Below are 72,089 nucleotides of genomic sequence, written 5' to 3'. Positions count from 1 at the left end.
AGGAACTAGTTTGCCTAGAGTGAAATCCGGCTCTAACTCCCAAACCGGGAACCCGATTCAAGTCCTGTTTTTTCCCACATGTCTCTCATACCTAGGCAGTTGTGTGTGCCAATTTTCGTTCTAACCCAACTCTGTTTGGTGATTTTGGGGCGTCAACATCTTGAATTCTAAGTTTCTTAAGGAACTAGTTTGCCTAGCCGAAATCCGGCTCTAACTCCCAAAACGGGAACCCGATTCGAGTCTCATCTTCTCCCACAAGTCTCTCGTGCCTAGGCAGTCATGTGTGCCAAGTTTCATGCTAATCTGACGCTGTTTAGTGATTTTGGGGCGTCAACACCTCGAATTCTAAGTTTCTTAAGGAACTAGTTTGCCTAGAGTGAAATTCGGCTCTAACTCCCAAACCAAGAACCCGCTTATGGAATGAATGAGATAATGAACGAGAGAAAGAAAGCACCATTCTCAGAACTAAGGCATAAGAGAGAAAGTCAAATTAAACAATTATATATAACATTTAGGATCCCATAATAACCAAGGTAAGAATGAAATGGTAACAAAAATTCTCAGATGTATAACTAAATCCAGTCATTTATTAAGTAAATTTGCAACATGTACCTTCTTATTACCATCAAATAATTTGCTCAACTAAGTAACAGTCAGATATTATAAACATCTTGGCAATGAATAGACATACAGGATAACACAAACTTCATCACTATTTAACTCTCCAAATAAAATCATTCGTGCCACAATAAAATCATCATCCATTTCTCCATGATTAATGGCAACTGCATGAAGAAAGACATTACAAAAATACTACTTAGAAAGAATCAGCCATTATGGGAAAGAGGGAAACCAGAACACAAGAACAAAAGGAGCTAAATTATGCAAAATAGATTGGAGTGGATCACATTTAGGAGATGTAGAAGGGAGTCATGAAATAAGGGAAAGAAAAATTAATAAATAAATAAAACAAAAAACCAAAAAATATTATCAACACATTAATAAATAAGAAAATCTCCATACTTGATGTCAACACAAGCAAAAAAACAATCAATATGGTCTCACAAAGTGGGGAAGAAAGGATTAGAATTTACAACAACTTTACAATAGAAAATAGGATTCTACCTTTTAATGCAGCACGCTTATTGGAGCAAACACACTGAGCATTTTCCAAAGCATTTGTCAGTATATCCAAAAAGTATTCTTTAGGGACCCCTCCATAGCTAAGAAGTGCAATCAAGTTCCTTGACAGATAATTTTTCTTAGGTTTATTGCTGGAAGATGAAAAATGAAACTTAGGAGTGTCAATTTTAACAATAGAATCCAAACCTAAGATAATTTACTTGGATGTCCTATCTCTATCATGATAAATTATTGTCATCCTAAAGTATTTTTACAATACCAATTATGGAATTTGGAACCCCAATCCTGAAGTAAAAATTAGATAGATTTCCTGCTCTAACTCAAGTACAATGACAATTTGAAGCTGTAGAGCATTTATCAACGGGAGATAAGGAAATACAACTAATTATATCAAGTGCCACTAGTACATGACATAGTGATTGTATATGACCACAGTACAAAGTCAATTTTCAAAAAAAATACATACCTAATTCCAACTATCTCCAGTGAGTTAAAAGTTTGCACATTTGAGTCTTGAATCCGCCTCAACACCTAACCTGAATTGTTTTTTCTGGAAGCTACAAATATTTAAGAGGAAATTTGTCAACTTAAAAACTTTAAATAAAAATAAAAAATAAAAAAAGATAGAGGCAAAAACTTAAACTTGTAATTCAAAAGTGAGAATATTATCAATAGCAACAATACAGTGATTAACAAAATGTTTACAACAAACTCTTCCTTTTTGGAACATAAGGAAACTAATTGATTTTTCCATAACCTGTTATTTTCAGCTCACCTCTTCTCCACCATCAACAACTCTATTGCCGCTAAAGCACACTGTCAGATAAATGGTTGGATTTCTGTTTCTCAAATTTCTTTCTAAAGATTATATGACCCTGACATCATGTTTGACAGTCACAATCATTTGATCTCAATTCGTATATAATAATCAGGTCTATGTGAAGTGGTACAAAATATGAAGGAAGAATTTGTGTTGTGAGGGCAACAAAGATAAGGTAACCTGTGAATAGTTATGGGCCAAAACAGGGTGAGCTCAAACATAGTGGGAGCAGAGCAAGTTTAGGTAAAGAAGGCAGGGGTGGCAACATCTAGTACCCAATCTAATTGCCATTCCTTATAATTCATTTGATTTGGGTGAAGTAAAAAACAGGGACGGAACCAAGATTTTTGCCTTTGGAGGATGGAGGACAGAGGAAAATTATAACTATTAAGATAAGCGGAAATGATAATATTTTCATTTCATTTGTTTAAATTCCTCATCCACAAACTGAATAACAAATAATGAATAAAAAACAGAAAATAGTAACTAAAAATTATCCATATAACATCCTCAACCACAAAAATAAAATATCAAATTATAACTATATATTTTCAATTTTTCATAGCATCACAATTGCTGCCAGCCAATTTGGATGGCCAAGTAAGTTAGGAACTAAATTAGGTTTGACAAGGCCAGAATCTAGCAGCACCATTAGAATTAAAATATGTCCACATGCCAAGATTAAAATACATTTGAAAAAATTGGCAATATATACTGAAAGATTAGTTTGAGAGAGTGAGAGAAACTAGAGAGCGAGAGAGAGACTCTGAAATGTTTCTATTTATTGTATGTTACAAAGAGAATGAACTCTCTTTTTATAGAGAGAAATCTGAGGCATTGGATACCACAAACCCACTACCACCGAAAGCTATATAATTAATAAGTATATACTAAAGCTAAAGTTATTCAACTAACAATGATATACTAATTAACAATTCTAAAGCTATTCAACTAACAATTATATACTAACAGCCCCCCGCAAACTCAAGGAGGTAAAGCATCAACCAAGTTGAGTTTGGAAACAAGATCATTGAAGCGGCCAGGAGGATGAGCCTTAGTGAAGATATCAGCGGGTTGATCGACTGAAGCAATAGGAAAAAGATGAACAGTTCCACAGGTAACATGCTGACGAATGAAATGACAATCAATCTCAATATGTTTGGTGCGATCATGAAAAACATCATTGTGAGCAATCTGAATGGCACTCTGATTGTCACAGTAGAGAGGGGTAGGAGCAGATGAAGAAACACCCATATTAGCAAGGAGCCAGCGAAGCCAGAGAAGTTCCTGAGTAGTATCAGCAAGAGCTCGGTATTCAGCTTCGGTGCTAGAGCGGGCAGTGAGGGATTGTTTTTTGCTACGCCAAGCAAGAAGAGAATCCCCTAAGAAGAAGCAGAATCCCGTGGTGGAGCGTCGATCCGTAGGATCCCCAGCCCAATCAGCATCGGAAAAGGCACGTAGGTCAAGAGAGGAAGAAGCCGAGAAGTGAAGACCATGGAACATAGTGCCTTTGAGGTAGCGAAGGATGCGGAGTAGAGCAGTATAGTGGGGAGTGCGAGGAGCTGACATGTACTGACTGACAATGTGAACAGCATAGGCAAGGTCAGGGCGAGTGACTGTGAGATAGACAAGACTGCCGACGAGCTGGCGATAAAGAGTAGCATCAGAGAGAAGAGTCCCATCGAGAGGAGTGAGACGAATCTGAGGATCAACCGGAGTAGAGGCAGTTTTGCAATCAGTAAGACCAGCACGAGCCAGAAGATCGGATGCATATTTGGCCTGGGACAAATAGGACCCAGTAGAATCATGAGAGACTTCAAGGCCTAAGAAGTAGTTAAGAGTACCAAGGTCCTTCATCTCAAACTGTTGGTGGAGAAATTGTTTGAGGTGGAGAATTCCAGCTTTATCATTACCAGTGATAATCATATCATCCACATACAGAAGAAGAAGAGTAGTACCATGAGAAGTAGTCCGTATAAAAAGAGCAGAGTCATAGGAGCTAGAGGTGAATCCGAAGTCATGAATAGTAGAACTGAATGTAGCAAACCAAGCACGAGGCGCTTGCTTGAGACCATAGAGAGCACGCTGTAGTTTGCAAACCTGATGAGGTTGAAAAGTGGACCCAGGTGGAGGTTGCATGTAGACCTCCTCAAGAAGATGACCATTGAGGAAAGCATTTTTGACATCCATCTGAAAGATCCCCCAGTGGCGAGCAGTAGCAACAGCAAGTAGACTGCGAACAGAGGTAAGCCGAGCAACAGGAGAGAATGTCTCCTCATAATCAATGCCATATTCTTGGTTGAAACCCTTGGCAACAAGACGAGCTTTGTAGCGTTCAATAGAGCCATCAGAATGTGTTTTGATTTTGTAAACCCATTTGCAGCCAATCGCAGTCTTGCCAGGAGGAAGATCAACAAGATCCCAAGTATGAGCTTTGTCCAAGGCATGGAGTTCATCAGTCATAGCTTGCTGCCAAAGAGGATTAGTACAAGCCTCACGATAGGAGGTAGGTTCATAAGTAGAGAAGGCAGTAGATCCAACAATATAATCACGAAGATGGATAGGAGGTTGAGTTACCCGGTGTGGTCGACCCGCAGGAGGATCGGTGGGAGGAAGAGCCGGTGGAGAAGAAGGTGTGGCAACAAGAGGTAGACCTTCAGGTAGAGCAGGCTGGACAGGATCAGGGGTGAGCAAGGGCGTCTCGATGGAGGAGGAACCTGTATCAAAATCAGCAGAGAAAAGATCGAAGGAAGGATTAGTAAACAGTGCAGTAGTGGAAAGTCTGGGTAAGTGAAAGGAGGATAGCGAGGAAAACATTCGGTGTTCCCAGAAAACGACATGGCGGGAGATACGAAGACGTTGAGAGAGAGGATCCCAACAGCGAAAGCCTTTATGTTCAATGCCATACCCAAGAAAGCAACAAAGACGAGAGCAAGGTTCAAGCTTGGTGTGTTCATGGGATTGAAGTAGAATAAAGCAGGCAGAGCCAAAAACCCGGAGATTGGCGTAAGGAGGGGGAGTGCCATGCAGACGTTCAAAGGGAGTTTGATTATGGATGACAGGGGAAGGAGCACAGTTGATAGTGTAAACAGCAGTGAGGGCAGCTTCGCCCCAAAAGTTTTCAGGGCAGGAAGAAGAGAGAAGGAGAGCGCGAGTAGTGTCAAGAATATGCCGATGTTTCCGTTCAGCGCGGCCATTTTGCTGGGACGTGCCAGCACAGGAACGATGAGGCAGTGTACCATGAAGCTGAAGAAAGGAAAGGAAATCGGAATCCCGATATTCCATAGCATTGTCAGAGCGAAAAATTTTGATGGTTTTGGAGAATTGGGTGTGGACCATTTGTGCAAATCGATAATAAATGTGTTTAAGTTCAGATCTATGTTTCATGAGAAAAAGCCAAGTAAACCGGGAAAAATCATCAATAAAAACAACAAAATAGCGGGATCCCCCCATAGTGGTAGTAGGGGAGGGCCCCCAAATATCCGAATGTATAAGATCAAAAGGGGCAAGAGAAACAGAAGAACTCTTATTAAATGATAAAGCAGGTTGTTTGGCAAGTTGACAGGGTATACAATCAAAATTATCGGGAATTACATGACCCAACTGTCCACTAGAAACCAAAGACCTTAAGCGATTAACAGAAATATGCCCTAAGCGACAATGCCAAAGATGAAAGGGAGATAATGAGGAAGTAGATGTAGGAGCAGCAATCTGAGGAGAGGCAGGAAGATGAAGGTGAATGAGTTCATAGAGACGTCCATGCTTACGGCCGATCCCAATAGTCTGCCCTGTCTGAGGGTCCTGTACCAAACAATCAGTAGCAGAAAATGTGACAGTTAGACCAAGTTCACATAATTGACCAATGGAAATAAGGTTTAAGGTAAGAGCAGGGATATGATAAACGTGAGGTAGAGATAAAGAAGAGGTGGAAACAGTACCAACATGACGAATAGACATGAGGGAACCATCAGCAGTATGTATGGAGGGAATATGAGGAGATGAAGATAAGGAAGAAAAGATAGTAGAACTGGAGGTCATATGATTACAACAGGCAGAGTCAAAATACCAAGAAGAGTTACCTGGGATTACAGACAAAGCAGTAGGAGGAGGTGTACCAGTTGGAGAGAGAAGTTGTTTGAGCATGGCCTCTACATCGGTTGGAGAAAAGCGAGGGGTAGATGGAGCAGGTGACTCAGAGAACCCTGCAGAGGTGGCAGTGTCAGTGTGATGAGACTGATTCCCGGAAGCAGCAGCAGCAGTGTGATGAGACTGGTTGCCGGAACGATGAAAGCTTCCCCGGGAAGAGCCACCGCGAGAGGAGTGGCTATTGGAGGATGAGCGGGATAGATTGCGAAAACAATCCTGTTGCAGATGACCAGGACCAAGTTTGTTGCAGTAGCGGCAGGATCTGACGGGGCAATTGACCAGGAGATGGGTTGAAGGAAGGCCCCGATTCTGACAATAGAGGCAAGCAGTGGTCCGCTGGGTAAATGAAGGCCGGGACGGAGGAGTGGCAAGAACAGAGTCCACATGATGAGTTTGAAGAGTACCGAGACGAGTCTCCTCTGATAGCAACTCAGATATTGCTTGTTCAAGAGTGGGCAATGGATGGCGATGAAGCAGAGAGGCACGTACGGGCTCAAAAGAGGAGGTAAGAGCCATGAGAAATTGCACCAACCTTTGCTGATTGCGATGGAGAGTAAATAGAACGGCATCTTCGGGGTCATGCCAAGCTGGTTCTGAAAGAGCAAGCTGATCCCAAACAGAGTACATTTGAGAAAGGAAGTCATTAATGGACTGAGTGGATTCTTGGCGCATGCGGTGAAGTTGGTTCTGAAGTTGATATTGATAGGCAAGACCAGTAGTCTGGTATCGTTCTTTCAAAAAATCCCAGATGTCTTTCGCAGGAGTAGTGACAGAGTCAAGCTGAAAGCGGCCAAATTGAAGACTGATAGAGGTAACAGAAGTATTACGAAACCAGGTAATGATTTGGTAATTCTTACTGTCCCATTTCTCAAGTCGGTCTTCATATGTAGCAGTATGAACAGGAGTTTCAGTAGTGGTACTGTCTTTTACTGGTTTAGCCACATCCCCGGTGACAATTCACCAGAGCTTCTTGCCTTTGAGGAAGGAGGACATGGCTTGGGCCCACAGAACATAGTTTGAACCATTTAAAATGACGGAAATGGGATGGGAGGCATCATGACGATCCATAATACTAGTTGAGTAGGGTTAAAGTAATAGGAATAGACCCGTAGGAGCAAAATTAGGTAAAACAGAGTGTACCAGTGAGTCCGGAAGGTCGAAAATAGTCAGGAAAGGTATGCTGGACAGAGATGATGTCAGCAATGATGTCAGCGGCGCACGTTAGCAGAGTGCAGGGAGGAGCACGTTAGCAGGAAGGCGACGGCGCACGGTAGCAGACAGGCGCAGGCGCGGCGCACGGTAGCTGGTTTGGCGCACGTGGGTGCACACTAGCGAAGCGGCGCACGAGACGCGTACGGTAGCAGGCGCGGCGTATGGGAGCCGCGGAGGTGTGGGCGCGTGTGGGCGCGTGGCGGAAGTGAGTGACAGCAGATGGCGCGTGTGGGCGCGTGTGCGAGTGGTGGCGGAAGTGTTGACGCGCCGAGGACAAGGACGGCGCGTGTGGGCGCGTGTTAGGCTTTCTGAGAACGGGCTTGGTGCCGTTGGAATCAGAAGAAAATTTCGAACAGTTTGATGTAGTGCCACTGTATTCGGGACTAAACCAAAATTGCCAGAAATGTAACACTGGGCTCTGATACCATGAAAGATTAGTTTGAGAGAGTGAGAGAAACTAGAGAGCGAGAGAGAGACTCTGAAATGTTTCTATTTATTGTATGTTACAAAGAGAATGAACTCTCTTTTTATAGAGAGAAATCTGAGGCATTGGATACCACAAACCCACTACCACCGAAAGCTATATAATTAATAAGTATATACTAAAGCTAAAGTTATTCAACTAACAATGATATACTAATTAACAATTCTAAAGCTATTCAACTAACAATTATATACTAACATATACCTTTCTATTGACAAGAAGGGTGCCCTTGACAGCATATCCATTGTAAAACAAATGGATCTGCATCAGCAAAGGTTGCGAAAAATGCAAATGACAAGTCCAAAAACTTAATTAGAAAGATTAAAAACATTACATCATCAATAACATATTAACATACAACAAATATTAAAGACATACCGACTCTCTGGTATGAGCTTCCAACCCTCTCAATTCCAGTGATTTCTCCTCACAATTAGCATGATCAAGAAATCTCTAAAGTTAAAAAATGTTAGAATCCAGATGATTTAGCAAGAACATATAGTAAATGTAACCAGCCATAAAATAGAAACAAACACAGCAGGCACAGAATGTCATATCTGCTGCATGAGATGATTTATGTGCACCATACCCATCCATACACACTACCATACATTACATTAATAAAGTTTTCTTGAAATAAAGATCAAAGAACAATGATCAAATCAGAAAAAAACAAACATAAATCTGACCAAAATATAGATATGGCAAAAGAAAATCTATGCAGAACTCTCATTGAATTTTCTTATTTCCTTTTCTCAGCAACCAAAAGAAAAATGAACTATGACAAAAAGAAAAACAAAAACAAAAACACAGCAAATCGAAGCTATAAAAAAGTGATTAATCAACTTACTCTCAGAGCTCAATCACTATAGATCTAGACTTGAACCCCGCGAAATCCATCGAAAAAAATAGCTGAACATAAAAATATATATATATATATATATATATATATAATTTAACAACACATCAAATTGACCATGAATTTTGAAAAACAAAGAAGGAATAGATTGCATCAATCGATTAAAATTGATACAGAGAAATATTCAAAAAAATAAGGCCAGAAATTGGTTAGAGAACAGGGGCTGAAATTCAAAAGAAGAAATCGAAGAGAGTACCTTCAAAATTCATACCAGTTGTATTACTGTGAGAAAGAGATAGAGAGAGCGAAAACACCGATCAGTTTTTAAGAAGAGGGCAAGGCAAATATAAGGAAAAGGAAACAAAAATATAAATGTTAGGGTTTACTGAGAGAGACAAATAGAAGGATACACATGCCAATTATTATGGAGAGGTCGGTGATGACAAGAAGCCATGCTCACTTGCAGTGGTGACGAAAGGAGAGAAGAGATAAGTTGTGCTAAGGTGGGGAAAACAAAGGAAAGTGATGAATCGCATGCAGAAAGTCATTAGAGTTGAGCGTGAAAACAGAGGGAAAACAAAATCAGAGGCGCCAAAATGAGATAGGGTTTTGAGATAAATTTGAACATTGAGAAATTTGGGAGGAAGGTAAAAATTGAGGTCCTATTTGGTTGATTTTCTTTTAAAAAATGTATTTTTGAATTTTTAAAATTGTTTGGTTTCAATTTTTTGGATTCAATTTTTTAAAAATTAAGTATTTTTATTTTTTGTGTTTTTTATTTTTAGTGAATTTTTAAAATTTTAAGCAATTTTTTTTTTTTAGATGCACTTTACCTAGATAAAAGTAAAATATTTGTCCAAAAAAATTTTAAAAAATTAATATACACATAAGAATACGAAAAATGTGTTGAATTCTATTTTTTAAAAAAATATTTTTAGTATTTAGTGAAATTTCTAAATATTTTTTTCATGAATATGATACTTTCAAGGTGTATTTTTATTTGGTGTAACTAAAAATTTTAAAAATGCTTAAAATATTAAAAAAAAATAGTGAAAACAAAAATCACATAGAAAACAAAGAATTTTAATTTTCTAAAAAATGAATACTGAAAATTCAAACCAAACAAGATGATCATATCCTTCATAAAATTATATAAAATTGACAAGTATGGTAGTTGCCAAAAGTTCAATTTTTTGTAGTGGTGGCAGTAGTGGTGATAGTGGAATGGCATTTGCAATAGTAGTGAAGGTGGTAAAGGAAATGGGTGGTGAGAGAGAGAGAGATGAGTAAGAGACAGATAAAGAAGAGAAATATAGAAAGACAAAGACAGAGTGATAAGCGAGAGAGAGAGAGAGAGAGAGAGAGAGACAAAGTGGTCGTTAAAAGTGTATTTTCTTGTAGTGGATTGATAAATCGAAAGGGAGCTCGGTAAATGGAGAAGATGGGAGGGAGAGAGTGAGAAAGGCGAACACAATGGGAGAGAGAAAGAGAGAGAGAGAGAGAGAAACAAAGAGATACAGAGAGACACACAAAAAGAGAGAAACAAGAGATAAACGAGAGATAGACAGAGAGAGAGAGCGCGAAAAGAGATGAACGGGAGAAAGACATAGAAAAATAGAGAGACCGAGAGAGAAGAGAGATGAGCGAAAGAGACAGAGAGAAGAGAGATGAGCGAGATAGACAGAGAGAGATGAGAGAGATAGAGAAAGAGAGGTGAGCGCGCGCGCGAGAGAGAGAGAGAGAGAGAGAAGAGAGCTAAGCGAGAGAGATACAGAGAAAAGAGAAATAAAGAGAAGAAAGATGAGCGAGAGACACAGAGAGAAAGAGACAGACAGACAGACAGATAAACAGAGAAGAGTGATGAGTGAGAGATAGAAAGAGAAGAGAGACAAAGACAGGAAGATGAAAAAGTGGAAATGCTATATCAAAAGAGTAAGATGACACCGTTTTTTTTTTGTGACAGAAAAATACCATTGCATTTATTCAAACCATTTCCTGACTGTATATATATGAAGCCGTCTCAAAACCACAGTATTTTTTTTTTTTTTTTGCAATGGTACCTATTACAATCGCAAAAAACTCTTCTTTTTTTTTTTTATGACTGCAACTGGTGCCGTCGCAAAAACTCTATTTTTTTGCGACAGCAATCTCTGCCGTCGCAAATACTCTCTTTTTTTCGCGACAGCATTTTCTGCCGTCGCAAAAACTCACCCTTTTCCCTACAGCAAGTTGTGTCGTCGCAAAAACTCACATTTTTCGCGACAGTAAGTTGTGTCGTCTCAAAAACTCACCCTTTTCACGACAACAAATTGTGCCGTTGCAAAAAGCCACTTTTTGAGACGGCAAGTGTGTTGTCGCAAATACTTCCGTCTTTTAAGCCCACTTTTCTTGTAGTGTTGGTGCTTCTCTTCAATCACCATACACCATGTCTCATACTGTTCTCTAGTCACTCAACACAAAATCATAAATCCTATTTTCATTACCAATCAAAATGCACCTAAAACATCACGTGGTCATACACCATGACCACCAAATAACTTATATTTTTTCGGTCAAGTACAAAAACACGACTTAGGTAATTTTTGCATTTTAACATCAATTTTTTTGGTGTGAATATTGATGCAAGTCTGGGTTATACTTCTCCTATGTCCATATCTTAACATGAGACTTGAGAAGCTCGTAGAGCTAGCCACATGTTTCATTTTGATTATTCGAATCATTCATATTTTAAGACTCGTTAAGTAGAATATTCACGTAAAAATAAAAATAATCGGATAGCGGTAGTTATATGTTTGAATCAAATTTATATTAGAAAAAATGGATGGTTATTATTGAAATTATATTTTCCATTCATTTTTTTTTTAAAAAAAAAATATGATTCAAACATATAGCTACTGATATCCAATCATTTTGATTTTTTGTATGAATATTCTACTCAACGAATCCAAAAAAGTGAACGATTCAGATCATCGAAATCTGTTCCAAAATGAGCTTACCAAGCCCAAACACTCTCTTAAATTAAGATGACAACTTAAGAAAAGTCAAACCCTTAATAAATATTGCTCGTATAAGTTAATGCTAACAAGTGGACATATGTAACTTGTGGTGATAATTGAAAGAGTGTATTGTAAATAAAGTATAGAATAAATTTAGACACCATACATTAAAAATAGAAAAATGTTAAAGCTTTAAAAAAATTGTCAAAATTTATATCAAATTGAGTCTAGAAAGATGACCTTTTGCTACTATATAATTTGCGACCACTTGATTAGCAGTCGTAAATAACCAATTTATTCCTTATTTTTTAATTTATTTTTCCTTTTTACCCATTTTCCTTATATTTTCCCTAGTTCTAGAAAAATTAAAACACTAATTATTCTCTCTCTCTCTCCCTCTCTCTCTCTCACGTATTACAGACCTGCATAGCTATACTCTCTCGCTTTTCTACTTACCACTGTCGTCTGAAGATCTCCATCGGTATGAATCACTCTCTCAATCTCGCTCTCTCTTTGTATCTCTCTCGCTCTCTCTCTCAAGCTTGTAATGTACCTATCAATTTGTTGAATTTTTTAGGTGATTTCATTGCAAATTAGGTGACTTCATCGGTGTCTTGTGAGAATGGAAATAATTTTGCAATCCTCAACCTCCTCTATCTCCTCTGCTTCTCTATATCTAACTTAGGAAATCTAGGTTTTTAATTATTTGCAGTTCTTTTTTTTCTCAATTGAAATGTTTCTAGCTATTTTCAATCTCTATCTCGATCTGAGAACTTGTTTAGCTCCTTATGCGATCAAATTGATCATAAACTTTTGTTTTTCCTCAAGTGAGACCTGAATCTCAGTTTGTTTACTGTGAAAATGTAATAAAACGAGAGAAAAAAAATTGTCTTTTTATCATTTTTTTCATTTTTTAGAGCCAAAAACAATACTATAACCAGATTCAGAAATTATTTTTTCTTTTCTATTCTTTTTTTCATTTACTTCAGGAATACTAAATAAAATCGACAGTTTTCCCATTCTTCTATCAATGCTATAGCTATATGGATACACATTACATATATATATATATATAAATACACTTTAATGCACACCAGATGCTGTAATTGTTTAAAATGCTTGATTTTGTTGACTGTTTCTACGTTCTAACATGAACATCTACATTTTGTTATGTCCAAATTATGGCTTCTTTTATTTTTTTTCTTTTTTTGCCCCTAAAAGTGATCGTTGTGCTAAAGAAAAATATTTTTTTAAAGCTTTTTATATCCTTTATTTTCATTTATAGAAGAGAAGAAGAAAAATAATAGACAAGGAAGCAATTCAATTAGTTTTTCTTCTACAATTCATAGCCAAGTGGCACTTCTGACAAGTGCCTCTGCTTCCTAGCTCATCCTAGCTTCTATTAGACCATTCTTGCACATGTTGAATCTTGAAAATTTCAAAAATTGACATTTGCTTTGTATTTTTTTATTTTTTTCCTTTAAATTCTTCGTGTGCATGGTACTCTATTTTTATTATCTTATAATTATTTCCTCATTTGACATCTTGGGGATGTATTTACAATGGTAGATTATTAGTTAAATTTATTTGATAAGTGTGCCTCAATTTTGTGTGATTCTTGAAGAAAGTTTCTTAGATGTTTCAAAATAAAAATTTCAGGTTATTTCTGCATACAATAACTTAAATGAATGCTTTAGATGTAATGACAAATTAATGCTTTCGTGAGAGTTTAGGTGTTGCATTACGAATTTTGCTTCATCTTGTGTTCACATGCAATACTGTGAACAGGACCATTTCTAGTTTGAAGTCTGCAAACTGATTTAGATATTTCAATTTTTTAATTTTTTTATTTTTATAAATCAATTAAATGACAAAATAATCATTTGAATGTTATATTGGATGGTATTGCAAAGCGAACATGCAATGAAGGTATTGCTAAAATTGAATTGACCAGCTTACAATCAATTTTTTAAAAGCTTCTTACTCATTTCGACAACTTAGAAGACATATTTTCCCTAGTAGGCTTATTCAACTTTTTGTTGTCGTTTCTTACAGCTCTATGTTAAAAAATTAATTTCTATTTGCTAATGATTTGTTATTAGTTTGCAAGTTTCATGGTTGTATAATTTAGAAACATAATATAGTACTAAACAAGACTTTTAAAGGCAATGTATATCATTTATTTTGCAAACCCATTTCATTGAGATCTTAGATATGATGCGTGGGAGCTCAAGAAGCAATATGCACATTCTTAATATAGCGACAAGGTATGTCCCTTAGTTTAATGACTTTGTGTTACATCGTAATTGGTGTAGGCATCACCTCAGCATTTTTGTGCCTTTCCTTCCTATCCTTGACCTGCGTTGATACCTTAGTGTCGCCTGACATTGCTGACATTACTGAAACACGTGTGCTTAGGCCATATGAGGGTAGTTGTAGCTACCCATCAATGTGGCTTTAGGGATGCGTAGACAACTAGGCACTTGCGGCCTAGTCAATCATATATTTCTTGAATTGATTTAGTCTTTAATGACTATGATTGAACTTGTGAGCTATGACAAATGAAGCTTCTGGCCAGTCCCACAATCTTGTTAGTCCTTGTGAAGGACATTATGTGTGTCAGAATCTACAAAATTGGATGTTCCATGCCTAATGATTTGGGAAATCAATTACAACACAATTTCATATAAATTTGATTGAAAATCAATAGTTGTATGTCAATAATATACAAAATGCAGAGTCAAGTTTTAGATGTTTATCTTTATTAAAGCAGATCAACAACACAGTTGAGCTATAATTTTGTGCACGTAGAAGGTGCTAGTGTGAGGAAGGTTAAAAAAGACATTACTAGAATAACTTTTTATTCCATCATTGTATGATATTACTTTAGGTGTTGTCAAGGCTACCATTATTGGAATGATTCTTTAGGAAAACTTGTGCTGCATGTTGTTATTCTTTGGGCTTCCATCATGTATCTTTTTCTATATTCATCTGCTATCCTTCCAGTTGTCCAGAAGCAACACCAACTTCTTGTGACTTTGCTCCTATGTAATGCATGCGCTATGGAGGTTAGTGAATGGAATTTATGTTTCTAGTAAATATATGAAATTTTGTCTTCATTGTCTGGAATTAAAATTGCAAACGTGGTATACCTCTTCTAAAATGACATTGCATGCCATTAGTTCTTGTTTAAGGGAGTTAAGAGGGGCAGGAGACAAACATAAGCTTTGGCATTATTTGCCCAAAGTGATTGCTCTCAAAGTAGAATTGGCATTGCTTGTAAGTCTGAGTTTTTAGTATCACTAAGCAATGCATGACTCTTAATTTTATTAAATCTTCATTAAGTTTGCAAAATCCTATAAATGCTTCTGCAACGAAAAATACATATATACATATTTGTCTTTGCTGAATGGAGATTGAAAATATGGAAAAGAACCAGGAGAAACAATTCCAAAGTGAAAGCAAATAAATAATGAACCCTGGTGTTGTAAAATAGTTTTGGAGGTTAGGATAATGTACCCTGCATAGTTTCTATCTGATTATAAACCCTTTTTGTATGCTTCACATGAAGCACCTGTAATATATAATATTATTGTGTAGTGCTGGTTTATGTCCCTTGAAAACACTGCTAGTTATGAAGAGTTCTTGTAGATGTAGACACAATTTTATTACATGGAAATGCCTTTTTGAGATCATTTTTTTTTTTTTTGTCAAACCAAATGGAGATTGAATTTGCTCTCAATTTTATGGAGATGAATGTAAATCATTCTCAAGCGACTATTCATGGCGGGGAAGAAATTAAAAATGAAGGAACACTTATTGCTTTATATATTTTGTGGATAAACCATTGCTTCTAGGGAACTGGGTTTAACCGTGTTAAACTCTATGCATTGGCTAAATCATAAAATACTAAAGCAAATTTTGCTTTAACATGCAACTGGTACTACTTTGATGTTCATCTTATTCTTTTGAATTAAGATACAAATTTTGCTTATTTAAGATACAAATTTTTACATTTTAGTTTTGTAGTATTTGACTGTCTAAAAAAAATTGCAACTGATACTACTTTGATGTGCGTCTTATTCTTCTGAATTAAGTGATGTTCATCTTATTCTTCTGAATTAAGTACCAAGAGTAAACATCATATTACATTAATCAATTAACTCATTGCTTGTTATTGCATGTTTCGTATTTACAATATGATGAGTGTCGGGTATTTGTTAGTTATTTGAACTTAACTACCAAAGTTGTTAAGATCGGGATCCTACACAGGATCGTTTTGGGGGTCTGTTAAATCGGATCAAGGATCGTAAAGTCCTACTAAAATGATAAAAAAAAAATGCAATAATTTTTATATGATAAAGTAATACTATCAAAATATATATAGAAGAAGCCCCCCAAAAAAAATTCAAAAACATAATAAAAGCAAATACCAACACTTGCACACCATCGTCATTGTTTCTTAATGAAAACAAGACAAACTAAATAAAGGAAGAACAAATAAAAGACTAAAATAAGTCATCATGGTCGCCGAAATTATTATCATTATTGCCACAATCAACATTAATCATTGTCACATCATCATCATCATCACCATCACCACCTACGATGCCTCCTCAATGTTTTCACCAATAGTAGCATCTTCAAAGTCATGATCAAAATCCCTTCAAGCATCCCTGTTTTGATCCATAGCATCATCATCACTTACTTCATGAACTTCATCATGTTCTCCACCAATACGATCACGACCTAAGTTGGAGTAAACAAAAAAATTAAAAGTAAAACTAAAGTTATAATTTTTAATTAAAACTAAAAGATGTGTACATAAACTTACAAGCTTGTTCCAAATTCCTAGCAAGGGCCTCCACTTCGTCTTCATCCGAATCATATCCATGTCGAGCACTCTTATCAAGCACACTCAACCAATTTCCTTCTCTTGGAAGAGTCGAAGTCTCTCTCTTTGTTATCCATTCATCATCTGATGGGACATCATCCAAACATAATGGATTTACGATTGCTTGTCTATTCATGTGTCATTGTCTCAATTGCAAATTGTACATGACAAACACGAAGTCATTCATTCTCTTTTGGTGCAAACGATTCCTCCGCTTTGAATGTACTATCTCAAAAGTACTCCAATTGCGCTCACACCCCAATGAACTGCATGTTAAACTTAATATCCTAATTGTAAACCTCTTCAACTCAGGGCATTCATCACCCAAAGAGTCCCACCAATCAGCTACATGAAAATTTAGTTATAAATTTAAAATTATTGAAATGAAAACAAATAATAAGATATTAAAAATGATACAAATCAACTTATAGTAAAAATAAAAAAACACTTGGAGATTTCTTTTTTCTAGTCATGATTGCATTTTGTATGCCTTGCACTCTTGAATACATCAATTTGAAAATCTATCTTCACCCTCTCATTAGCATCAATAACCATTCTTTCAAGACATTTGTTCGGCCCAATTTTAACCTCAGCATCTGGCTAAAAATTGGGACTGTAATGAAACTGAGGGTTCAAGAAGTATGCTGCAGCATGCAATGGGTTATGGAGTTGGGATTCCCATCTTCTATCAATGATGGTTCATATAGGATCATAGCTAACACCATTGAATAAAGAGTATTAATGAACAAGAAAAAATAAGAAGTTTAGGGAAATATAGTAGTAAAGTAAATAAGTTTAACTAAATAAAAGTTTACCGTGCAAAAACATTATTGAAATTGCTTTGAATTTCTGCTTTCGCACAATCCATTGCCTCGTAAATGAATCTCATCGCCGGATGCTCATCCAAAGCCACCAATCTAAGTACTTTAATGAGAGGTACCGCATCCTTCAAGCACATAGAAACGCCCTTCCAAAAAATACGATTATCTAAAACAATATCTTCAATTTTTTTACCCATTTCAGACTTTGCAAATCGATTATTCCTCCACTTGGATGATGTAAACAAAGAGAACAATGCACCATTTTGCTCATGAAGGTGCCTCAAGGTCAAGTAAGATGTGGCAAACCGAGTTACCGCGGGCCTAATAAGTTCAATACCTTCGGTGAACTCCTTCATCCAATGAATAAGATTTGTTCTTGAATAAATGTATGCCACAATTCTTTTCCCTTTTTTAATTGTAACTCGATGAAGTTAGATTTGCTTCTCAAAATCCTCTAACATCAAATCTATACAATGAGCGGCACAAGGTGTCCAAAACAAGCTCTTCCTCTTATCCATTAACATTTCTCTTGCCAACTTATAATTAGAAGCATTGTCGGTCACCACTTGCACAACATGCTCCACTCCAACCTTGTCAACAACCTCATCCAACATCTTAAAAACCTTTTCACCAGTTTTTGAAATGTTGGATGTATCCAATAATGATAGAAAGATAGTTCCATTAGGGCTATTGACAAGAAAATTACAAATTGATCTTCTCTTTTTATCCGACCATCCATCGGACATAATTGTACATCCGGTCTTTTTCCATTGTTCCTTAAACTCATCAAGTAATTTCAATGTCTCACGCACTTCTTTTTTTTTAAAATGTCACCCTAATTTCATGGTATGATGGTGGCACAAGGCCTTTTCCATAATCTCTAATTTTCTTAACCATAAGTGGAAATATAGGGTTGTTGACACAATTAAAAGGAATTGCACTAGTGTAAATAAACCGAGCGATTGTTTGACAAACATCATCTCTCTCTTCTTTCTTAAATAATTGATTGATAGTTTTTTGATTTTTGTGTCAAGACTTATTCACCACAAATTTATCCATACGCCCATAATGTTTTTGTTTGTTTTCATGCCCAGCATGCAATAGTTTCACTTCTTCATCAAAATCATCATCACCAATATCAAGCATCCTCCTTTTCTTATTTTGAGACTCTAATGTTTGAGTTCTTAAAAGACTCATAAATTTTTCTCTAGCATCTTCCCAAACTTGGGGGCATGGTTCGACATTTTGATGAGTGCATGCCAAATGGTGTTTTAATCTATATATTCCTCCAGAGAAGAAAGAGGAAGAAGAACAGTGAAGAAAGTAACGAAGAAAAAGGAAGATTCAAAGAAGAAGAAGAAGAAGAAGAAGAAGAAGCGTACCTGGTTTGTTGTGGCTGCAAATTCTGAAATTGGATGTTGAATTTCTCTTTTTCCCCAATTTGCATTGCCCTAATCGCAAGTCAGGCTTCTTTGCTTGCTTTGCTTCTCTGTCTTTTTGCTCCCGATTTTGCCATTAAGTTGCCAAAAAAAGCTTCAAATCTAGATCGCATGGAGTCGCGATCCAAAAACGATCCTAACGACCCTTTTACGATCCCACCACAATCCTGATATGGGGTCGATCCAAAGTACAAGTCAGATCAAATGGTGTATATTGGATCGTAGGATCATACAATCCTACGATCCGAATCGCGATCTTAACAACCTCGTTAACTACCAGTGCTTATAATTCATACTTTCTCTTACAGCAAACGCGAGCTAAAACAAAGCTACCTTGAGTAGCACTATTTTGAACACTAGGAAGCTCGACGAAGAGACAAAGAATCTTTCTCATGAGTATATTTTAAATGCGAACGTGCGCATGTATATATATATGACTCATTTACTTTCTTTAAATTCCTTGTATATTTTCTGAATGAATTTTACAATTCATTTAAACTTCTTTCCACATGAAGATGATATATGTGTTGATACACCTATTAACTTGCTTTGGTGATGCAAGCCATATGGCCTTGTTTATTTAGAATTTTTCTTATTAGCAATGCATATACATTTTGTATAGAATAATTTACACTACTTTAAACTTGCCTAGGTGTCACACCACTAGCACCATGCAATATCTTTATTTTTCATTGAAATGTCGGGCTGTGCTCGATGGTGCTTTATGCCCACCCTAAACCTCTTGAACATTTATTTTTCAAATGTCCCAAATCACAACGAATTTGGAGGAGCAGTTCTTTGGGTTTGGATTTTTCCCACTGAGAACCACTAACTTTCCCTGTCTAGTTAGACAGTTGGAGACAGCATTCCCCCGAGCTAGAGATCATTACTCACATCATGGTACTGTTGTGGGTTATATGGAAACAACGCGATAGTCTAGTGTTTACCAACAATGTAGTGTCGAGTGATCAGGCTCTTAATTTAGCACAGGAATTAGTCTTGTCTTTACATGTCCGACAGGGGAAACAAGATGTGGATAACCAGCCTTCCAATCAAGGGTTTTCATTGCTTACAAATTCCCTACCAAACCTAGAACTTAACTCTTGTATTTTGGCAAACTCTAATTTTCTTGATGGTTTTCTACAGGAATATACAGTAATCATTGATGGCTCTTGGCGTAAGGAAGATGGTAGTGTTGGAATAGCTTGGATTTGTTATAATGACGATGGGGAACTAGTGGCTCAACGTGCTCAACAAATGCAACTTGATTCTCCCTTGGCAATGGAAGTACTGGCTTGTCATCACGCACTTCAATGGAAGCAAGAGTAGAAGTTTCGTCATATTCAGATCTTGACAGATTCCAAGCTTTTGATGGATATTCTCCGTCCTCGGGAGTATCATGTTTGGTCTCTTAGTACTACTGTAACAGACATTAAGCTGGTTAGTAAGTTTTTTGATTATTTGTGTATCTGTAAGGTTCAGCGGCATGATGTAAAACCAGCTCATGACTTAGCTTGGTCTGTAAACCACTTTCCTACTTAATATATTTTCCATCTATTTTGTTTGATTCTCAAAAAAAATTTTACGATTGATGAAATTATGTCACTTTGTGATAAAAGTTATTCAATTTTTATTGTTAATAATTTTTTTTTTTTTTTTTTGTGGTCAAAAAAATTATGTTATTTTGTGGTATATTATGAAGTGTATGACATATGTACCTTTCTAAGAGTGCACATAATACAATTTTTTTAAATGATTATTTTGTTAATACTATTCAAAAAATACTACAAGAATTATGTGACGGTGTCATTTTTATAAATAAAAATCATCTTCATAAGTATTTTATTTTGAAATAAAAGACTTACATTAATTATGTTACTATAAAAATTTTGTATAAATTTTTTATTTATATATATACATAGATTATCTGAAGCAGGTGGAGTTAAAAGGACAAAGAGAAAGAAAAGGATTTTGAGAGAAAAAATATTTTGAAATTTGAAGCAGAAAAACGAGTGTGTCAGAATGAAAGCACAAAACGGTGCCACTGTGCCATAATGTTGCACAATAGTAACTTTTGTACCACAGCAACCCTGCATCTATGAAAAGTCCTTCGCTTTGAGCCTTAAAAATGTCAAGGTCACAAGTTCAATTTCCCCTTGGGCCAATCTCCTGGGCGAAGCACTGTTGGTTAGGAGGTTGAACCTCAAGGATGCCTAATCAGCTACTTGGTGTGGGTTTAATACTCCCCCGCTGTTCGAGTCCTGACTTAATCGAAGCTTGCCTTGAGAGGTCGGGACAAGCTTCCAAGTTATAGTCTCTTACTCGGAACGGACAACAGGACACCCTGGTGATCTCCTCATAGGGCGCTGCCTTGGACCTACGGGAGGGTGGGAGGATTTCCCTGTAACAAAAAAAAAAAAAAAAATGTCAAATCCGACTTTGTGTGCCATACTCTTATGTAAAATGATCTCATACACTGTTATCAAAAAAATTATCTCATACACCTCTTCTTTTCATTTTTAACTTTTCTAATTTTATACCATTAAAGATAAAATTAGAGGGATAAAATTAAGTGTGTCAATCATTATTCTTCGCATTAAAACCAAAAAAAAAAAAAAAAATTCATTGGTGTGTTTGATTTGAGTTTTTGGGATTAAATTTTTTGATTTTGATTTTTTTTTTGTTTTTAGTGAATATTTTTAAAATTTTAAACATTTTTTTACTTTTTTAAATGCACGTTAGTTAGATGTATCTAAAAAATAAAAAAATTGTGGAAAAATATTTTAAAAAATTAATAAATACATAAAAATATAAAAGATGTACTGAATTCTCGTATTTTTTTATATTTTTGGTATTTAGTGAATTTTTAAAAGATTTTTTTAACAAATTTTTTACTTTTGTTGTTTAATTTCATTAATAAGCTGTAATTGATTATGTTTAACTTTTAAGTTTTTCTTTAACTTTACATTTATTAGAATGATGAACTTTTTTTACCACAATTATAGCAAGTGATATCTTTAGCAAATTTTGATTTTGACTTTGGATTAGATTCCTCATAATATTTCTTTTTAGGTTTAGTATAAAATTTATCAATGGATTTGGAGGATGAATAGTTCATTTTATATTTAGTAGAATAACTATAAGAAGATTTCTTTTTACTATATTTTCTTCTAAAATGTGCAACAAGAGGTAAACCATATTGTTAACAGAAATTTTCTAATTCATTTTTAGCTTTGTGTTTATCCTTAGCAGCTTTTTGACTAAGTTTTAAGTCCATGCACATATGTTATCCTTCTTTTTGAATTGTACTAATTATATTACCATGGGTTAAATTATCGTATTCTATACTGTCAAAGGGTTGACTAAGGACATCTCTAATCTTATAAGTAAAAAGACTGGGTAATCCATTAATGAATTTTTCTTTTCAAAGGAATTCAGTATAATCATCTCTAAGCATAACTCGAGAGGTAAAAACATCTTTATACCATCTAAATCATATTTGATAATAGGTCTACTCCCCATAATAGTGATCATGATAGTAATCGCCTCGACTTAATCACTCAAATTAATATCCAAAAATGACATTCAAAAATCAAATTAGTTATTAATAATTTTGAATTAGAAGTCATAGCGTTAATTTTAAATTGCATCCAAGAATGTTTAATTCCTACTAAATATTATCACAAAACTACTGAACAATTAAACTCTGCTAATGGAAGTCAAATACATATCAAATATAAATATACTTAAAAAAATTAAAAAAAAATTATTTAAAATATTAAAAAACTTAATAAAAATAAAAAAATATAAAAAATAAGAAAGTAAAATTTTCTAAAAAATATTTTTAAAATGGGCAAATTACAAACACCCCCTCGAGGTTTGGTGAAAATACAGATTTCCCCCTGAGGTTTGAGAAATTACATCCCGCCCCCTGAGGTTTATATTTTCATAACAAATTACCTCCTGAGATTTTTATTTTCATACAGATTCTCCCTAATTTCTCCTAATTTGTTATGAAAATTTGACCCTCAGGGGACAATTTGTAATTTCTCAAACCTCAGAAAAATCTGTATTTTTACCAAATCTCAAGGGGTGTTTGTAATTTGCCCTTTTAAAAAAATAGAACCAAGCAAATTATTTTTTGTTATAAAAATAATTGCATCCAAAAGTCAAAGATGACAACCATGTCTTATCGAGATCATCTATAAAGAAGATTAAACCCCAACATAATAATCTTGCTCGTGAACAAATCTAGTGAAACCAGTAAAACCAGCATGACCAACCCCCACTTCCTTCTTCTTTGCTGCCCTGCCCAAGGCCACGTCAACCCCACTCTAGTGCTCGCCAAGCTCCTCCTCACCCACGGCGGCGGCGCCACCGTCACCTTCGCCACCACCGTCCGCGGCCTCCGCGGCATCACCACCACTCTGCCCACCCTCCCCGGCCTCTCCTACGCATCCTTCTCCGACGGCTTCGACAACGGCGATCACCCCACCACGGATCCCACCCGAGCCATGTCCGAGTTCAAGCGAGTCGGCTCCCAAACCCTAACTCACCTCCTCACCACCCTCTCTCATGGCGGCTCTCCGGTGACCTTCATAATCTACACCATCCTCCTCCCCTGGGCCGCCGCCGTGGCACGTGACATGCACGTGCCCTCCGCTTTCTTCTCCATTCAGTCCGCCACTACTTTCGGTATATTCCACACCTACTTCAACAACCCTTCGATTTCCATTAAATTACCTGGACTGCCATTGTTTTCAAGCGACGACGTACCTTCGTTTCTCTTACCTGAGAGTCCACACAGTTCTGTGATACCTACAATCAAAGAACACATACAAACCCTAAAAGAAGACCCCAATCCATTGATTCTCGTAAACACATTCGATGCTTTTGAACAAGACTCAATCAGAGCCATTGCTAACATGAAGGTCATTGCAATCGGACCGTTAATTCAATCCAAAAATTCAATTAAAATCGACTTGTTCGAGCGATCTGGAGAGGACTATATTCAATGGTTGGATTCAAAACCCGATTGCTCGGTCGTTTACGTGTCGTTTGGAAGCATGGTGGTGTTGGAGAAGCCGCAAATCGATGAGATTTTAAAGGGTCTGGTGCAAAGTTGCCGACCATTCTTGTGGGTTATCAGATCAGAAGAATTGAAAAAAAATATTGAGGCTGAGATGGGTACAGGAAATGGGTTGATAGTGTCGTGGTGTTCGCAATTGGAGGTGTTGGGGCACCGTTCAATTGGGTGTTTTGTGACGCATTGTGGGTGGAATTCGACGGTGGAGAGTGTGGTTGCGGGTGTGCCGATGGTGGGTTGTCCGGTATTTTCGGATCAGATGACGAACGCGAAGATGGTGGAGGAGGTGTGGGGGGTAGGGGTGAGAGCGGTGGTGAATGAAGAGAAAGTGGTGGAGAGGGGGGAGATTGAGAGGTGTTTGGATGTGGTGATGGGAGGGGGGGAGAGGGGAGAGGAGATTAGAAGGAATGTTGTGAAATGGAAAGGGTTGGCTTTGGAGGCTATCAAGGAGGGTGGTTCTTCACATAATAATTTCAAACAGTTTTTGGAAAGATTAGGGTGAAATTATTGTATTGTATTGCATTGCATTGAATCACTAGTTGTCAGTGTACACTTCCCTTCTTTCCTATTGTATTGAATCACTAGTTGTCAGTGTACAGTTCCCTTCTTTCCTGTTTCTTTGTGTGCTGGTTGCATCTTCATATATATGTAACAAGAAGTTTCCAAGCACAATTGTTCCAACTTGTGTTTGTAGGCCGGGTAGTGGAAATTTAAGCCAATCCCTTACTGTGTTGTTTGGAAAACACTTTAGCAACGTACATTTCGATTAGGGTGATTTTATTTACGCCACAAAAATACTAAGATGAAACCATAATAAAACACAACCACAACGTCATTCTTGTTGCCTATGAGTAACAATGGCAAAAACTTTCAAGTACTTCAAAGTCTAAAATTGATCAAAACATTAAACAGGTGAAATCATATATATAATATATATATATATATATATTATGATTATGAGAATTTAATAAATTTGGTAACTGTTTATAATATTTTTTTTTTTTAAATGAAATAGACGCTAAGGCTTCGTTTGGAAACAGGCTTTTTTAGGTGCCGTTTGGTAACACTTACGTTTTCAGTTTTCTGTTTATATTTACAAAAATTTAAAAAACTCAAATAAAAACTTGTTTGGTAAAATTTTTTATTTATAAATCAGCGGTCTCAGTTTATAAATTTGGCCAAAAAATGAAAACACAAAAAATGTGTTTCCATTTTGAATTTTTAGTTTTTTTTTTATCACCCAACATTAGCCACCATCCGCCACCATTTTCCACCACCGTCTTCCGCTACCACCACCCACCACCCACTCTCCACCACTACCTGCCACCACCACCCACCAGCCACCTACCCCCCACTCACCACCACCACCCACCCCTCGCCGCCGCCGTCGCCGCCACCACCACCACCACCACCCGCCACTTGCTTGCCACCACCACCACCCACCTGCCACCACCATTCACCACCTGCCACCACCAGCCACCCACCACCACCAGCCACCTACCACCCACCCGCCACCACTACCCACCACCACCACCACCACCACCATCACCCACCACCCACCTGCCACCACCACCCACCACTCACCACCACCACCACCACCACTACTCACTTGCTACCACTTACCACCCGCCACCGTCACCCACCCACCCACCACCACCCGCCACCCACCTGCCACTACCACCCACCACCCACCACCACCACCCACTCGCTACCACCTACCACCCACCAACCACCACCACCACCTACCACCCGCTGCCACCACCACCACCACCCACCACCACCCATCACCCGCCACCGTCACCCACCCACTCGTCACCACCCACTACCACCACCCATCCGCCACCCACCCGCCACCACCACCACCACCACCACCCACTCGTTATCACCCACCACCGTCACCCACCCACCCACCCGCCACTACCACCCGCCATCTACCCGCCACCCACCACCACCCGCCATCAGCCACTCACCACCCACCACCCACCACCACCCGCCATCCGCCACCCACCTGCCACCACCACCTACCACCCGCCACCACCACCTCCCACTCACTACCACCCACCACCCGCCACCGCCACCTCCACCCACCCACCCGCCACCACCAGCTACCCACCACCCACCGTTACCACTTTCCACTACCGTCTTCCGCACCCACCACCCACCGTCACCACTTTCTCACTCTTTTTTATATTTTTAAATTTTTTAAAATATTTTGTCAATTACCAAACGTGTTTGTAGTTTATGTTTTTCTAAAAATAAATAAAAAATAAACAAAAACCAGTTTATAAAATTTTTGTAAATATAAACTGAAAACGTAAACGTCACCAAACACACCCTTAGTAATTTTTTGACTAAAATGTGATGTAAAAGAAATTAGTATGTTTAGAATGACTTTTTTGCTTTTTACGAAAAGATGTGCAAAAAGTAGAGAGAAAATGAAATCTTTGACTTTTTTGTATGAGTTGTTAGTGTTTTAATTTTTTTAGTGACTTTTTAGCTTTTTGGCTAAAAAAGTCACTTGCCAAATGAGACCTGAATGCATTTTTGTCTACAAATTTCATTTTTTTTTTTTTGCAGATATATATATATATATAAAATAAAGTAGGACTATTTTTAAATTTGTCTTACACACATTTGTCCTACTAAGACATTTGAACGACTGAGATGACTTTCAATAATAACATCCCACGTTAAAAAATGTATGAACAAATTTAAGGATTTTAGATTTCTACCCATTAACATCTTTCCCACGTCCCCTCTCTCTCTCTCTCTCTCTCTCTGAAAGACCGAAACCCTAGCTTTGTACAACAAGTAAACCACGTTCATTTCTCAGCTTTTCATATATTTATCTCTCTCTATATGTTTGTGTATATATACAAGTTTTGGTGACCATGGGTTGTTTTGATTATATATATATCGAATTCAAGCTTTTTGTGTATTGGCAAAGAGAGAAAGAGAGAGAGAGAGAGACAGAAGAGAAGTACGTAGCGAGGCCGATGAAGAGGCCTTCCAGTGAATGCAAGAAGTCGAAAAGGCCGACGAAGAGAACATCCACGAAATTGGTGAGAATTGATGACGATGATGACGGTAGAGAAGTCTAAAGGATATACAAGATTTCTCTCTCTTCATGTCCTCTCCCTCTCTCTTCTCTGTCGCCGCCGGAAGTAACATCTCTACCACCTACAGTAACTTTTCATTTCTTCTCTCTCTCAGTTCTCAGATCTTCAGGTTCACATCTCTACCACCTACAGCAACTCTTCATCTCTTCTCTCTCAATTCTCTGATCTTTAGGTTTCGGCTTGAGGTTGTTGGTGATTTCTTACTGTGGTTACTCTGGTGTAGCTACACAGAGGTTTTTATGTCCGTCGTCGATCCTGTTTACCGACGTTGTTATTCTTGTGGATCTTTGCAGCTAGGCGTGTAACTCACAGCTTCATGCATGCGTAAGCTAAGGTCAGCGGCGTGGTTGCATACAGACCATGTGCTTTGTCAAACTTTTTCAAACCTCCTGTTGGTTTTGGTAGCCTATGGTTTTCCAAAACCATTTTTGGGAGTGGTTAGAGGGTTTTTTGAATTATTTTGAGTTGGTTTCTACGTGGGCTTATGAAGCAACGTCTGTTGATGCAAGCTCGATGGACTTGGACCGTGTTTGGTGGGTTATTATTTGAAAGGTGGTGTCTTGGGCCCACGTTTAATTTAGTAAATGGGCTGGTGGATTTGAGTTTGGTCGTAGGCTGGCGTATATTGTTCAGCCACGGTTCTACTGAATTGTTTAGTGGGTTATTCAACCACTTTTGTATAATTGTCCATATATCTTCTCCAAATATCCATCTATTATTTATGATAAAGGGTGCTTGGGATAAAAATGATATATAGACAATCTTGATTTTTATTTATGTCTTCTTTTTTGGGGTACCCTGCTAATGTAGGGGTGTTTTAATTAGTTATTTTATTAGCTTCTCCTCTTTTGGGAGTATGAGATTTGTTGTATTACCTGAGATATACCCCTTATAACTTACCCACCCAAAAAAAAAAAAAATTTCTCAAATCTTCTCTCTGATCTACTTTGAATGAGTTTCATTTTGAAATGTGTTTTGAATTCTGAAAGGTTTCATTGTGTTTGGATTTGTGTTTCTAAGATTTGGGTTTCGGTTTGTGACTTTTAATGTGTTTTAATGAATTTTCATTTAGTTTGAAAAATGGATATTGTTAGACTTATTTACTTTGATAATTTATTTAATTATGTTTTTAATTTATTTGGAAAAGAAAATAGAATCAACATTTATTTTAATGATTTTATGTTTTAATTTATTTGAAAGAGAAAAATAGAATCAAAATTTATTTTGTCTCATTATTTCTTACCTAAAACTTTTATGTATTTAATATTTGATTAAATCAGAGGTTCAAATAGCCCAAAACAAAAGTTCAAACAGCCCAGCCCAGCAGAAGGCCAAAAGGTTCAAGTGGAAGATATTCAAATTAATAATGATGGAGTGGAAGATATTAAAATTTGTAATGATGGAGTAAAAGATATTCAAATGAATACAACGGCTATAAATTTCATTATATATATCAAAGCCTCTAATGTAAACAAGTTACAAAAAAAACACGAAAATATTCTTTGATCTATAATTACTCACATCTAATCTCTGAAAAATTCTCTGAGAAGTGTTCTTCAATTTTTGTTTACATTCTCTTTCAAAAATTATACACTGAGAAGTATAACTTTCAGCCCATCTTTCCTGTGTGAGGTTTACAGAAAAATTAGAGCTTCATTTTTATATCTATCTTTGAGAGATAATTCTTGTAGCTTTCTGTGAAAGCGAAAACACCTTCTTTTCAACCTTGTAAGAGTGTAGTACACTCAGTGCTCTTGACTTAGAAAGTCTGTGTAAAATCTGTGGAGGATTGCTCCATCTGTGAAAAGGTTGCTAGCACCCTATGAAGCTAGAGTATGGTGAAAAATCTCAAGTGAAGCCTGAGGAGTAGACGTAGGCCGAGTGGAAGCCGAACCACTATAAATTTGTTTGTCTCTCTCTCCTTTATCTCTTTATTTTATTTAAATTGCCATAGCTATATTTCACATTTTCACTGTGCTAAAACCATTAATTGACATAGTTGTTAGAATACTTGTTTTAATTATTTCTATTTCATTAACTATATTTATCTATTATGCTAGTCATAATTTTTATTAAGATATTATTATTTTTATTTGTAAAAACCTAATTCATCCCCCCTCTTAGGTTGTCTTTTGGGTAACAATTGGTATCAGAGCTTAGACTCTTGTTTGATTTAACCATCTGGAAGTTTCGATCCATTGCAACCTTAGCTGAAGGACAAGCCACATATAAGTCACCACTGTTTGACGGAAACAACTATTGTCATTGGAAAGATAAGATGACCCTATACTTACAAGTCACTGATTATGCCATGTAGATTATTGTCACCAAAGGTTCAAAAATTCCTACCAAATTAGTAAACAATATTAGTATACCTAAAATTGAAAATGAATGTGATGAGAGGGATCATAAATTATTGCAAGTCAATGCTAAAGCCAAACTCACCCTTGTTTGTGGATTAGACTCTAAGGAGTATTATAGAATTTCAAATTGTGATTCGACCAAAGAAATTTGGGACAAACTTGAGATAACGTATAAAGGTACAAACCAAGTGAAGGAATCTCGTATTGATATGCTTGTTCATAGTTATGAATTGTTTAAAATGAACTCAGATGAATCTATTTCAAGTATGTTTACTAGATTTATTGAAATTGTAAACTCTTTGAAATCTCTTGGCAAAACTTATACTAACAGTGAGTTGGTGAGAAAGATTCTTAGGTGTTTACCAAAGAATTGGGAAGCAAAGGTCACGGCCATTATAGAAACCAAAAATCTCTCCACACTTGGATTAGATGAGCTTATGGGTTCCCTTATAACTCATGAGATCACCATGAAAGTCATGAGGATGTTAAAAACAAAAATAAAAGTGGAATTGCATTCAAAGCCTTATCAAATAAAGAAGAATATGAAAACTCTAGTGAGGATGAAAGCTATGCCATGTTTAGTAGAAATCTCAAAAAGCACTTCAAGAAAAACAATTATGGAGGAAAAAGACCTTTCAAGAAAAAGTACAACAAAGATAACAAGAAAGAACCTATTATTTGCTATGAGTGCAAAAATCTTGGACATATAAAGATGGATTGTCCAAAATTAAAGAATCATGGAAAAGACTACACAAGAAACAAAAAGGCCATGGTAGCAGCTTGGAGAGAAAGTGAAGATAAAAACTCAAGTGATGAAATTGAAAATGAAGTAGCCAACTTATGTCTCATGAGTCGTGAAGATGAAGACTCTATTCAAGATGAGGTAATTACTCTTTATGAAGAACTTGAAAGTGCACTCCATGAACTACAAGATGAATTTAGAAAAGTTTGTGCCAAAAATAATGTGTTGAAGAAATCTGTTACATCTTTATCTATTAATATAGAAGAATTAAAGAAAGAAAAAATTATTTTGAAAAATGATTTTGATACTATCTCTAATGAGAAAACTAATTTAAAAAACAATGTTGATGATTTAACAAAAACACTTGAAAATTTTGTAAAAGGTAGAGATAATCTCAACATGCTTCTTGGAAATCAAAGATTTATTTTTGATAAAGTGAGTATTGGATATGACCCTATTAAGAAACAAAAGAATCTCAATATAATTTTTGAAAAGGCACCTCTCATGACACACCCTCATATTACTTGTCATTATTGTAGAAAGAAAGACCATTATATATCTTATTGTCCATTCAAAAAGAATATGAACATGGGAATTAAAAAGATTTAGATTATTAAGGGATCTAACAAAACTAACTAAGAAGGACCCAAGAAACTATGAGTACCAAAAACCAACACTTGATTATCATCTTGTAGGTTTGTTTTAAGTCCAAAGCTAAAGAAGGGAAGTGGTACCTTGATAGTGGATGTTCCAGACACATGACTAGAGATAAATCATTCTTTACTAAACTATCATCGAAAGATGGAGATTTGTTACTTTTAGAGACAACAAGAAAGAAAAAATCATCAGTATTGGTAGCATCGGTATTTCTCCTAACCCTTCTATTGAAAATGTTTTACTTGTTGATGTACTTAAACATAACCTACTTAGTATTAGTCAATTATGTGATAAAGATAATCGAGTTATTTTTGATAAATCACATTGCACAATTGAAAGCACAAATGATCATAAAGCTTATTCGTTGGTAATCACAATGATAATGTTTATGTTTTTCATCTTAATGATCTCTATGCTAGTGATGTTAAATGTTTATATGTTAATAATGAAAATAGTTGATTTTGGCATAGAAGACTTGGTCATGTTCATATGGATTTAATTGCTAAACTTTTGAGAAAGGATTTGGTCATTGGACTTCCAAAAATTAAATTTGAAAAAGATCATCTTTGTAGTGCTTGTCAAAAAGGAAAACAAACTAAACATCATTTAAATCAAAATCTCATATTTTCACAACTAGACCATTACAACTATTGCATATGGATTTATTTGGTCCCTCAAGGACATCTAGTTTAGGTGGTAAACATTATTGTCTTGTTATTGTTGATGATTATTCAAGATTTACATGGGTTATGTTTTTAGCACACAAAAATGAAACATTTTCTTCTTTCACAAAACTCTGTCGTAGAATTCAAAATGAAAAAGACTTTCGTATTACTAATATTCGAACCGACCATGGTAGAGAACTTGAAAATGAAAATTTTGAATTGTTTTGTGGTGAGCATGGTATTGGACATAATTTTTCAGCACCTAGAACCTCTCAACAAAATGGTGTAGTAGAAAGGAAGAATAGAACTTTAGAAGAGATAAGTAGAACAATGCTTTGCGAAAATAGTCTTCCTAAATATTTTTGGGCCAAAGCCGTTCACACCGCATGTTATATTTTAAATCGTGCATTAATTAGACATATTCTCAAAAAGACTCCTTATGAACTTTGGCATGATTGAAAGCCCCACATCAGTCACTTGCATGCTTTTGGTGGTAAATGTTTTGTGCATAATAATGGTAAGGATAACTTAGGTAAATTTGATTCAAAATCTGATGAAGTAATTTTTCTTGGTTATTCTTTAACTAGCAAAGCTTATTGTGTTTTTAATAAAGAACTCTTGTTGTGGAAGAATCTATACATGTGGCATTTGATGAAACTAGCATCTCTACTCAAAATCAAATTGTTAGTGATAATATAGATTTGGAACCAAATGGATCTTTCGAAACAAACTTGATGAATCCGACACAATTATAAGAAACAAGGCTAGACTTGTTAAACAAGGCTAGACTTGTTAAACAAGGCTAGACTTGTTGCACAAGGATACAATCAAGAAGAAGGTATTGATTTCGATAAAACCTTTGCTCCGATTGCTAGATTAGAAGTCATTTGCATGTTACTTGCATTTGCATGTTTTAGAGATTTCAAACTTTATCAAATTGATGTAAAAAGTGCATTTCTTAATGGTTTTATAAATAAGGAAGTTTATATTAAACAACCCCTAGGTTTTGAAGATCATGATTTTCTAAATCATGTTTTTAAACTATCAAAAACTTTATATGGTTTGAAACAAGCACCTCGTGCATGGTATGAACGATTAAGTAAATTTTTTATTGAAAATAATTTTCTAGAGGAACGATTAACACAACACTTTTTGTTAAAACTAAAAAGGATGATTTACTTATTGTGCAAATATATGTGGATGACATTATATTTGGTGCTACTAATGAAACCTTGTGTAAGGAATTTGCTAAGTGTATGCAATGTGAGTTTGAGATGAGCATGATGGGGGAGCTAATTATTTCCTTGGGCTTCAAATCAAATAATGTAAAGAAGAAATTTTTATCAACCAAGCTAAGTACACAAAAGAACTACTCAAAAAGTTTAGTATGTATGACTCAAAAATAGCTGGAACACCTATGAGCACATCCATTAAGCTAGAAAAGGATGAAAAAGGTAAGTCCATTGATCAAACAAAATATCGAGGTATGATCGGCTCACTTCTTTATTTAACTACAAGTAGACCTAATATTATGTTTAGTGTTTGTATGCGTGCTAGATATTAATCAAATCTAAGGAATCACATCTCTGTGCTGTTAAAAGAATTTCTAGATATCTTGTTGGCACTCAAAATTTGGGATTGTTTTATCCTAGAGGTGTTGCATTTGATTTAATTAGTTACTCGGATGCCAACTTTGCCAGATGCAAACTTGATAGAAAAAACACCAGTGACACTTGTCACTTTCTTAGTAACTCATTAGTATCTTGGTTTAGCAAAAAGCAAAATTCAGTTGCTTTATCAACGGCCAAAGCTAAATATATAGCTTCCGGAAGTTGTTGTGCCCAAATACTTTGGATGAAACAACAATTAGAGGACTTTGATTTGCATTATGATCATATCCCTATTAAATGTGATAATACTAGTGCCATCAATTTAAGCCAAAAATCCGATTCAACACTCACGAACAAAACATATTGAAATTCGACATCATTTTTTAAGAGATCATGTTCAAAAATGGGATATTGTACTTGAGTTTGTAAACATTGGCAAGCAATTGGCGGATATTTTCACAAAACCCCTAAGCGAGGATCACTTCAAATTATTCGTGGCGAGCTTAGAATGTCAATTTCTATTTAAAAAGTTTTGTTATGACTGTGAAATTTGAATTTTGTTAAAATAATATATGTGTATTGCTACGTTGATATGGAAACATTTATATCAGTTAAATGCTCTCAACTCCTTCATACATTTATTCTCCTTAACAGTTTGCTATTCTCAACTGTGTAATTTTTTTTTTTGGTTCTGCATCTCGAGGTAAAATTAACTTTGCATACATTGATTTTTTTTAAACCCTCATGATATTTTTTTTGCATTACCATTCCAGCAATACCAACGTTCCATTAAGTTTAATTTCTGCTGGTATTATTTTATTTTAATTTTTTTTTTATTTTGCTATTAGGCTTTATTTCTTTTTCTCATTATTATTTTTTGGTTGGGCTTAATTTTCTTATTTTTTTCTGTTTTTTAATTTCATTTTTCAATACTTAAACATAAAAACAAAAACAAATCAAAATACAAATATTTACATATAAAAAAAAAAAAAAAACCCTTCATTTTTTTTTAACAACCATACGCCGATCTTACTTACTCGTCTCTTTCATCGTTTTCTTCCTCTTTTTATCACCTTGGAAGGCCCTTGAAGGCCGTGCCCCCATGCTTTCGTCGAGAGCGACGACTCCCCGCTGACTATCAAAATCCAAGAACGACGTTGCTCCAAATTGGGCCTTGGAGGTGGTCTTCCGTTTAAGCTCTTTATTTTCGGCCTTCAGTGTGCAAATCTCTGCTCGCGCATCCTTGTACATGCGCTGGAGCAGCAAGAGTTGGGCGTTGACCTGGTGGAGCTCACTCGTCCTGTTCTGCAGTCGGTGAGCCAATTTTGTGACTGCAGTCACCGTCTCCATACAAGACGTCAGTGTAAAATGATTGGCTTCAATGTCTCATTGAGCTGCCATTATTTGCTCAATCGACATCATAGGAAGGTTGGCAAAAGTAGGAGTTGGGGCACTCGGCCCAGCACCGCTTACGGGATTATTCAGGTTCGGAAAGAGAGTAAGGGGACGAGACAAGGCGATGAAGTAGCAGAGAGAGCTGTAATCGACAGGAGGGTCGTTTGTGGCAGCCTTTCTGCTCTATTCAATCTCTCTGTTCTATCTCTCTCACGTAGAAGAAGAAAGAGATGGAAGCGAATGAGAAAGAAGACGGAAAAGAGAGTGATTAAGAAGAAGACAAGAGGGAGAGAGAACCGAGGCCGTTGATTGACCCGTCTCGCTTTTGTCGGTCAGCTGACGCAAAAGGGATGACGCGTGTCCGACGCGATTTCTGACGGAAAAGAGAGAGGCGCGCGAATCGTATATATATGTATATATATGTTTTGAATTGTATAGATGTCATTTATCACTATCATTTTCCTCCTCCTCCTCCAAATTCTAACCCATGATTTCCTTTTGATAATGTCACGGGAAGAGAAATTATATGATGTTATGTATTATGGCATTATTTTGTTATGATGTTATGTATTATGGTATTATTTTCAAATTATGGTATTATTTGAAAACTAATCTGATGATTTGTATTTATAGTTTGATATCTTAGTCTCATATCATGTCTCTAATTAAAGCTTATTTATTACACATGTGCTAACCTATGTACTTAGAAATTAATTCAAGGAGTATGACTTGAGGGGGAGCTTTTCTTACTCCCAAATCAAATCAAAACATCATTGTGTATTATCATCAAAAAAGGGGAGATTGTTAGACTTATTGATTTTGATAATTTATTTAATTATGTTTTTAATTTATTTGGAAGAGAAAAATAGAATCAACATTTATTTTAATGATTTTATATTTTAATTTATTTGAAAGAGAAAAATAGAATCAAAATTTATTTTGTCCTATTATTTCTTACTTAAAACTTTTATTCTAAATGTTATTAGAATGTATTTAATATTTGATTAAATCAGAGATTCAAACAACCCAAAACAAAAGTTCAAACAGCCCAGCCCAGCCTAGCAGAAGGCCAAAAGGTTCAAGTGAAAGATATTCAAATTAATAATGCTGGAGTGAAAGATATTCAAATTTGTAATGATGGAATGAAAGATATTCAAATGAATACAACAGCTATAAACGGCTATGAGTTTCATTATATATACCAAAGCCTCTAATGTAAACAAGTTATAAAAAAAATCCGAAAATATTCTTTGATCTATAATCACTCACATCTAATCTCTGAAAAATTCTCTGAGAAGCGTTCTTCAATTTTTTGTTTACATCCTCTTTCAAAAATTATACACTGAGACGTATACCTTTAAGCCCATCTTTCCTGTGTAAGGTTTACAGAAAAATCAGAACTTCATTTTTATATCTATCTTTAAGAGATAATTCTTATAACTTTCTATGAAAGCAAAAACACCTTCTTTTCAACCTTGTAAGAGTGTAATACACTCAGTATTCTTGACTTAGAAAGTCTGTGTAAAATCTGTGAAGGATTGCTCCATCTGTGAAAAGGTTGCAAACACCCTGTGAAGCTAGAGTATAGTGGAAAATCTCAAGTAAAGCTTGAGGAGTGGATGTAAGCCAAGTTGAAACCGAACCACTATAAATTTGTTTGCCCCTCTCTCTCTTATCTCTTTATTTTATTTAAATTGCCATAACTATATTTCACATTTTCATTGTGCTAAAATCATTAACTGACATAGTTGTTAGAAAACTTGTTTTAATTATTTCTATTTCATTAACTATATTTATCTATTGTGCTAGTCATAATTTTTATTAGGATATTATTATTTTTATTTATAAAAACCTAATTTATCCCCCCTCTTAGGTTGTCTTTTGGATAACAGATATAACTTTTGTGATTTTTATTTACACCGTGCCTTCAGGTACGGACATAAGCTAGTGTAATATATATATATATATATACATATAAAGAAACTATAAATATAAACGTTTCCAGATAGACTCTAAACTACATTAAAGGTAGGGTGTAAATCTGACTTGGCCCAGCTCATGTCATGCCTCACCGGCTCCCGCCAAAATTCGGGTCAGCCCACAAACCAAAAAATTAGGCTTAGGCCCAAACCCAGGCCCAGGGGTATTCAGGCCTTGAGTGGAGCAGGGCGGGCCTCAAGCCGGCCTGGTGGGCCTGGCCTCGAGCTTTAGTCGGATTTATTTTTTTTTTTAATTTTTTTTACCAAAATTTTATTATTTTTTACTAAAAAAGACACAGGGCCTTGGGTCGGGCTTTGAGTAGACCTTAAGCTGGCCGATGGGTCAGGCCACGCAGGTCGAGTCGGGCTTCAAAATGATGGCTCAAACCCGGGCCTAAGCAGACTTAAGCGGGCCAAGCCCATCCTGGGTCGCGAGCTATTTTTACACTTCTAGTTAAAAGTGACGGCTTGCCTCAATGGGCAGGGCCCTGTATACCCAACCTCATATTTAGGGTTTTCAATCTTGTCACTAGAACAAATATTAGGTATAACAGTGATACCACATGACAATATCACCTCATCTCCCCTCCCCCCCCGCGGTAGGTTCGGATAATCTGTCAATGTAATTATAAAAATAAAAAAATAAAATTCAAAAGAGAAGTGAAAATAGGTACTTCACCTACTACAGATCGTGCTCTAAGAAGCCACCTGGCTTAGAAGGATGGTTTGAAGCGCTCAACATAATCACTAACTTCATGGAAAAAAACACATCATCAAAACTAGAACAAGATTTTAAAGAAATATGTATCAGAAAGGTGATAGCATTCCTTCATTCTGGTTCAGTAATAACCACTTAAAAAGGCAACCACTAACCATTGTGAGAAGACACCATCTCCACAATCATACGGACCGAAATGTCTAATCCTATTCAAAAAATCAATTGAAACTTCAGAGTTATGTTTTCATAGGCACGAAATATACCCATTTCCTAGGACAATACAATATGTATAAATTTTCACAAAGGTATAGAGAGAGAGAGAGATTATGAAATGCGACAGTTAAGCAGTTCTTTTAGTAAGTGAAAAACAAAAATTGTACGACTTCAGGGTTGAATTAGTTTCAATTGGATGATAAAAGCTATAGCATAAACTCCAAGGAGAACAATGTTAAAGCACATTTAAAAACGAAGGACAAAATTTCAGATTAATTTGATAAAGGACTAATCAATAGAAACAAGAAAAGTCAGCATCTTTGTCTTTCAACATTATAATTCACTTTTATATTGACTCCATCCGCACAAGGCATCCTCACTATCAGAAGACTTCAAGGGAATCTCACCTTCAGAAACATCCGGTTCCATAGCTTCAATTTGTCCTCCCTCTACCTGCTCAGATTTTGCTACTTCCTCCTCCTGTGCACATCAACACAATAACAAAGTGACAATCAAGCAATAAAATATAATAATAATAATTGAAAAAAAAAAAAAAAACCTACATTAAACTAACTACACTACCAGACTTTGACTGAAGATTTATGTTACATGCCGTAAGCGCACTGATGTATAGGAAAGCAAAACACAAGAGGCTGCACAAGCACGAAAAAGCCAATTTAGTTTTTAACCAGGATTACACTTTTCTTTATTAATGGGACCATGGGCGCAACACATGTTCGTGCAAAATATGCATAAGAAACCCACCATATATAAGGCCAAAAAGAACTCTTGAACACAATGCTCATATTTGAAAAAATATCAGAAAAATATTGCACCAGAACTAAACATATCCCTGTATACTATCCATCAGGAAAGTCGAATCACAATCCCACATAAGCATGAAAATCTAATTTAGTTGCATCAAGCATTTTACGCTTCTTTTTCAGGGAGGCATAACACATGTAAAGGTAACATAAATAAAATCCCTCACATTTATGCACTATACTAGGTGTTCATTTACCAAAGAATAAAAAAAGGACTGCATCAAAACAGAACAGTTGTCAATGAAGCATGATGACCAACCACAAATGTGTCAATATGAAAGAAAGAGGAAGTCAAATCAAAATAGGCCATAAAAGCATGAAAAACCAATTCAGTAATATCCTACATTCTAAACCACTTTGCCAAAGGAGGAATAACCCATGTACACGCAACATATATACAAGAAACCAACTCTATACATTGCTGAAAAGACCTCCCAAATTTATACCACTTGGCCCATAATATGACCCATGGACACTTTACAGTAGCCTATGTAGAAAATCTAAAAATTATCGATATATCCAAGACTCCTAAAATCTAATAAAGCTATAGCAATAGCAGCTGATCTATGGAAAACATTAAAGACAACTTGGAGAGAAAAAAAAGATTAATTAAAAGACTGCTAAAGCATGCTCAGTGCAGAATTCCTGATTTGACACATTTTCTTGTAGGTGAATCTTAAATCATGGTTGGGGATGAGTTTAGGTAGGTCGGCCCATGTGCCCACGTGGTAAGCCAAGTTAGCACCACATCATCTCCTTCACTAGCCTTGGTTCAGTGTCTTAGCGTCGTAAGGTAGCACCAGGACCAACAGGAATTTGTCACTTGTTCTGCATCCATGTGCTGCCTTAGCCTCAGGCTAAGGTATCCATGAGGCAACCACTGAAGAACCTCCTAGGGGCACTTGATCCTCCTTCCTTTACTCGGGCAAACTGTCCATCCGAGTTCGTCCATGTCCACTTGCACCAATATACTCAGACTTCCTTCAGCCTAGCCAAACAGATTCTCTACTTGAGTGTACTTCTATGGCCTACACTTGGTTCTCTAAAGGCCCCATGTTTCTTCACTAACCCAGGTCTAGAGCTTGGCTTAGGCAACCCCTCAAGGTTCAGGTGAAGGACATGGAGTGCTCAGGCAACACCACAACACACACGGGATCACTGGAGCCTTGTGGTTTGGTGGCTTTAGTAGAAGGTTTGTCAAGGTGACTCGTTCAATTCTCCTTAAACAGACTTGCACGTTAACCGGTCTTACAAAAACAGATATCCACATGAAGACAACTCTGAACCATGGCAAAGACGTGTGTTATGCTCTGTACCCTCATTGTACCTGAGGAACACATCTGACCACCGTTGCAGCCTTGGAGGTGTTTACTAACTGATAAGCTGATGCATAACTTTCTCCAAATCCTTTCATCAATTTCACCATAAAATGTAGTAAAAATAAAACAAATATTCCAATGCTACCTCATCATCTCAATCAACTCACCACATAGCTGCCTTGCATGAGATCAACTAACCAAGCATACAATAAATTAAGAATCTATTAGAGGTACAACAATCTATATAATGGTCTGCACATTGGAGAAACAAATTTTTCCCAACGCATGACAGCATTTACAAGAAATTTGCACAGATAAGAAAGTAAGCAAAGAACAAAAGACGCAAACATTAATTTCATGCTTCATCTTCTCTTCCTCGACTCCTGTCAAGCCAATTGAGTCATCCATGCAAGAATTCTGTTTGTCCTTGGCAGCAAGTTGTTGCAAGCATTCAATCACCACTTGAAAATGGGAATGATCTGCAAGAAAAAATCATATTATCAATTGATTTCCAAGCACACCAACCCACCATATATCGGGGGTGTTTGTTTCAGCTTTTCAGAGCCAACTTATGGCCTTTAGCTTTGAAAAAGTTATTTTGGACTGTTGGGTTAAATTTATTTCAAACAGCTTCTAATTCTAACAACTTATTTTAATTCAAAAAAGCTGATTCTGAGAAGCTGCTCACCCCTTGCTTCTGATTATCAGCTTCTGCTGTGGACATGTTAATTTATGGTTATACTCTTAATTTTTTTTTATTTTTTATTTTTTTAAAAATAGAAAAAGACTCAAATGGACTATAGATTATTATTATTATTTTTTATGAGAAATGTAGACAAACAAAAAATAAAAATTAATTGAAAAAGCTATTTCACAGCTTATTTAACAAACACTACTCAGCAACTTAAATCTATAATCCAACAGTTACACCGAACAGATTAACAACTTCTGATTAAAATCATAATTTATAATCTGTTAAGCTATAATCTATAAGCTACTTTAACAGCTACACCAAACGGGGCCATCATCTAATAAAACACCCAATTGGAGTTGTACAGCTATCACTTCAGACTTCATTTTGGCATGAAATATAGAAGAAACTGCATACATGCATTCAGTGCCGGCACAACAGTAATCCATTATGGCCATGCCTCAGACCCAAGGCTCTGAAAAGCGGTTGCGGTCGCTGTAACGGTGGCGGTAGCGCGGTTGCGGTTGCGGGGTGTAAAGGCCGTAGCGTAACGGTTGCGGTAACCGGAACCGTGAATTTTTTTATTTTTCGTACAATTTGAAAAAAACTTACTGATACGTATATTTTTTTTCCATGATCATATTTATTGGTTTTAAAATAAATATTGATCAATTTTTGTAAATTTTTAAGTATTATCCAATATATTTCATATTTTTAAATCACTATAAACTGAGTTTTTTACATTTGATTTTAATAATTAATAACTTTATGTTATACAAAAAATCAATCACTACTATTATATATAAGATAAACAATGACAAAAGTAAGAAAATAAATAAGAGCCTAAATATATATATATATATATATATATTTTAACCAAGTCAAATAGATAATGACCACACTTATTATTATTATTATTATTATTATTATTATTATTATTATTATTATTATTATTATTATTATTATTATTATTATTATTATTATTATTTTCAAACAATATATAGATAGACACAAACAAAATGGTTGAGTGATAGCAGTTGAATAGAATAGCATAGGTCTCACAGTTTCAACAAATCAATAACATGTTCTTCATCTTCCCTCTTCTCTCTCTCTGTCTCTTGCTCCTCCATTTTCTCTCTTTATCTTCCCTCTTCTCTCCATCCCTCTTCCCCCATTTTCAGCTTTTTTTTGTGTGTTTTTTTGAAAGAAACAGTTTGGAACCGTTACGTAATGGTGCGTAATAGGCCGTTACGGTTGTTACGGCACCGTTACGACCGCTACGGCCGACACACCTGTAAATCTCAATCACGCTGCAAAAGCGGCCGTAACGGGTGGCGGTAACCACCAAAACCTTTACGTAACAGTGTTACGTAACGGTTGCGGCCGCTTTTTAAAAACTTGCTCAGACCCCATTTTTTCAAAAGCCCTAAATTTTAAAGTTTTTTGTCCGTCACTCGGGGGAAAAGACATACCCAAACAAACCTAGTACAAAGCCTAATAAAATAAAAATATTTGCCAAAAGGCACAACAGAAAATAAAAAATAAAAAATTCTTCCTTGTCTAGAGGCCTAAAAATACATTCATTGTCCAAAGGCCCCCCAATGATAACACCTGATAAAAACCTTCTTTGTTCAAAAGCCATCGCTAGTAAAAACTTAAAATAACATTCCTTGTCCAAAAGCCCAATAAAGAACAAAATTTCCTTGTCCAAAGATCATATTTTAAAAAATTAAAAAGAAAAAAGAAAAACTTAGTAAAGGCTATGAATAGCCCCAAAATTTAATTATAAGAATAAAAGAAAAAAAATTACATTATAAAGTTATAATATAGGAAATTATAAAATATTATTTAAATGTTAAAGAAGGCCTCTCATTAAGGTTTTTCCTTAAGCCCCATTGAGGGTTGGGCCATCCGTGCATGCATTCTACTTGTATCTGCATCTTGGTGACATATGGTGGATCCACAAAGCCCTACTGAACTAGATGCATGTTTTAGACAAGCAAGCTGAAATAGAACAATCAGAATGGAGACAATAAACTTGTTTCGTGAATAGTTTTTGAAAACTATTATTAGGAAAATTTTCTAAAAACAAGCTCCCTTATAGGAAAACACGAACAAACAAAGCAAAAAATTTCAGATGCTGTTTCAAAAACAATATCAAACATTTAATAATGGTTGATGCAGCCAACTATCCAAATATGAGGTTGTGATATGAAGCATCACATTCTACTAGAAATGATTAGGCAGTCTCCCTTTCAAATCTAACTCCACCAACCCAATCCCCAAACAATCAAAATAGACCAATAAAAAACCTGAAGGAATTAAATGAAGTAATGATGAATATTCATGTAACTAAACTGACTACATCCTAAATCAGTTCAAAAGAAAAGAAAGATTTTTCTCCTTAAAAAGGTTCCTATTATTTAAAACTTGGCTCAGAAAATATTCAAACTTGAATATCCACAAATTCAATTACTAGTATTTGTTTAGTTAAGCTCCAACCGTAAGCAGCTTTCATCTTCTCATCTTTAGAAACAGAGTATTGCTCAGATTCGTTTCAGTTTTCTGTCATTGCACAGTTGAGAACATACTCATGAAAATTATAACCAAATTTACACTTTACAACTGAAGTTGTTTTTTCACATCTCTCTTCTTCTTCTTCTTCTTCTTCTTCTTCTTCTTCTTCTTCTTCTTCTTCTTCTTCTTCTTTTTTCTGGTTGATCTATTAGAAACATAATTTTTTTAAAACCAGAAACATTCAGAATTCACACTCCCAATATTTTTGTGCAAAATCTTTAATGTTATTTCATTTATTCCAACAAAAGTTATTGTATTTGTTAGTGTGTTAGCTTAGTGTGTTAGCTTTATGTTAGTGGTTTATACTTTATGTATAGTGCAATGTTAGTGCTTTAGATTTTCATCATTACAATTTGTAAATCGTCTCCTATATAAGGAGCCCCTAACCATATGAATACATACAATCTATTCTACCTCTCTATACATTATTCAAACATGGTATCAGAGCAAGGTTAAGAACCTAATATTTTCGTTCCACCGGCGGGCGGCAATCTCGTCTTGGCTGCCCGCCGGACAAACCCACAGCAGCCAATTAAGCCGCCATCACCATTACCCCTTCCCACCACCAAAATACAGAAGGCAACCAAAGTAACAAACAAGGCAAACAACAATCATACCAGCAGAAAAAGACTGAACTTCTCAAACCATCACTACTGAAGATCATAGCTTCTTGTTTTCTCCGAGTTAGAGAATCTCTTCACTTCCCAATGTTCTGCTGGTAATCAAGAAACCAACTGCGAATTGCACAGTAAATTGATAACCAAAGATCATTTCACCTTTCTTGATCTCAAACGCTGCATCGTGGCTGTGCACCACCATATCTACCTTGGCCTTACCGTACTGGAACGGTACCGGCGGTTCAATCCCCTCAGCGCCCCTGTGCCCAGATCCGCCTACCACGTCGGCGCCGTCGGCTTAGGATCCGACGGTCGGATCTTCGTCAGCGTCAACCTTGAGTTCCCTGATCTTCGTCAGCGCTCCTTCGAGAGAGACAATGAAAAAGAAAAAATTCACTTCACAGCCCAAATCAATAAATGAATTCAGAAAGCTAATAACAAGTTCTTAGTTTTCAGTGAACAGCCAGCTTCTTTTTGATCATCCATCTCTTCCTAGTTGCCTCAATCGCTTCCTCCCTCATCCTCGAGAGGTCTCGGTACCATTGCTGATATTGTGTTTCAATTGCTTCGAGCTCCAACTTCAGCTCAAGATCCTGATCTTTCTCCGACAAGGACAGAGATGACCAACAGCTTGTAAACCTCATAACTTTAGAAGTTCCAAAATCAACAAAGGAGGACAATTCTGAGCTCTTTGCAAATTCATTCAACAGTGTCAAGTCTCCAGCACTATCATTGTCTCTCTCTCCCTCTTCTTTTTAATTAAGTGCTTCACACACCACCCCACATGGGTTGGTTTCACTTTTCCTCATCACTATATTCCCACACTCTTCCACTTTCTTTTCTTTCTTTTTTTTTATATATCACCCACGAGCCTGCACCACCCACACCCCCACTCTCTTTTTTATTTCAACATATACAACCCATTTTTTTTTTATTTGTTTTCTTCTTTTTATCATCCTCCTGATCATGTTCCCCCTTTTCTCTCTCTCATTTTTTCACTTTCCAATTCCCCGAAGAAATCATGTTGTTCCCAATTTTCTTTATTTTATATATCTATATATATATCTATTTTTATATTTAACAAAAAAAAAAAAAAAATCAAATAAAATAAAATAAAAAAAAAAAAAAAAAAAAAACAAAAAAAAAACAAAAAACCAATTTGCACAACAAACCATGTTTTATTCCTCTCAGGGATCCACCCCGATCACCATTTTACAAAAAAAAAAAAAAAAAAAAAAAAAAAACAAAAAAAACAAACAAACCACAACAAAACACCCACACCCACAGCGGGATTTTTTTTTCTTCTCTACTCTACTGCAGGTCTCTTCTTCTTGCCTCCGTCCTGGCCGGCCCTTGACGGTGTTGCCTCAGTGCTTCCTTGTCCACCGAGCACGTTCACTCCCCCATACTCCTCCACTGCAGCATATGGCGGCCCTCCAAAACGGAACATCACGGTGGCCTTCCGCTTCAGCTCTTTGTTTTCTGCCCTTAGCACGCTTATCTCTGCTCGCGCATCCTTATACATGCGTTGGAGCAGAGCCAGCTGGGAGTTTAACTGCTGCACCTCATTTGTCCTACTCTGTAGCCGGTGCGACAAGTTTGTGACCGCCGTCATGCTTTCCACACATGCCTTCAGCGTATACTGATTGGCCTCCACATCCGACTGCACAGCCATTTTTTGCTCCACCGACTGCATCGGAAAGTTCAACGGAGCAAACCCAGTGGTGTTTGGTTGAGGTTCACGGGACACCGCACCTGCTATCTCTCTTGTGGACTCGTTGAGGTCGGGAAAGAGAGTAAGTAGACCACGGGACGACGAAGCCATTTTCTCTCGCAACAGAGTGTTACAGCCTCTCTCTCTCAGCACAACGCAGACTTCTTCAGAGGTTTCTCTCAGTTTCTTGTCTGAGCCTCTGCCTCGGCCTCAGCTCCGTCTTGGTTAAATAGCCGAGGCAGCCACGCGCATCGCGCGCCTCTTCTCGCCGACAAACTGGCACGCCTTTTCATGGCACGCCTTTTGATGCATTCGGGCACGCCTTTTGATGGCACGCCTTTTGAGGGTGCGGGCACACCTTTTGAGGGCACGACTTTTGAGGGCTCGATCTCTACATCCATGTATATTTTTTGGGCAGCCTATCTACCCACTCATACAGTGTCTTCTACCCCGGTCAGCTTTATCAATCCCTTTGTTTCAACCTCAAATAGGTTTCTATCTTCACACCTATTTGAGTTTGAGGGGGGGTTATACACAGTATCATGTATAAGTCGCCCATGGCGCACTCCCTAAGTCGCCCCCTTGGTGCACCACCACAATATTTTACATCGGTCCGACATGACCTCGTAAACTGTCTGCTACACCGGTCCGACATGACCCCGTAAACTGTCCTGCTACATCGGTCCGACATGACCCCATAAACTGTCTTCTACATCGGTCTGACACGACCACACAGTGTCTGCTACAACGGTCCGACATGACCCCGTAAACTGTCTGCCACAACGGTCCGACATGACCCCATAAACTGTCTGCTACATCGGTCTGACACGACCATACCGTGTCTCCTATCCTGTTTTATTTATCAGTTTATTTTTCTGTTTTGTGACTCTCTCCAAACTCAAGTTGGCTAGTGCCTATCCTCCTTGAGTTTGAGGGGGGCTGTTAGTGTGTTAGCTTAGTGTGTTAGCTTTATGTTAGTGGTTTATACTTTATGTATAGTGCAATGTTAGTGCTTTAGATTTTCATCATTACAATTTGTAAATCGTCTCCTATATAAGGAGCCCCTAACCATATGAATACATACAATCTATTCTACCTCTCTATACATTATTCAAACAGTATTTATTAAAAGATCAAAACCTATAGTTTTAGGGTTAGCATGTTCGTCATTCCAAGAAGAAGAAAAGGGAGGGAGAGAAAGGGGAGGTAGAAAAAACTAAAAAATGTTTACTTTGAGCAGCAACCTAGTTAAGGTCACAGTGAAATATCACACAGGCATGTAGTAGGATCAAAAAATTGGGCTGGTTTTGCGCAAGGATGAAACTCAATCATATCCACTGACAACAATATAAATAATGATAGTAAGATAATACTCAACTCAACTCAACACAAAAGACCTTGGCTTTGAAAAAATGGGATAATGCTCGTTGCCCAGGAGTATAGCCCCTTCTCAAGCTACTCCCCTCTACATGATGAATCCATTTTGGATCAGAACATAGTTTATATCTGGCTTTTAATTGCCATCAAATAGACCAATCTGTTCTTGCTAAACCTGTTACTTTTCTGCTGTTGATTAATCATGATACAGTAGATCACCATGCATAATACTCTAAATAAATCTACAACAAAATCCAGCAATTTGTTCACCAAAACATGATGGTTTATTTTTTGCCAGAATATAGCTATATTGTTAGTAGCAGAAGATCATGGTGGAATAATGTGCCAAATTCCTGTTGTACCAAGCATTTTCTTTGATAGAAATTTCCAGCTTCGCGACCAGCCCCCTTCTTCTCCTGGGGCTGGCCGCTTCAGAAAAGGAACCACCACCAAATAACTTTCCATCAAGGAATCAGTGCTACAACAATGCACCTCATTGAAGTTGTTAATTTTTTTCTTTACTTTGCTGATTTTAGTACCTTGATACAACAAATTAAATCTGGTCATTCCTCTACTAATCCATATTGAACCTAAACCACACAATCAACGCAAGCACCCATACAAAACCTAACTACAACCAATTCCACCTGAATCACCACCAGTTTCCATAATCAGACCACTAAGCGATCTAAAACCACCACCAACACACTACCAAATAAACATCCACCAAAACCTTTTCTCCCCCTAACAATCAGCTCCAAAACTAGCATTGTACCATTAGAATTAGCAAAAAACAAATTTTGAAGAAACTTTTGGGGCGTGCAGGTGTCTGTGTGCAAATGCATATCTGCATGGTAGTGTGTGTATTAGAGAGAGAGAGAGCATCAAAAGGTGTGTGAGAGTGCATGCGTGTGCATGTCTGTGTGTGTGTGAGAGCGAGAGAACAGAATTTCACCTTTGGCACGATTAGTTAGAGCATCATGAAGCCTCAAGGGGTGCTGACGCTCTTCTTTCTTATATTTCAACTTGACTTGGCTACGCGTCCGGCCAGGAAAAAGCTGTTGTATCATTGATATGTCTGAACCAAACTGCTGCAAAGCCTAGATCACAAGTTAAACAAACAATAGCTGATGCAAATTATAACCAATACATGGTACAGGGAAAGCATAATACCTCTGTATAAGCAAATGAATACTGAAAATTGAATTTGAAATCCACAGTGATTGGTATTACGACAATAAGTTAAATAATAGCTGCTCAGAACTTCTTTGTTCGATCTCCTTACAGAACCACAATTAATACACTTGGACCACTAAGTACAGAACCAGGAGCTACATTGAAAAAATGAAGAGCTGATTCTAGCCTGTCAAAGGACTTGAGATTCAATTGAACTTCTAGTCTTCTAACTTTGGTTGAATTGCTTTTATTTAATTGAAGATTAGCCACAGTTAAGAAAATTGTAAGTCGCATCATGCATGAGTGGGCTCAATATAGGTCTAACTACCCCACATTAGAGTTCGAAATGGTATGAACTGAAATATGTCAACTTGCTTTCCACTTTAGCCACAGCCCACAAGCAATAGAGGTGAGTTTGTGTTGTAATTTTTTTTTTCCTGGTTAATTGCGATTCCACTCTTGATGACTTCAATGTGAACAAATTTTAACATAATATTTATCAAATTGCAGTCATGCAACAATAAGAAAATGGTCCGCCATATTTAACTTTTTGGCCTTCATGGGGTACATAATGAGGGGCATATTATTTTAGATAGAATCAAAAAGCCCTTAAAAACCTATAGTAAACAGTTTGCTAGTACGCTAGAAAAATTATATGATAAAAAGCATGGTACAATTTTGATCCAGCACAACAAAATGGAGGACTTCAAAAGTTTCTTATTACTTCTACTTTCATCTGCCCATATAAATATTAGGGCAGAATTCATTTTACCCCTCTCTAGTTAAGCCTGGAGTACTTTACCTCCATGCCTTTTTTTTAAAATAGTCAATTACCCATAATGTGATTTTGAAATAAAGTGCAATGCTAACACCGTTAAAAGAAATATATAAAATGACCTTAATACATATCAATTTCCTTTTTCCTTCTTTTTCTTATGTTAGACAACTAATTTTCACCTAATTTCTTTAATCTTGTTTTTAACTTTTTAAATTCATTTCTAATTTAAAATAATTACACTAAAATATACACATTGTTTAATATAAACATAATGGGTCTGTCAGTGCGACTATAACAAGCTAAAAGTTGATAATCAAAAAGCAAAACCTAAAAGCACTCCTCCCTCAATTTTCAAATAATCAACTTTTTTCAACTTATTTAAGTTATTTCTGTCTCATAACCTATAAACAAAAGCTTCACCAAACACTCTAGCACAAATTTTAAATAAAAAAAGCTATAACCAACTCCAATAAGTTTTACCAAATATATATATATAGAGCGGTGAATAGTTTATTGTACACACACATACACAATACAAATACGGAGAGAGGTACTTGGAAAGAAATGTGATCATCTTTGGGATTAATCTGGCTAATCTGAGGAGGATATTTCTACAAAAGCCACTCCAACACCATTCGCTCGCCCTTCTTTGTATGTCCTCATTTTAGTCTCTAAAAATCTCACCCCAGTAGTCCCTCCCACATAGTGAATGTGCTATGTTCTAGTTCCTCCGAAAATGTTCTCCATTTTTACCATCTTCAAGTTCAAATTGAAACCCGCGACTCAATTCTAGCTACCAATTTGGAAATATCGTCTCTAACATATAGTAACTTTAACCAACTCTATAACCAAATCATCCAAAGCACACAAATCCATCAGCACCCCATGCACCATTATAGAAAAGATTGTAGGTTGAATTCAATCACTAGGATTACCATACCCATCTCTAAACCTAGTGATTCTCAACTGTGGTTCAATTTCATTTATACCAAAATGTACCAAAACGACAATAATGATAAAAAACAAGAAGTGGATCCAAAGTAGAGATGAACCTTTTGGAGAGGGAGCAGGGGAGGGGTGGTGGCGAGGAGGTGGTTGGAGGTGGCATCAGGGATGGCTACACTAAGTGGGGTCCTTTTTGTTGAAATGTGTCCCACATCGCCTGGAGTTGCCCCATCTGTGTTAGTTATAAGGCTCTAGTTTCCCTCTCCTTAATACCTTGGTTTAAGGAGAAGTGTGGGCTGGGCTTTTCAACTTGGTATCAGAGCTTGGTTGGGCCTATGATTGGTGTGCTGTTTGTCCGGCTACTGTCTCTTGTAGTCTAAGAGGGTGTGGCTCTTGTTTCCCTCTCCTTAATACCTAGGTTTTAAGAAAAAGTGTAGTGTGGGCTGGGCTTATCAACTCCGGGTCAGATTTATATTTTTTAGAAAAGATGGTTAGGGTTAGGGTTAGGGTTAGGGTTAGGGTTAGGGTTTTTGGGAAGAAGACGAAGATAAGCATAAATTTGGCCTTTTATATTTGTATTTTGACTTTGATTATTTTTTTTTTCCTTGTCAACTGTCATCTCAGACAAGTGTGATAAAAATTCCATCAATTTGGATAGAATTATTAACAATAGGGTGGTAAATTGCAAAATGTCCAAAACTACATGAGGAGCAATTGGCTATTTTTTTTCATTGTTACAATATTATTTTCTATTTATTCCATTAGCAGCAAGTGGAGTTATTTTGTCACAATGCATTAATGCGGTAGAAAAGTTCAACAAATTATTAAAAAGCATATACATTATTTGTATATGTAATTAAAATATATATATATACACGGTATGGAGGAACTCTTGCCCTCTCACTCCGTAAATCAATTACTTAAGTAACACCCCAGAAAGATGGCAATTGGCCGTGCATTTATAGTTGAGCAATCAATAAAATTGCTGTTACATGTCGGGATTTTTCTACATGCTTGATTTTATGGCTGAAGCTAAGGTCTTAACTAAACTCGACCTTAGAAGCAGTTAACTATTTGACAATGCCAATAATCCATTTACATTCTTCTTCAGTTTGACAGTCACGTCAAAACCATAGCAACTTGCCAAAATCATTTGGGTTTGAGGAAAACTATTACAAACAGTTTCCAAAACAGTCTTGCCTAATACCTCATAAACAAAGTTTGAAATTAAACTTCAATTTCAGCTCTACCATGATAGGAACTTGTAAGTTTCACCTTTCTATATCAATTATTAAATTGGGATACAAAACCAGTAATTTCCAATTGAATTTTACATAATAGAATTTGAAATTACAGCAAGATTTACCTTCTAGAACAATTCTGTGTCTTGTTTTGACCATCGTTGCCTTGGTGTTTGTCCATGTAAGACTGATAATTAGGGTAATCAGAACTTTCTTGAACTCTAGGATTTGTTTCATCATTATTAAACCCTCCCTGATCTGAAGCAAAGGTCTCATCTTCATTATTGTCAGTGAAAGAATTACTAGCACTGCACAGAAGAAAAAAATAACCAGAAAACAGGTCAATGATTTGCCAATTATTTAAAGTAGCAGTACAAACCAATGACCTCAATACAAGCATTACATTACATTACACTAAAGAAAGTCCACATGAGACAATGAAAATAATGCATTACCCATTATTAGTACCTTTTTTCAGATTTAACACATTTCTAAATAGACTCTCTCTATGTATCCGATTTCGAAAACGAGGAGTATTTTAATGATTTTGGGAACCTGAGACTTGAAGCAAGTAATCTTACTAGAAAAAAATAAATGAATGAAAAACAAAACTAGATACATACTCATACCATGTAACATAGCTTCAAGCAAGTAATTAATCTTACTAGAAATAAAAAATAAAAAACAAAACTAGATACATCAACCTCAATGCTTGAAAAACTATATTATGGTGCCTCTATAATCATTTCCAGTTATATAATTACCAAACACAGTGTTCATTTTAATTTACTTACCTTACTTAATAGAAATAAACAAAAATCCTGAATTTCTAACTGACTTGCGTATTTAATTAGCCATCAACTACAACAAACAACCAAAAGTAGGATAAATTCTTTTTTCACTCGTAAGTAGGGTGAGGAATGTGACACACTAGGAGTTCAACCCTGGCCCTTCCCTTTGGGAGTGGCAGGAGATGCCACTCAAGCTGACAGCTAGTGGTAGTAGGATTAAAGTTTCTTCTCATGAAAACGGGTTTGTCCATTTGCTCATTAAAATGCCCAACAAAAGCAATAATCATGTAATCACAGATCACCCAAACAATGAAGTCGGTAGACAGGATGTGCTTGTCAGAGAATTCATGTATATTAGACTTATTCTCTCATTAAGGGTACATTATCTACAGGCAAACAGCTTGCACTAGTAATTTCACATTTTATATCCACAAACACATTCTATGCTTTGTTAGTATGTAACATTTGTAAGTGAGGCCCATCACTAGAACAGGAAAATATATGGTTAGCAGTACAGGATTCAGCAGCTGCAGATCAAGCTACAGCAGCCTTCTCGGTCTCAAGCTTCAGCTGAAGACCCAACTTAAGACTCAACTTGAGCTCACTGTAATGTTGAGAATTAGTTAGTTACTTGATGAATCACTGAGTTAGTTGGTAATCCAGCCGTATAGTTAGTTATAGGAGGAGTCAGTTACCGGTTGTTATGTCTCTGTCACTGTGTATAAATATACTCTCTTGTAATTGCACAATTAATTGAAATGAATGAGATTATACAAATTCCATTTTTCTTCAATATATACTTTCTATGTATCCCCCTTTCTAGAAATTCAACAAAGTTGAGAAAGATTTTATTTATAAAAGCAGTCATTGAAGCTGGCTAAGCTCAGCCATCTAGAAAATGACATGTATTCAGGTTCATATTACCCAGTTCTCTCATCCTTTCCATCCACTTCCACACAAAGAAACATGGAAGTTTCCTTGTCACTGAGCTGGAAATGCAAAATTTTTGCAATTTGAAAAGATTCAAAAGACAAAACTATTGTGGATGTGCATGAGGTTAGATTATGCACGAGGTTAGATTATGCACAAGAAAATATATCTGAAAATGGTGCCAGTTTACAGAACTTTATTACCTTGGGTTGCCTAAAGGAGCTTCTGATGTTTTCCCCTCTTTGCTCTGAACAAGAAAATCCATGGCACCGAACCAAAAACCAGAGATACTATGTTAAACCGGGCTAGTTATGCAACTAGAGGAATGTAACACAGCAAGGAAGAAAATGATGATATTTCAATGATAAAATTGATGCATAATATGTATGATATCCATTCCTCATATTCATTAAAAAAAATATTAAAAAAAGAAAAAGAAAGAAGAAGAAAAAGAAGAAGCAGCTATATACAATCTTAATTTAATGCATAATACATACTAATATCCGCTCTCTATAGTCTGCCAGCATAATTACATCTCTAATACACAAACTTTGGATGTCAATTTCATCCTCTGGCGTTTCAAGCAAAACCCTGTTCACTATTTTATTAAAAAAAAGGTCAAACCATAATTAGAACATTGATCATGCCCCCACTGACAAACAATCCTGTGTTAAAACCTACCATCACCTACTCCACCTACTACACCTACCACCACCTACTACACACCTACCACTACCACCTACTCCACTACATCTCTTATATAAGGAGCCCCTCACCATTTGTAATATATAACATATATCAATCAATAATACATCAATAGATACATTATTCTCTGTATTTCTCTCTTTATACATTGAATTTTACATGGTATCAGAGCGAGGTTGAGAACTTAGTAATTCCGCTTCACCGGCGGGCGGCAGCCTCGCCTTGGCCGCCCGCCGGACCTCTACACATACATTCACTCCGCTGCCACAAATTATTTGATCTTCTTGTTGCTGCTGCTAACAAATTCCATGACAGAACTTCACCTTCAAGATCAGAGCATCATCACCATCATCCATCTTGAACAACCCCGGGTCGGACCTCCGATCTCACTCCAGCGGAGTTCCGCCGCAATTATCCAACGGAGGTTTTGCGTCCGCAGGATTGTTTGATCGAACGGATCAGAATTGCTCAACCTGTGTTTTATGCTCTCAAGGTCATCACAGAAACTAATGAATCTTGGGCTAGGCTTGTCAAGAGATCTATTCCTGCTGGGGAGCTGTCACTTGTGTAAATGACTCCCTGCAAGTACAATAATCCTCTGCTTTGTTGCCAAGACCAAACTTGTTAGCAGGTTTTCCATCAGGGATCTTGTAGTCTCTGAACCAGTCCCTGATTGCAGTAAGAGTGCCCGGGAAATGCTTCTCAACATCATCAACATCGTTAACAAGTGAATGGCTGTCACCAATCTCAACCACATCAACTGGATCATTATCTCCAAGTGCCTCCTCAACATCAGAGTTTGCCGATAACGGGTCTTCCCACGTTTGTGGAAGCAATCCATAATTCCAATTAATATTATATGGATAGAATCGAAGTTTTCCTTCTTGGTATTCGGCTTTATTGGAGTGAATGGCTCATCAGTAGCAACCTCCATCTTTGCACTTGTTTCTTTGGGTATTTCAACAATAAAATTGAAAACACCATCACCCAAGAGTAACGGTATATCATGCCAGGGAGAAACTTTTTTGCCGGAATTGTCGAGGAAGAAGACTCGGAAGTCTAGGGTTTGAGGTTGGCCTTCTTCTTTGATGTGAATCTCAGGCTTGTAAAGAGCAGTGCAAGTGAAGGACCTCCTCTTAGGAACCAATCTGCTGTTGTTATTGGTGTTGAAGCAGAGACTTAGGCCGTTGGATCTTCGCAATGGACCTCTGAACAGTAAAGCAATGGTGATGGTGTTGGTTGAGGCTACTGTGGCTATCACTCTAGTGGCCCCCTTGGTCTTGGACTCTCTCTCTCTCTCTCTCCTATCATACACAGATAAACACATTGCTTTTACTTTTTTTTTAAATACCCACTCATCATCTAATAATCTTCCACCACCCACTCATCATCTCTCTTCTCTCTCCTCTCTCTCCCGAGTGTGATCTTGGTGCTAAACAGTGTTGTGCAAATTGAGCTGTTCAACACCTCTTTCCAGGCTGTGCATGATGTGGGTTGGAAAAGGTAAAAGCTATATAACCTTTATATATAGTTACATATATATTTTGGTTTGATTTCTGCTTTGCCAAATTGCCAGCCTAGTTTGGGACTTGAAAATCTATTAGAAAATTCGCTATCCCATGACCCCAGACTCATTATTATGCTCTCTACTCTCACCTTCTCTCTCTCCACTTTATCACGTGGGTTTGTCCCTCTCTCTTCTCTATTTGATTTCAAAATCAATTATTTTTATTTATTTTTTCCAAATCACTTTTAATCGTTTTTTAAATACCCACTCTCCAATAATATATCTTTTGCAGGGGCACTAACCCCAACTTTATTTTGAAACAATCACACTGATGTTTTTCATATAATCCATCTACAAATATTTTTTATCTATTTTCTTTATCCCTTGTTTTCTTTCATTTTATTTTTATTCTTAAACAAAACACCACCAAAAAAAAAAAAAAACCAATCCATTCCAACTCGGTTTTCTTTCCACAAACTTATCCTTTCTTCATGCCGGGGATCAACCCCGTTCACAATTTTACACCTAAAAAAAAACACAAAAAAAAAAACACAAAAAAAAAAAAAAACACAAAAAAAAAAAAAACAACAAACCAACCCACAAACACCCACCCACAGGCGGGATTTTTTCCTTATCCCTTCTCTACTCTGCCGCCGGTCTCTTCTTCTTGCCTCCGTCCTGCGCGGCCCTTGACGGTGTTGCCTCCGTGTTTCCCACGCCACCGAGCACGTTCACTCCCCGCTGCTCCTCCACTGTAGCATATGGCGGATCTGCAAATCAGAACATCACGGTGGCCTTCCGCTTCAGCTCCTTGTTTTCCGCCTTTAGCACACATATCTCTGCTCGCGCATCCTTATACATGCGTTGGAGCAGAGCCAGTTGGGCGTTTAACTGCTGCACCTCATTTGTCCTACTCTGAAGCCGGTGCGACAAGTTTGTGACTGCCGTCATCGTCTCCACACATGACTTCAGTGTATACTGATTGGCCTCAATATCCGTTTGCACTGCCGTTTTTTGCTCCACCAACCGCATCGGAAAGTTCAACGGAGCAAAACCAGAGGTGTTTGGTTGAGGTTCACGGGCCACTGCACCAGTTATCTCTCTTGTGGACTCGTTGAGGTCGGGAAAGAGAGTGAGCAGACCACGGGAAGAAGAGGCCATGTTCTGGGTAGCTGAACGGGAAGAAGAGGCCATGTTATGGGTTGCTGAGTGTTTCAGATTGGTTACAGAGTGTTTACAGAGTATTTCAGAATGCAAATGTTCGGCGGTTTCAGACTGGTTTGCACAGCCTCCGCCTCAACCTTGGTTAAATAGCCAAGGCAGACACGCGCATCATGCACCGCTCGGCGCTCGACGACAACATGGGCGCGCCTTTTGATGGCACGCCTTTTGAAAGATTGGGCACACCTTTTGAGGGTGCGACTTTTTAGGGGTCCGACAAGACTCTGTAAACTGTCCCGACATTGATTCCAGTTAGCTCCTTCATGGGTCCGACAAGACTGTAAACTGTCCCGACATTGATTCTGGTTAGCTCCTTCATGGGTCCGACAAGACTCTGTAAACTGTCCCGACATTGATTCCGGTTAGTTTCTACAAGGGTCCAGCAAGACTCCGTAAACTGTCACAACAACTGTCACAACATTGTCTGCTACAACGGTCCGACATGACCCTATAAACTGTCTTCTACATCGGTCCAACACGAGCCAGTGTCTTCTACATCGTCTGCCATAACCATACAGTCTTCTACAACGGTCTGACACGACCATACAGTGTCTCCTATCCATTTTTTATTTTTCAAATTATTTTCTTGTTTTGTTACTCTCTCCAAACTCAAGTTGGTTAGTTCCTATCCCCCTTGAGTTTGCGGGGGGCTGTTAAAACCTACCATCACCTACTCCACCTACTACACCTACCACCACCTACTACCACCTACTACACACCTACCACTATCACCTACTACCACCTACTCCACTACATCTCCTATATAAGGAGCCCCTCACCATTTGTAATATATAACATACATCAATCAATAATACATCAATAGATACATTATTCTCTGTATTTCTCTCTTTATACATTGAATTTTACATCCTGACACGCAAAAAGTGCCAGTTACCTTGTCTTCTCTTTCGACGAGTAGAGTGAGAGAACTTCTTGTGAGGAGCCTTAGTTGATTTCTCCACTTCTTCATTCCCCTTTTTATGCTTCCGAACAGGATTTTCTTTCTGCGGAACTGATTTTTCATATTTTGTTGGTGCCTTTCTCTTTTGGGGTTCCTTTTCCCCTTGATATTCAGCATTATCATTATCATTATCATCTTCATCTACAAGAGAACCACTAGGACATTCGTATGAGAAGTCCCCATCAACATTAGCCTCCTCCTCCGATTCATCAACAAGTTCACATCCATTTTTCCGCTTTCTCAGCAGCCTTGTTGATCTGTCAGCTTCATTCTCCTGATCAGATATGGAATCTTTTTGGTTCTCAAGAGAATCATCTGTTACTGGATTTTTTCTTTTCCTACACTTGGAGCTCTGAGAAACACACAATAAAATTATAATATTCGCAAAAAAATAAATAAATAAAAAAGAATAAAAGAAATAAAACATCAAACTAGAACTAGATTAACTCAATTAAACAGAATAATTAACTCATGCAAACAATAAATGTACGAAAGAATAGAAGTTGAACAAATTACAACTTTTTCTGGGATTTTAGGAGCAGCCTCTGGGTGTTCTCCAGGGATAGAAGCCTCTGAGTGAGAAGCATCCATAAAATTGGTTGTTGGTTCATTCACTGGGAGTTCAGATGTAGAATCATCAAACCTCAAGGATGGGAAATCAACAATATTGTTAGATGGGAATGCAAGGTTTGAACCCTCGTTCATGTATTCAGTTTCAGAAGGAATTGACAGAGCTTGTTGTGGACATGGAATAGACTCAACTGCATCTGGATGAGAAGTGTCAGCACCAGGTTTCTGTCTCCCAATTTGAATCTTGGGCTTGCGTTGGAATTTGCCACCGCGACGTCCTGAGATCAACAAGAGACTGAAGAATGAAAACAGTAAAATCAAAGCAAAATAAAAAGAACAGGCAACTAAAATTTTACCAGATCTTGTGATTAACTCATACATGTCTAAAATTTCCAAGCAAGGAACGGCCACCCCTTCCTGAAACTTACCAAAGTTCAAACCATATTAATCCAATAAGCACTTCAGGTGAGATAATGCCTTGGCTACAACTAAAAGGAAAAAAGAAAAAAGATCTTCACCTCTTTGTCTAACCTTCTATTATCAATATGAAATCCTCCATCACTATTAGAAACAACAGAAATATGAGGTCCCTCTTCTGCACTCGTGGTATCAGAAACATAAACAGTAGGTATCTCTGAATGTGCAAGAGAGCCTTCTGCACCATTATTTGCAAGAGATGATGTAGAGAACTCATTTCCCAGTGACGTACCTACAGTATTCACACCAAAATAAGACATGAAGCACTCAGCGTAACGAACAAGGAAAGAAAAATAATGTATTCGCACAGAAGGGTTTTCTTTACTCACCCATTGCAGTTGAAGATTGAGAATAAAAATCATCAAGACATTCCAGCCCAAAAAATATGTCTGCATTCTGAAAGTAAAGAAAAAAAATACTACTGATCCAATTCTCTGGTCTAATTTTAGATAGACAGACACTGTTAATTGGTAATTCAAGCCCTATGTCCAATATCAATTAACATACATAAAGTGATAATTTCATAGATAAAATCACATTGTCAGCATGATTTGCACATAAAGTGCCGATTTCTCAAAATAAACTCCATTATTCCCAAATTTCATCATAATAAATCATTTTAAAATCATAACAGATTTAGGTGTTTTAATTTGATAATCAAATTTCAAACCAAATACCAAACAAAAAATTCCATTGATCTAATAATAAACTAGTTTATGCCATGTATTTGTGCTTGTTTTATTACATATAAAATTATTTGAGCTTACCTAACAACTAGAGACAATTAAATATAAAATTGCTTGAGCCTTTTTCATTTGGTAACAAGTGGGCCAGTGGATAGATATGTGTAAAATATATTGATGTATATTATTGATTGATGTTGATGTTTTGTATCTATTACAAATGGTGAGTGGCTCATTATATAGGAGAGGGTGAGTGTAGTAGGTGAGGAGTAGGTGAGGAGTAGGTGGTGGTAGGTGATGGTAAATTGGTGGTAGGTGATGGTAAATTTTAACAGCCCCCCGCAAACTCAAGGAGGATAGAAACTAACCAACTTGAGTTTGGAGAGAGTAACAAAACAAGAAAATACATAAAAATAAAAGAGGATAGGTGACACTGTATGGTCGTGTCAGACCATTGGTGAAGACACTGGATGGTGGTGTCATAACGTTGTAGAGGACACTGTATGGTGGTGTCATAACGTTGTAGAGGACACTGTATGGGGGTGTCATAACGTTGTAGAGGACACTGTATAGTGATGTCATAACGGTGTAGAGGACACTGGATGGCGGTGTCAGACCGATGTAGAAGACAGTTTATGGGGTCATGTCGGACCGTTGTAGCAGACAATGTTGTGACAGTTTACGGAGTCTTGCTGGACCCTTGTAGAAACTAACCGGAATCAATGTCGGGACAGTTTACAGAGTCTTGTCGGACCCTTGTAGAAACTAACCGGAATCTATGTCGGGACAGTTTACAGAGTCTTGTCGGACCCTTGTAGAAACTAACCGGAATCTATGTCGGGACAGTTTATAGAGTCTTGTCGGACCCATGAAGGAGCTAACCGGAATCAATGTCGGGACAGTTTACAGAGTCTTGTCGGACCCATAAAGGAGCTAACCGGAATCAATGGCGGGACAGTTTACAGAGTCTTGTCGGACCCCTAAAAAGTCGCACCCTCAAAAGGTATGCCCAATCTTTCAAAAGGCGTGCCCAATCCATAAAAAGGCGTGCCCAATCCATAAAAAGGCGTTCCAGATATGATGGCGAGGCACGTGAGTGCCTTGGCTGGCGCGCCCGTTTGTCGTCAAGTGGCGCGCGATACGCGTGGCTGCCTTGGCTATTTAACCAAGGTTGATGCTGAGGCTGAGGCAAACAAAAAACTTCTGAAAATCCTCTGAAGAAAAAAAAAACTCTTCCTTTGCTGAGAGAGAAACTCTGTAATACTCTGTAACCAACTCGTCTCTGAAACACTCAGCAACATGGCCTCTTCTTCCCGTCCAGCTACCCAGAACATGGCCTCCTCTTCTCGTGGTCTGCTCACGCTCTTTCCAGAACTGAACGAGTCCACAAGAGAAATAACTGATGCGGTGGCCAGTGAACCTCAACCAAACACCTCTGGTTTTGCTCCGTTGAACTTTCCGATGCGGTCGGTGGAGCAAAAAATGGCGGTGCAAACTGATATTGAGGCCAATCAGTATACTCTGAAGTCATGTGTGGAAACCATGACTGCGGTCACAAACTTGTCGCACCGGCTGCAGAGCAGGACAAATGAGGTGCAACAGTTAAACTCCCAGCTGGCTCTGCTCCAACGCATGTATAAGGATGCGCGAGCAGAGATAAGTGTGCTAAAGACAGAAAACAAGGAGCTGAAGCGGAAGGCCACTGTGATGTTCCGATTTGGAGGGCCGCCATATGCTGCAGTGGAGGAGCAGGGAGTAGTGATCGTGCCCAGTGGAGTGGGAAACACGGAGGCAACACCGTCAAGGGCCGCCCAGGACGGAGGCAAGAAGAAAAGACCGGCGGCAGAGTAGAGAAGAAAAATCCCACCTGTGAATGTGGGTGGTTTTTTTTTTTTTTTTTTTTTTTTTGTATGTGGAAACATGGTGATCGGGGTGAGCCCTGACATGAATAAAATGAGTTTGGTGTGCAGATCTTCCTGCGTCTTTTTTTTTTTTTTTTTTGTCATACCCATGTTCTTCGGATGGAAGACTAAAAAAAAATAAATAAATAAATAAAAAAAGTATAAAAGAAAAGAAAATTGAAGAGAAGTGTGTGAATGTGAAAGTAATAAAAAAATAAAAAAGAAATGGGAGATTTAAAGTTGTGGGCGGGTGGGTTGGGTGCTTTTCAAAAGATGGAGTAAAAAAGTTGAGTAGGGAACATGAGTGTGTGGAAAGAATGAAAAAGAAAAAGGATGGGTTGGATTTGTACAAAATAATAATAAAATAAATGAATGGAGAAGGTTGGAAAAGGGAAGAGAAAAAGAAAGAAAGGTAAAGTGGGGGATTTAAAAAAGAATAAAAGGGATGTCGTGCATGTATGTGTGGTGTAGTCTGTCTATCAGTTTTTAATATAAGAAAAAGAGATATATATATATATATATATAAAGAAAGTGGGATGGACCATGAGGCTCAATAGTCCAGTGTCTTTCAAGTACCGAGACAGTGTCAGGCAGTGGGGTTCACTAATTGAGATGAGGTTTCACTTGAAATGAAAAAACAGCAAGATGTATTGTATTAAGAAAGGGACGGATCTTGCTTTTGGGTGGTGGTGCTTGAAGAGAGAGAAAGCCACACAGTGTGTGGAGTTGTAGAGAGAGGCAGAGAGAGAGGCAAAGTATTGGTTTGTTTTGGATTCCAAGTGACAATGGAGAGAAACACTCCGGTGAGGAAGCCTCACACATCCACTGCGTGCTCACGGCTTTGAAGAGACCCACTTTCCAGAACTTCGACCACTGCAAGCACTCCACCTTCTTCAGATGTCAATGCTGTTCTGCCCTCATCAAAACCCACTAAAGATTCCATAAGTGCAGTACATTTTTCAGCTGTTTTTGAAGATTTGCAGGTTTTGAGGACGTGAAGACCGGTGAATCTGCGGTTTCGACGATCGTGAATCTCGCTGAAGAGGCTAAGTTCGCGAGAGAAGGTAAGGCTCCGAGCTATGCGATTCTCAGTATCTGCAAGTCTCTCGTCGCCGGAGGAGTAGCCGTAGGCGTATCACGCACTGCTGTAGCGCCACTGGAACGATTAAAAATTTTGCTTTAGGTACAAAACCCACATAACATAAAGTACAACAGTGGGGGTAGATGAAGGGACTGCAGCGACGGGTTAAGGTCAACAGTGGGGGTAGATGAAGACGACCGAGACGGTGGTGTATGGGAGGACAACAGTGAGAGGATGGGCAGTGGTGGTGGACTCGAATAAATTTCAAGGTATGTGTAGAAAATTCTAGCGGATTAGGTTGAGGTCCGGCGGACGGCTAAGGTGAGGTTGCCGCCCGCCGGTGAAGCGAAAAATACTAGGTGCTAAACCTGCTCTGATACCATGTAAAATATATTGATGTATATTATTGATTGATGTTGATGTTTTGTATCTATTACAAATGGTGAGTGGCTCATTATATAGGAGAGGGTGAGTGTAGTAGGTGAGGAGTAGGTGAGGAGTAGGTGGTGGTAGGTGATGGTAAATTTTAACAATATGAAATAAAAAAATGTGAAAGAAACTTGATGAAATGCCAGCAAAATTACAAAATATATATATATATATATATATTGGAGGGGACACTATTCTGAAAACTTTTGAATTCTTAGTTACTAGCAAGCATAGACATAGAGGCTTATCAAGGGCTGAGGGGGCCATGGCCACCCCAGGCCATAGCATAGTTCTGTCTCTGGATCCAGTGGATGAAATAATCATTACCTGTCCCGCTGATTTTCCAGTGACAAAATGCCAATCTCCATTGGCATTGGATGCCACAACATCAGATTGCACACCAATATTGCTGCTTAGAGTCTCTTCGGTCACAGCATGTTCTGGTAAGGGGTTCACTGATGGACAGTCACTGGAGAAATGAACTTCCGAAACAGAATCTTCATTGTTTTTTAATGGGTTTTTAGTCTCAGAGGTAGCTACAGATGGACTGACCAGATCAAGCAATTCATTCTCTGCAATATCAACAGTCTGAACAGACTGTGTGGAAGGAACTGATGCAAGTGATTCTTTTCTTGATTGTGGTTTTCCCTTGGGCCGAAACTTGCCACCAGCACTAGCTGCTACAAATTTAACATGAACAACTCAGACCTTTTAAGCAAGATGAAGTCAACTATGGCAAAGAAGTAACTAACCATAATTCGTAGCAAGCTCGGGAAAAATTTCATCCAAAGGGTCCAAATCAATGCCCATAGGAGCTGCCAATAACCAAAATAAAGGATAGGCTGATCAGAAATTAGTAAAGGAGAGAAATAAAATAAACAATTAAAAGAAAGAAAACTGTATTCCTTATGTTCTTGGGAAAGTTGCAAATTAAATGGTAAGAACAAAAAGCAATTGCAAAAAAATAGGGGAACAAAAAATAATAGCAAATGACATAGAAAGTTCAAAAATAATTGCAAAACCATTACATCAAAACACTACATGAACTAAATGCTTACGTGCTTGTTCTTTGTTCCCCATAAAAACAAAAATCAAAATTTAAAAATAAATAAATACCAAAACATACAACACATAAAAAGAAAACCCATTCAAGTGTGCTTCCATTTATGCTGTACCAAGAGATGACACCAACAATGGATACAAAGATAAAGTGTGCGCGCGCGCCCACACACACACACACACACACACAGAGAGAGAGAGGATCACAACACAAACTTCAAGTAAATCAGAATACAAGCCAAAGAATGCATAAGTAACCAAACCAAGCCTTGAGTCCCATCAAATGGGGTCGGCTACATGAATCCACAGAATGCATAAGTATCTAACAAAAATCTAAAATATCATGGATACTAGGTGAGGGAGGAAAATTAGCTTAAGATCCACCCTGGACCCAAGTCGGCCTAGCTAGCATGATTTCATTGGCACTGACTGACCAACCAACCAGCACGGTAGCGTTGTGTGAGTGGTCAGCAGACTCAGCACCCACTGGCAGTAGTCAAAGAGAAGTCAGCATTATATAGGAACGAAACTCATGCATTGATCAAAACATAAGAACCTCATCTTATTTTCCTAAATCAAGGAAAATTGTATTGAAGAATGACTTAATAAAGAAGTACTTCCTATATTAGGAAAAGGATTCCTGCAAAGAAAGGATCCTTCACTATAAATCAAACCAATCAGTCTCACAAGTCAAGGTACACATATTAACACACACATGAGCTATCATACTCTATCTCAAGATAGTTGCTGACTTGAACATCGAAGTTCCTCTGACTGGTCAATGTTGCTCTGTTTGTAGAGAAACAGGAACTCGCTTTGCTCATCCTAATGTTGGAATTACGTCATCAACCGCATAGCTAATTTTTTGGCTTGTAGGCCCTGTACACTAGGCTACAAATTAGAAGCCAATTTTTCAAATTTCTATGACAGGCAAATTTCACTTTTTCCCTTGTGGTTTGATCCATGTGCAAATGACCTCTTATTTGGAAATAAGCACATAACCACCAATGGTTTGTGGATAAAATTGCACTGCTAACTGACATTAATAGAACCTGTAAATTTACTCAAACACCCTTATCTTCTTCCTCTAGTCCTATATATATGCACATCCGTGTATATATATATATATAAATATATATAGTAGAGCATCCAAGACAAAGAATCAAAATCTTGAAATTGATCAACAAACTCCACCATCCTATCTAACTCCTTTGATTCAATCTGATTTTGCAAGATCCTAACTATTTCTCCAGAACTAATTATCATGTACCGAAATTTCTACATGTCTGATATTTCCATAATAGTGTTCATAAACGGGTAGGGCACTAATCATCTTTGTTACCAAACATTTTCGTTGAAAAAGACACTATAGATGAGAGAGCATAATTATCGCCACCATCATCACCTGTCCGACCACTGCCACCATTTCCATCACTCGTAATATTTTGCACAAAAATTTTGCCAATTCAAATGGACATCAAAATCACATGCACTGCAACGATAGACCCAATAGTTAGACCTAGTTCTACAGCATATATCACAAGTGAAGCCTTCGGTTTGAAATTTGAGTTTAACCAATAAGAGTGAAATTGGTGAGCCAAAAAAGGAGGCAATGATGCACAAACAATGTGCATATCAAAATTATAGTAGTTGTAGTGGTAAATGAAGTTGTGACCTTTGTGGCCGCAAACCATTGCAATGGAATTCGCCTCTTGGGTAGCTTGGGATTGAGAATAAGTTGGTGAGGAGATGCTTTGGATGGGCTGCGTGGTTAATTTTGCAGGCCATTTTGATGCATGATGTGGATGGTGAAGTTGCAAGGTCTATTGGTGTACATCCACTTAGAGGATTGGAGGTTGCACCTTATTATGTTTACACCTTGAGTGTAGGTTTGCTATAGATGGAGGTGGTGTTGGCTGTCATGATGGTTGGTAGTTGCGGGTGTCAGGGGAGTAGAGAGAGAAATAGTAAAGAGAGATGGAAGAAGAAGAAGAATAGAAATGGCAATTTTTTTTATAAATTTGAAGATGAATGAAGGATATCTTTTCTAAAAAATGGTTGACTATCCACATAGGCGTGTAGCTCATCACGTGTTAACTTGGATAAAAAAAATAAAAATAAAATAAAAAGAAGCCAATGGTACAATTTAGTCCACAAATCAAAAAATTACATTACATGTTTATTTCCAAATCAAAGCAGGTCATCCCCACATGAATACCACATAGGCAAAGTGAAGCTTTCCCTTTGACAAAGTTAACAGCCTGTTTGGATTTGGTGATTTGGGAAAACAAGAAAAGAAAAGCATTTCTCTTGGTCAATATCACTCGTTTCAATAAGCAAAAGAGAAGAGAAGTGGATTGAAATGGGAAGAAATAGAGATAAACACATTTATCTCATAACCACCTACTTTTAATCTCTCCAAAAGTGGAAAGATTAGGAGAAAAAAAAATCACCTAAATACTATTTTATTATAATACCAAAGTATCCTTTTAGTTTAGATATAAAAGAAATAGAATAAATTACAAATACATCCCTAAAGTTTGCTTAAAATATGAATTACCCCCTTATGGTTCTAAAAATTACATTCCACCCATGAAGTTTCTAATTTCCTAACAAGTGACTCATTTTATCAATAAATTATTAAGTCAATTAACAGTTTTTAATGATGTAAAAAATATATTTCAATTATTAATTCACATAATTTTATTATTGTATAGGAAAGTAGTTAAGAATTTTATTTTTTAGTCAATTATGTTAAATTAAAAAATCTTACAAAGAGTATTTGTAATTTTCCAATTCATAAGGGGCAATCTACATTTATCTCAGGAGTGTATTTGTAATTTATCAAATAAATAAAGAGACTAATACCGGTAAAAGGTTAATTTGATAATATATCATAATATCATTTATTTTATTTTCTTTTATAGAGCTTAACCAATCAATATAAGAGCAAAATATGTTCACTTTCCTTTTCTCTCCTATTTATTCAAGCAAGAGAGAAATCACAATCTTTCCCCTTATTTTCTCTCCTAACTTAAATAATCATTTATTTTCATTTATGTTCTCTCCCAAGTTACCAAACAAGTGTAAATGATTAAATCATTACAAACTAATACATTCAGTAACATTCACGGGAACAAAAAAAAAATAAAAAATAAAAATCAAACAGGTAAAATACTTAAAATATGGTTTATGCACTTTCATCCAAATAGAACATTAACAATACCATGATCAATGAAAGACAACAATGCATGAGCATGAATCAATCAATGACCAAAGATTGAAGGACATGATTTTATTATTAGAAAGAAAAAAAAAATGCTTTGATGTGAAATTGCTTCATTCGCAATGCAAGTTAAAGAAATTTAGAAAGAAAGGGAGATTAGAGATCAAATTACATAAAAGAGAAACAGAGAGAGAGAATTTGTAAATAAGTAAATGACTAACGGGAGTTTTGGGTATATCAGATGCCCAATGGTGTCCTGAGAAGGAGACTAATCGTTCGATGTTGGGTCGTCGGACTGAGGGGAGAGAGTCGTGATCCCTTGCCCTAAAAATGAATTTATGGTGATAAAATTGGCCGTCCGGTTTGTGTGAACCGTGACCGGTTCGTGCATACTGCCAGTCCTTTTTTTCTTTTTTTTGAGCGATGCATGAAAGGAAACTGTCTCGTAACTGGAAACTGTCGATTTTCACAAATAATGTCATTTTAATGTTTTTTAATTTTTTTTCTTTCTTTCTTTTCCTTTTACTTTCCGTTTCTCTCTCAAAGGTTAAGAAGAGAAAAATAGAAAAGGAACAGAGGAAGACCCAAAGTCCTTGAAATCGATCTCCTCTGGTACCTTCCTCTCCGACGAAGCCCACAAACTGGTAGCTTCCTCTCTGACGCCAAAGCGGCCGAAGCCCTTATCTCTTACGTCTCTGTTGGGTTCTTTTATGGTAGCGGCAGATGAAGTAGTGTGAGAATATAATGGTTGTTGGAATTTGTGGGTTTGGTGAAGATTTGCAAATACATTTGGATTTGTATAATACCTTTTCTCTGTAAATTTGCCTCATCTCTCTCTCTCGCTCCCTTTCTCTCTCTCTCTCTCTCTCTCTCTCTATATATATATATATATATATAGCTATTTATGTGTATAAATGATGAGTACAAGCGAGGAGAAGAAGACAAAGGGGTTTTGGGTTTAAATTTGAATTCGAAAGATAAATGAATGTGATTTTTTTTTTTTTTAGATTCACAGCACAAAGAACAAAGCTTGATGCATATACAAATATATGTGAAGAGAGAGACTTGTGACAACAAAGCTGGATAGGTATACAACTATGTATGAAGAGAGAGATTGGGGTTAAGAAACTTTCATGGTGAGAGTGAAAACAAGGACTGGTCAAAATTGAATTTTGATTCTCTCCATTTTGGTTTATATGATCTCTCTCTTTCTCTTTCTCTCTTCATGTGATGGATTGAAGAAATTATGTTGATGAAGAAAATTGAAGATTCTTCTTCTTCTTCACTCAAACAGTCCCAATTTTTTCTCTCTGATTTTTTTGGGCTCTTCTTCTTCTTTTTCTTCTTCTTCTTCTTCTTCTTCTTCTTCTTCCTCTAATTTTTCAGATTGCCCAAGGAGAAGGAAGAAGAGGAAGCAAAAAGAGAGAAAAAAAAAGTCAAAACAATGTCGTTTCCAAAAATCGAGCCATTAGAGGTAATGAACTTTTCGAGCTACCCAGCAGCTCCGTTTGCAACTAGAGGGAGCACTTCTTACTTCTCAGGATGATAAGATTAGGCTTCTTTTGGAAGCTGATTAAAAGTCAGCTTTTAACTTTTAATTCATTTTAAGGCTTGGTTTGGAAAGTAGATTGGCTTTTTGACTTTTTGGCTATTTTAATTTGGGGCAAAAAAGTCTAATTTGGGAAAGGCTTTTGATTTTTTTGGCTTTTTTGTGAGAGAAAGAATGTAATGATTATGGGTTAGATATTATATTTTGTCTTATTAGGCTAAAAAGTCTATTTTGTTTTTTGTGGCTATTTTATCCCCAAACCCACTTTCCAAACAATGCCTAAGTCACATTATCTTTTACATTCACAAAAAGATAAAATAAGTTAAAAAAGTTAAAAAGTCAGCTTTTAACTAACTTCTCAAAACACTCCTTAATTTGTTTGGGATTTGAAAATAGATTTAGAAAAAAATATATATATGTAAAATTAAGTGAAATATAAATATACTATGTATATTTGTGTTTAAAGATACGATGTAAATAATATTAGTACACATATTTTAAAATAGTGACTAATACAAACCAAAGTGTGTTAACACATTTTTAAAATTTTAAAATATAGTTGAATTGAGTCATATATAAACTTTAGTGCTAAACATAATTATTTTAACCTATTAAACTAACCAAAAATTAAAATAACTTACTAAATTAACCATCCTCCCAAACACCTCCTATAATTCTGCGTGGCTTTATTAAATTTTTTAGAGAAAAATTATATAAAAAATATTTTAAAAAAAACCAAACACATCAATTTAAGAGCATCAACAGTGGACATGTTAGTCCATCCATTAGTGTTAGCTGCTAAATTTCAGCCAACCATTTTCACTTTAAGCTTCACAGTGAAGCTGCTAAGAGCAACGTTAGTAGTCAAAGTTAGTGTCAAATGTTAAATAGTGTATTAACTGCAGCCAGCGTTTTAGCTAGTGATGAAGAGAAAGGGAAGTGTTGTAGGGTAATCCGGCCAGTCATCCCCTCGGACGTCCAGCCGATCATCTTCCCTCGGACGTTCAGACCCTTCAAGAAAAAATAAATAAATAAATTTGCCATTGACCGGTTGATTGGCCAGACGTCCGGCCCAAATATTCTCCAACTTTTGCTATATATATATAAATTCTTAACACACACTTTAATATATCTATTGCACCACTACTCACTCTCTAAAATTAACAAACTCTGAACATACCTTAACACACTTTTTCGAGTCCCACTTCTATCACTTTTTGTCATATAACACACTTTAACACACATTTTTACCACATCCATTGTGGATGCTCTAAGGGTTAGAAACACAGAACCCATATGGGCTGTCCATTAATTCCCCACTCATTCTCTCTCCTTCATCTTCCACCACTCATTTTCTCTCACCTATGAGGTACATCTACCCTACTCTCTCTCCCTTTCTCTCTCATCTCTCCCCTCTCCAGAAATGTTGGTCTTTCTTCTCTCAATTGGATCAAACTACAAATGTTGTAGAAGTGGAGTGGACACATGTATGATACATTAATTTACTTAAAAGTGATTAAAATCAGGATATAATTGAGAAGATGGAACCTTTTCTTTAGCGATGATTTTGACAACAAGAAGTGGGCCTCTGAGGTCTCCTTTTTTGCCCATTGCTTGGCGAAATTCTTATTGTAACTGAAGTTCTTATCTAGTGACTGATCAGGTTTCGTCGCCGTAACATCTTCAAGGATCGTGCCTTCCCTGGGCTTCGCATACCCAAATCACAGTGGTGATGAAATAACAAAGTCTTTATCTCCTTTGTTATGGCAGTAGCCTGGTGATGAGCAGCAGCAATAGAGATAACTGGGGGAAGTGGTGTTGTTCGGTGGCTAGGTCCCGAGAGAGTTGTCAGAAATAAATGTATCATCGTCGGAAAGAGATGTACAAGTGTTGCGGTGGGAAGTAAGGCTGAGAGAGAGAAAGAGGGAAGAGAGACAGTAGGTGTTTTGAAATTTGAAAATTGGGAAGTGAGACTGAAAGACAAAGAGATAAGAGTTTATAGAAAGAGTTCGATAAGCGTGGGTCTCTTCTGTAGAGAGTGGGTGGGTGGGTGTGGCTCTTGGGCGGGAAGTTAAGGTAGAGTGAGAGAGAAGGTTATCATCTCTACCGTCCATCCTCAAGCAGAATTGAATCCTAACCGTTCAAATGTCTTAGTAGGACAAATATGTGTAGAACAAATTCAAAAACAGTTATGTTTTATTATACAGATTTTATTTATTATTTTTTTTAAAAAAAATTTCGATCCCTAATTAAACTTAGGATAATTCTATTTGCACACCACAACTACAAAATTTCTTAATACATATACCATTATATTATTTGAAAAGGTCATTTTTTAATAAATCCTCTTTTTAAATATTTTATTCTATCTAACCCATTTTTTTTTTTTTTTGTTTTTTAATATTCCATTAAGTCATGTTTAATGTAATATGATCAAATCAACCTTGCACATGTTTCTAGTTTGAAATTAATGCATAATAAAAACTAACAATAGTCCCTTATTTTATGGGAAAAAATCTCTCCATCATTCTAAAGAGAAAATCTTTCCCTCATTCTAAAGAAAAAATCTCTCCCTCATGGAGAAAATATCAAATTATGAATTTTAATTTTTTATTATGTGAAAATTTTAAAAATAATGCAACAAAAAATTTAAATGAAAATCAAAATATAATGTAAATGTTCACAATAAATAATAAACATACGTCTCACTTTCGAAAAAACAAAACTCATACCAAAATACAATGTGAATGTTCACAGTTTATAATTAATATACAACTAACATTAAAAAAATAACTCATACCAATGTAAAATTTACGGCAACGTGATAACATAAAACAAAATTGAAAAAAGTGAAAATCGACTATTTCAATTATTTAATGGTAACAAAAATCATTGTTCAACTAACAAGCATAGTAACAAAAACAACAAACGTACAATTAACTTTTGAAAAAGCAAAACTTATACCCAAATAAAATGTGAATGTTCACAATCTACAATTAATATACAACTACATTTTTTAAAAAAATAAAAAAATAAACTTATGCCAATATGAACATTTACATTGCAACGTGAAAATATAAAATAAAATTGAAAAAAATAAAAATCGACTATTTCGATTGCTTAATGGTAGCCAAAATGATTGTTCAACCAACAAGCATAGTAACAAAAACAACAAACATACAACTAACTTTCAAAAAAAATTTAAAAAAAAAAATTCATACCAAAATATAATATGAATGTTTACAATTTACAATTAACATACAATTAACTTTAGAAAAACTAAATTCATATCAATGTATTCACACTACAACATGAAAACATGAAACAAAATTGAAAGGAAAAAAAAAACGACTATTCAAATTATTTAATGGCAACAAAAAATGATTGTTCGAACAACAAGTATAGTAATTATACAAGCACAGAATAATCTATCTCGTATAATCCTATTGATCAAGTTTACACTCCTTCAAACATCATCGTCTTGTTACCTGGAAATAAGAACGTGAGCAAGTTGGTAGGTGTGTACCGAAAACCCCTCCGATACCTAAATCAACAAATAGACAATAGACACAAAAGCTCTGTAAATTTCGGAGTATGAATTGTAATACTTGAAAATAGGTGCAGTCATAAGCTTTTATAGATTCCCCATGACACAATCTTAGTAGGACTTTATCTTTCCTTAGCAGAGTCCTCCTAAGAGTCACATTCCCAAAGGATAATGCTTATCCCTAGGACACCCTCATCACTGCCAACCAAGTGAGATGGCCATAACTCTTTGCTCGGCTATCGCCGTGTTCAACTGATCTATATTGTTTTGTTCTACTTCTAGCCGAGCCATGCAAAACTTGTCCAAAGAGTGGCGCTCTGCCAAGCTACGGCTAGCTTGTCCTTCTCTATTGAAGTCGCCTTAGTCTGCTTACTGATCGTGCATAAATAGCTAGGTCCATGTCCTAACAACCATCTCTGATCGGCGTAACACAGGTTCAACCCAAAACCGAGCTACATGAGCTATTATCTCAGCCCATTGCGCGACCCAATTTCCAAAGAAGGTTTTACCTAGCTCGGCCCAATTTGTCAATACAAATTACCCTCTCAGTAATAAATAACCAATGATATGTGAACATTCACATCTTGAAAAGTATATAACTATGTCCATATCTATATTCCAACACTTATTTTTCAGACTTTCAAAAATGTGAAATGTGAACATTCACACTGATTGACAAAAAAATAAAAACAATGGCAGTAGTAGAACTATAAATCCAAAAAAAAAGGTCGTCAATCACTCTAAAAATAACAAATTATCACCCACATCCTCATCTTCATCATTATTACTATTATTAGCAATACATGCAATTTTACCATTCCACCAATCCAAA

At 36.8% G+C, this 72,089-nt stretch overlaps 1 protein-coding gene, 1 long non-coding RNA gene and 2 pseudogenes across 17 annotated transcripts; 1 reads left to right on the top strand and 3 right to left on the bottom strand.

The window, feature by feature from the left end:
• Positions 1–23,036: 23,036 nt before the first annotated feature.
• LOC145795112 (UDP-glycosyltransferase 75C1 pseudogene) lies at positions 23,037–24,619 on the top strand (annotated as a pseudogene). The gene has a single exon (XR_014335351.1). The product of XR_014335351.1 is annotated as a UDP-glycosyltransferase 75C1 pseudogene (transcript).
• A 12,856-nt stretch (positions 24,620–37,475) lies between these two features.
• On the bottom strand, positions 37,476–38,016 carry LOC145795113 (uncharacterized). Of its 2 annotated transcripts, none has more exons than XR_014335353.1 (2): positions 37,925–38,016; positions 37,476–37,841 (listed from the first exon to the last, which is right to left on the bottom strand). It is a non-coding gene; the product is annotated as an uncharacterized LOC145795113 (long non-coding RNA). The 2 variants fall into 2 exon arrangements; XR_014335352.1 differs by having other exon boundaries at positions 37,944–38,016.
• Positions 38,017–39,870: 1,854 nt separating this feature from the next.
• On the bottom strand, positions 39,871–66,483 carry LOC114311328 (uncharacterized). Of its 13 annotated transcripts, none has more exons than XM_082877979.1 (13): positions 66,383–66,483; positions 62,629–62,691; positions 62,204–62,556; positions 58,112–58,178; positions 57,824–58,014; positions 57,662–57,728; positions 57,252–57,583; positions 56,670–57,087; positions 52,839–52,939; positions 52,545–52,588; positions 50,746–50,928; positions 47,436–47,580; positions 39,871–39,983 (listed from the first exon to the last, which is right to left on the bottom strand). In XM_082877979.1, exons 2-12 carry the CDS (start codon positions 62,684–62,686, stop codon positions 47,547–47,549), a joined length of 1,848 nt encoding a protein of 615 aa, XP_082734105.1. In that variant the 5' UTR covers positions 62,687–62,691; positions 66,383–66,483; the 3' UTR covers positions 39,871–39,983; positions 47,436–47,546. The 13 variants fall into 13 exon arrangements, with proteins under 13 accessions (XP_082734105.1, XP_082734106.1, XP_082734101.1 ...); XM_082877980.1 differs by having other exon boundaries at positions 57,662–57,722; XM_082877975.1 differs by having other exon boundaries at positions 57,252–57,728.
• On the bottom strand, positions 53,586–55,112 carry LOC145794898 (soluble inorganic pyrophosphatase 6, chloroplastic pseudogene; annotated as a pseudogene). The gene has a single exon (XR_014334870.1). The product of XR_014334870.1 is annotated as a soluble inorganic pyrophosphatase 6, chloroplastic pseudogene (transcript).
• Positions 66,484–72,089: the final 5,606 nt, after the last annotated feature.

The sequence above is a fragment of the Camellia sinensis genome, chromosome 7 (genome assembly GCF_055761805.1).
Source record: "Camellia sinensis isolate YWXY chromosome 7, ASM5576180v1, whole genome shotgun sequence".
Lineage (NCBI taxonomy): Eukaryota > Viridiplantae > Streptophyta > Magnoliopsida > Ericales > Theaceae > Camellia > Camellia sinensis.
Note: the sequence above shows the minus strand (reverse complement) of the source record. Positions and strands in the feature narration are given on the sequence as shown.

Bases quoted from the DNA above. Each gene is read 5' to 3' on its own strand.
- LOC114311328 (XM_082877975.1), bottom strand. From the start codon at position 62,686: ATGGGCATTGATTTGGACCCTTTGGATGAAATTTTTCCCGAGCTTGCT. The intron at 62,557-62,628 runs GTTAGTTACTTC...TTAAATTTGTAG, and splicing joins CGAGCTTGCTACGAATTATG to CAGCTAGTGCTGGTGGCAAG. The intron at 57,088-57,251 runs GTAATTTGTTCA...TGTGTTTCTCAG, and splicing joins CTAAAATCCCAGAAAAAGTT to AGCTCCAAGTGTAGGAAAAG.